The 72,089-nt window shown below is 38.9% G+C and overlaps 1 protein-coding gene, 1 long non-coding RNA gene and 1 other non-coding gene across 3 annotated transcripts; all 3 read left to right on the forward strand.

Annotated features, from left to right (window-relative positions):
* Positions 1–9,949: 9,949 nt before the first annotated feature.
* LOC131941024 (uncharacterized) lies at positions 9,950–22,057 on the forward strand. The gene is made up of 8 exons (XM_059300006.1): positions 9,950–10,206; positions 14,891–15,028; positions 17,178–17,297; positions 19,833–19,958; positions 20,589–20,705; positions 21,199–21,219; positions 21,843–21,899; positions 22,038–22,057. The coding sequence occupies exons 1-8, from the start codon at positions 10,167–10,169 to the stop codon at positions 22,055–22,057; spliced, it is 639 nt and encodes a 212-aa protein (XP_059155989.1). The 5' UTR covers positions 9,950–10,166.
* A 2,257-nt stretch (positions 22,058–24,314) lies between these two features.
* Positions 24,315–26,961, forward strand: LOC131941023 (uncharacterized). The gene is made up of 6 exons (XR_009386606.1): positions 24,315–24,443; positions 24,775–24,930; positions 25,206–25,229; positions 26,282–26,407; positions 26,613–26,636; positions 26,854–26,961. It is a non-coding gene; the product is annotated as an uncharacterized LOC131941023 (long non-coding RNA).
* Positions 26,962–31,735: 4,774 nt separating this feature from the next.
* On the forward strand, positions 31,736–31,823 carry Trnay-gua (transfer RNA tyrosine (anticodon GUA)). The gene is given in 2 exon segments: positions 31,736–31,773; positions 31,787–31,823. It is a non-coding gene; the product is annotated as a tRNA-Tyr (tRNA).
* The last annotated feature ends 40,266 nt before the right edge of the window (positions 31,824–72,089 follow it).

Consider the following 72,089-nt stretch of genomic DNA (forward strand, 5'->3'; position numbering starts at 1 on the left):
CTCGATTTTTTTTTTTTTTTGCACGATTACAATACTTTCTCTATACTACGTATATACGAGAAAGTAAAAAGTATTGCACACCAAGCGAACGCCGAATAAAGATGTTCATAATGGTGCGCAATATTATTAGTGCTTTATAAATTTAGATGCGTTTTTGAGAAATCGGAAATAGCGTAAATTAGTACTTCCCGTCAACGGAAATTACTCAAAATTTGACAGAACGAAGAGAATAAGATTTTTTTACTTACATGTGAAATTTGATTTATCTATCTGAAATAGTACTCAAGTTATAGGCTTTTGAAAAATTCAAAGTAGAAAAAGTACCACTTCCGGTTATCGGAAATCGCTCAAAAGTTGATACGGATCTACGATTTTGATAAAATACTTATATATGAAATTTCATCAACCTAGCTGTAACGGTACTCAAGTTATCGTGTTTACACACACACACACACACAGACACACACACACACACACACACACACACACAGACACACAGACATACGGACAAGATTGCAAAATTATGTTTTTCCGTATCAGTGAGATGTAAAACGTCGAGATTTGTAAAAATCTCGTTTTTTTTTTTTGCACGATTACAAGACTTTCTCTATACTTCGTATATACGAGAAAGTAAAAATTAATTTGAAAGAATAGGCATATTCGCGTAAATTAAGATTTTAAAATACGTCTTTCATTCTCCGTGTTTTATAAGGTGCCTATATAGCGGAGATGATAGTGTACTTGAACCCACGCAGGTGGTGCGGGTTCGAGACGCACCAAGTCAATTAGGTTAATTTTTTTTTTTTATTTTGCTCGGGCTAAACTTAAAAAAAAAAATCTATTAGGATTCTAGATCTAGATCTAGATGATCTAGATCTACGGAAAAACTAGACTTACACAGATGTAGACCCTACCTAGATCTAGAATCTATTCAAACAATACATTTCTATACTAAAGTATTTCAGGCCTTAATTACTTTATTGAAATCTTTATCTTTGCAATTTGCTAATTTCTATAATATATAAAGCAAAGTTGTCGGGTGTCCGATAGGGCACTTCCCGGCGCCGAAGGCGCTTCAAATTTGGCAGGATCTTGCCTTGGGGCGACAGAACACGAGGGCCGGTTGGCCGAAAAGTCTACTATGAGGGGGTCAAAACTGACCTCGACTGACCGGCGCCTTATATGAGCTATAAATCGAAAAAAAAATGTCCACGGAGGAACCTCTTCATAACTCTTGAGGTCGTAGACCGACCCTCGGGCGAATTAATTAAGCATTCAAATTCTCAATGTTTTCGAAAGCCTAAGAGAAGCTGGGCAGCATGCCTAGTATAAAATATTCGAGAAAGTTTAAGGGAGATCACTCCCGGTTTACTCTACTTCTTTTTGCTGGTCTGTAAGCTTGCAAGGTGGTGACGGTGTGGTCGAATAGTAGAACTTCGAATGCTTGCCCGAAGGCTTGAGTTCGGTTCGGACTCGTGACTGTAGTACGTCATTGAGTCCACCCAGCTCTGATATGTAGCCTAGCTGACTCAGGTTAGGGAAACAAATTCGGCTAGGGTAGTGTTGACCACGCTATACTTTCATATGCCGAGGTCATTAAAACAGTTGAACTCTACTTCATCTGCCCCATGTGTCTTGACTAGGACACGAACTGGAAAAATGACGGAGCTAGCAAAGTAAGGTAAGTCAACATTCAACCTCTGCGTTAAAAAAACATAATTGACCTCATCAGGTTAAAAACTGTAACAATAAACCAGAGATAGCAATAATGTTCGATGACTAGACAATTCTCTAATCCCCCACCCCTCCCCCATCCCTTCCATTTATTCCCTCACTCAATTAACTTTTTCTCCCTTTTCTGCAACTCTCAAGTTGCATGACTGAGTTCAACATAGGCAAATGTTGTTTCATTGTTATTGCTGTTATGGATTACTTTTAGCATTGACATGTCGTGCTTCTTATCATTTCCAAATTTCAAAGTTCATAACCTAAATCGAATCCGAAACATTATAATATATATTTTTTTAATTTGGTGTGGGGGCTGGTCTAAGCACCTATATGCAATTGCAAGCCCCCCCCCCCCTCCCCTTATTTATTTGTGTGTTTCACCACACAGATATTATGTTCCCACGCTATCTCCACTTTACAAACGGCTGGCGTGACTCGGCTAAAGAAAACTGTAACAATCTGACCTAGAAATCAGCATGCCCGATATTTGGAGCAATCGGGTTCAAAATCTGGGCTGCTGGGGGTAAAAAAAAAAAGACACGGAAAATAATGCTTTCCTTCGCATTTTTACTTTGTATGTAGAAGAATAACGATGCGTTTTGTTATGGGTTTGTTATCTACAAGTTATGACAAAGCAAGCTTTGCGCAGACAGTTTAAAAATGAGGGGGGGGGGGGGAGGGCTGAAGAGATACCAAAAAAAACGAACTCTGGACATAATATGTCAGAGTAGATAAGTGAGTCAGTGGTTCTTTGAGATATTTTTCTCCGGAAGGGGTACTTGAATTTTCGAGGGGGGGGGGGGGGGGCACTGGTTGAAGGATATTTTCTGTATATATATTATTTTTTTCGATTTTGTGGGTACGGTAGACTTGCTTCGGGGGGTGCACGTAACAAATATATATGCAAAAGCAAAAGACACAACACAAATTAGACCCGGCCAGTCTTTCAATTTCAAGAACATCACTTGAATTCTTAATACAAATAAATAATGGCAAAAAATCCTTAAACTTTCTCCATACAGAATTATTTACCTTGGTTACATAACATTAAAAAACTGACATTTACATAACTCAAATTTACACAGGTAAACGTCATTTCCTCAGGTCCTACACTACCGCTCTGTTTAGGTAATCTCAGAATTACACTCGTAAATGTTACTTCTTTTAATTCTAATTTCATTTCTCGCACTGTTACGTAGTCTCAGAATTACACTTGTCAAAGTTATTATTACTAGTCTTAATTTTGTTTCTTGCACTGCTACGTAATCCCAGAATCACACCTGAAAATGCTAATATCCCTAGTTCTGATTCCACTAATCCTTGGTTTAAATCCTTCTAAAAATGAGTACTCAGCGGTACTCAAAACAATATAGTTCGACACTAGAACAGCAGGAATATTTCCTACCAAGGAACAAGACATCCAACATCTGGTACAAACATCGTACTCAAGTGGCAGGAGGGTTTCCAACCACTGGAGAAAAAGACATCGGCCTCTGGTACAATATCTGGCCACACGTACCACACCCATTTAGGCCACAGCAAATAACAATAATATCCACAAGAACGAGGCGCATATTTACAAGAACAAGACGTTCGGCCGCTGGTGTAAACACCAGGCCATATCATCCATACATCAGCTGGGCCCCTGCAGTCAGCCCTAAGGCTGCTACCAAGACCTCGACTAGCCTCTAGCCTTAGCTATGTGTGTGTAAGAGGGAGAGAGCTTTACACTGTCCCCTTAAATAGCCTACATCCAACCAAACCTTTTCCCATACTTTGAAACCATCTTCTGACCCCAACTGGCCGTCGTGACCTTACGCTCGTAAATTTAAGGAGACGGGCACTGGGTAGACAGGACATAAAATCGAAACACAATGCATGCTCGCACCTAGGGTCTGGTCAAGTCGGTCTCCGGCCAGTCCACGACTACGAACGCTCGTAAATTATCCGTTACACCGTCACGCCCTGCCAGACCCCCGCGCCGTGAGAACCGGGTGCCGTCTTGTGAGAAGGAGAGGGGGGAACATTACCCCGATCCAGCTATGACCAACCCAGAATACAACTACAAAAACACAAGCCCAAATGTGACATAGAATTAAAATAACAAGCCAACCATTGAGTACCAGCCAACATATAGTATATAGTCACTGTATAGTTTATAGTCACTATATAGTATATAGTCACTGTTTAGTTTATAGTCACTGTATAGTTTATAGTCACTGTATAGTTTATAGTCACTATATAGTATATAGTCACTGTATAGTTTATAGTCACTATATAGTATATAGTCACTGTATAGTTTATAGTCACTGTATAGTTTATAGTCACTGTATAGTTTATAGTCACTATATAGTATATAGTCACTGTATAGTTTATAGTCACTATATAGTATATAGTCACTGTATAGTTTATAGTCACTATATAGTATATAGTCACTGTATAGTTTATAGTCACTATATAGTATATAGTCACTGTATAGTTTATAGTCACTATATAGTATATAGTCACTGTATAGTTTATAGTCACTATATAGTATATAGTCACTGTATAGTTTATAGTCACTATATAGTATATAGTCACTGTATAGTTTATAGTCACTGTATAGTATATAGTCACTGTATAGTTTATAGTCACTGTATAGTTTATAGTCACTATATAGTATATAGTCACTGTATAGTTTATAGTCACTATATAGTATATAGTCACTGTATAGTTTATAGTCACTGTATAGTTTATAGTCACTGTATAGTTTATAGTCACTGTATAGTTTATAGTCACTGTATAGTTTATAGTCACTGTATAGTTTATAGTCACTATATAGTATATAGTCACTGTATAGTTTATAGTCACTATATAGTATATAGTCACTGTTTAGTTTATAGTCACTGTATAGTTTATAGTCACTGTATAGTTTATAGTCACTGTATAGTTTATAGTCACTGTATAGTTTATATCGATGTTTAAAAAAAAATTCAACTGCAATTTTGAGGGGGGTTGTAGGTTGAGGTCTGACGTCATTTTAGGGGGGGGTCTGGCTTTTTGTGACGACGTGTGACGGAGGGAAGGGGGGGGGGAGGTAAAAATCGTCAAAAAAGCGTGACTTCATTTATGGATGACCCCTTATAGTCACTGTATAGTTTATTGTCACTGTATAGTTTATAGTCACTGTATTAATTAATAATTACAGTCAAAAAGTCTTTTCGAACGAATAAACGCCATTAGGCAAAATCAGAGGTGGGGGGTGGTACAACCAATTGTAACTATATATATATATATATATATATATATATATATATATATATATATATATATATATATATATATAACATACATTTTTTTTTCTTTGGGGGGGGGGGGTTGGTGACACCATGAAATGCCAATATTAACAGAAAGTGATATTTCAACGCAAAGGTACAGAAAATAGTCCAAGTAAAGACAAGCAGTCAGAAACCAACGGGATCCGAACCTACCATTCCACACGGCACCTATTCGCCTTCGCCTTCCATGCATCAAGTGAGACGTGTAACCGCTTCTGCCACTCAACCCTACAAAAATAAGGCTTTCGTGGTAGACCACTGTCCTAGCTTTTTGCAGGTAGACGCACCGCTTGACGGTCGATTTAGCGACGCCACTGAAAAAGACCACTTGCTACCGAGCTATCATGACTGACCTCTCATGCCAAATCTCCGAAAACAAACTATTTGTGTTTGGTGCTTTAAGGGTTTGTTTATTAACAGAAATATCGATGTGTAAAATGTTTACAAAATTAAAATTACAAGACCATTTTTTATTTGGTAAGGGGAAATCATCCACTTTTAATTAGCCATAACTATTACGCGCTCTTACTTCCCTTTATTAAACGAATTCAATTGATTTTTTCAAAATACGTATTTGTAAGTAACATAAAAAATGAATAAATAAAAAGGTGTAAGAATTGCAGAGATTTGAAAATAATTTTATATTTTTTTATTGAAGATTTCGTGTCAGTCTGAAAACATTAAATTTAGCAGTTACGCAAAAAGAATTAAATCAATCTCCTCAATACCTAAAACAGTAAGTATTGAATACCGTAACATGTGCCCATTGTTTTGAGACTAAATCGAAACCAACAGTTGATAAAAACATCAGGGTGCCCCCTCCCCCACATTTCGCCAAATTTAGAGACTTTCGGCACATAAACAGTAATACAATTTTTGTTACGCATCCATATTAGATTTAGACACGTAAACTTTCAGTGTAACACAATATGTCAATTTTGTTTACAACTAAATATTCGTATATCGTTTGCGTTTACACTAGATAACTAGATAAGTCATTCTGTTAAGAGGTTATTACAAAAAAAAATTAGTTAAAAAAAAGTTAACTTTCAATAATATGAAGTATGCAAGTCTGTTTCAACATAAATTGTGTTACATTTTCTCAACATAATTCATTTACACTTTAAAAAAAACACTACACATATAGATAAAATGTTTAGTTTAGTTTTAAAATCTGTTTTTGAACAATATCTTCATGTTACGAGAAATGTATTTATTTCTAATGAGCGGTGTTTACGTTGTGTTGTGGCTAATCTACTATTACTTAGGGAGAGGTGGACAGGTAAATAAGGAAGCTGCTGACTTCCGGGTAGACAGGTAAACAGGCTGAAGCGTGGCGTGTACTTCCCTTTTATACAGTGATTGATGTTGTTGTTGATGACGGTAATGATGTTGTTGTTGATGACGGTAATGATGATGATGTTGTTGTCTTGACGTATTTTGACTACTGCCTCGGGTGTAAGACAGTCAGGTATAGATAACCTTGAAAAGTCGACAAGTCATATGCCGGTTTATCCTGATAAATCATCTATAGGTCATCTGCAGGTCCATGGTGATAAGTCACCTTTAGATCACTTGTATGTCCATGGTGATAAGTCATCTTTAGGTCACATGAAGGTCCATGGTGATAAGTCACCTATAGGTCATCTGCAAACCCATCCTGTTACATCAACTAGATTAACTACAGATCCACCTTCGTCCAAATTCTACTTTGGTCCATCTGGATTTATGTCCCCTGATGTCACAGTTATAAACGTGTTCCTTTTCCCCATCGTTTTGTTAGGCATTCGTTAATAATCGTAGTTCGGTATGTTAGGCATTTTGTAATTGCACTAATTATTGTGTTGTTGTATCATATTAGGTATTTCGCTGTAGCTTAATGTACAGTATTATATGGTTCCATTATTAGGCAATTTTTCCTTGCTTAACTTCAGACATTGTGTATCTTGCAAATGTTATTTGTTTTTTTATTTTTATTTTCCAAATGTTAATTTTTTTGAAATTGTCAAATGCTAGATATTTTGTATTTGTCAAATGTTAATAATTGTGTAGGTGTTAAATGTTAGTTATTTTGTATTTGTCAAATGTTAGTTATTTTGTTTTTTCAAATGCTAGACATTTTTTATTCGCCAAATGTTCGGTACTTTCTGTATAGCAATGGCAACATACTGACCTAGCAAACATATGTCATTATATGACGACATCAACATACTAAACGTGTGTTATTTGTAAATACTAAACTTATTTCACCGCATATGGCTACACAAACCCAATCTTTGATCCGCAAATCAAAGCCTATAAATCTTAGTCTTGCCTTAACAAGTGATCTCTAATAAATAAACCAAACTTTAACTTAACATGTCCACCAATCTAGACTTCCTATCTAACCAAAACCCTTACCTAACACAAGTTAAACTTGAACACAAAGCTAAACCTAAGTTTAAACTAAACGCGAAACTAAACTGAATGTGATTTAAGCCCACGTCTGAACTTTAACTGAAATAAAACTTGACCTAAACGTTAAAATGATCCCATATCTGAATGCGTACATGAAGCTTAATTCGGCATTAATTATAACTTTAACCCATACACACATGTACTTTCTACACACACACACACACACACACACACACCCACACACACACATATACACACACACACACGCGTACTTTCCATACAAGAACGTACTTTCCACCCACACCCACACACACACATACGTACTTTCTATACGTTCTATACACTATACGCACACGTACTTTCAATACACATACGTACTTTCTATCCCACTCTAATCACTTTTGGTTAATCAACACACCTGAGCTGTGCCCGCATATTGTCAAGTTGTCAGCGGCAACATATTGACATGTTGTCACAGACGACATAGAACAGACGCAGTGACAATAATGACTGACATGACCGACAAGGAAGCAATTAGGGCCAATCTTGTCTGGCGTACCAAGGTAGGTAATTCTGTCTGTGTCTAGACTCTAGAGTTACCGTTCCTGATGACTAGAGTTACCGTTCCTGATGACTACCGATGCTCTAGCGCAGGGGTCTCCAAACTACGGCCCGCGGGCCGGATGCGGCCCGCGAAGTCCTCTCATCCGGCCCGCAGATCTTTTTGTCTAAAGAAAAATCGTTTGTTGGTGATGGGTGAGGAACTTTGCCCAGAGAAATCAAAGACATGCCTGGAAGAAACTGGCCCCCAAACTGAAATTCGATAGTTAATGTGGCCCTCGGTCTGAAAAGTTTGGAGACCCCTGCTCTAGCGAACCGTAAATTAGGTGCGGAGAGACAAAAAAGGGAACGAACTCTTGATTTGTTTCTAAGGTTATTGTTCCTTATGATATATTGCTAAAGTAGCAGGTGAACACCGGGAAATGAGAATACAAATATCGGGCAGAAAACTAATTGTGTATATACAATATTTAGTCTTACTACTCTTATGAACTTAGAGAATAGGAAAAAAACGGCTAGATTTAGAATGAACAGATCTGTGATAATGAAGATAGGCCAAAGGCCAAGTTAGAATGATGAGAATTGTGACATTGAGGACAATTAGAAAATCGCCTAGTTTATAATGAGCAGAATTTTGACATTGAGGATAGGCCAAAGACGGCCAAGGTAGAATGAAGAGAATTGTGAAAATGAGGATAATTCAAAGATGGCCAACGGCCAAGTTTATAATGAATAGAGTTGTGACATTGGGGATAATTCAAAGATTGCCAAATTTAGGATCAACCGAATTGTGACATTAAGGATAATTCAAAGATAGCCAAATTTAGGATCAACCTAATTGTGACATTGGGGATAATTCAAAGATAGCCAAGTTTAGGATCAACCAAATTGTGACATTGAGGATAATTCAAAGATAGCCACATTTAGGATCAACCGAATTGTGACATTGGGGATAATTCAAAGATAGCCAAGTTTAGGATCAACCGAATTGTGACATTGGGGATAATTCAAAGATAGCAAAGTTTAGGATCAACCGAATTGTGACATTGGGGATAATTCAAAGATAGCCAAATTTAAGATCAACCGAATTGTTACATTGGGGATAATTCAAAGATAGCAAAGTTTAGGATCAACCGAATTGTGACATTGGGGATAATTCAAAGATAGCCACATTTAGGATCGACCGAATTGTGACATTGAGTTACAGCTGAACACGACAGAAAGGGGCCATAACTCATCTAGCAGCTGCGGGGAGATGACCCCCCCCCCTTTTTTTCCTCGTTTGTTCAACCCTCCTACACACGACTTAAAAACTACTTTAGAAGTAAATTTAGACGTGGCTTAATTTTTTTCTAAGAGATCTCTACTTTGCTGAATTATTAAGGAAGTAATAAACCAATGTCTAGCATTTTTGAGAACGCATTACATGTGAAACGAAATCAATCAAATACTGACTAATTAATGATGTCAAATTTAAAATAACTTTCGTCTCAATAAATTAAATATTCTACAATAAGTTTTTCTTCTAAGAAAATAATGCTGATGTTTTTAAATTTAAATATATTGTTACGGCAAAGAGCGGAATACGATAGGCTCGTCTTGCTTAAAAAATCTGGCAATAGTTCGTGTCCTATTAATAAAGAAAGTGGGTGAGAGAGATGACAAATAGGGTCACCTGACCTCTCGAGGCAGACTGATCTAGTGTTGCTATACTCTGTTGGGAATTTAGCTCAGTCTACCTGTTAGGGAAAACCCGCAAAGGCAGCTATTTGGCTTAAACGTGACAGGTTAGAAAAATGCGATTTTTTTTAGATGAAGATTTTAAGTTGGGGGGAGGGGTAGGATTGGGGGGGGGGGGGGTCGAAACGGGGGTTGGTGTATTACACGGAGGGGGTGGGGGGTTCTACTAGTGGGCGAGAAATGAGCTGCAATTGATCCCGAGTGTTCACCAAGTCACGTGACGACCGTGCGCTGTCCCCAAACTGAGCCGAGGCGCGACCGTCGTTGTGATACTCCGCACACGTGACCGGACACTCCACGGGCACTCCCGACACCCCCAAAAGAAGCGCAAGAAACCTCCCGTGGATTTTATATTTATAAGGAACTTACCATCGTAAACACATTTTTTTTTATTTTAAAGGACCCCTTTACCTACTAAGAACTATGGAGACCACAACTGTGCTAATTTCAGTATTTCTTTTCGGTGAGTTGGATCATTGCTGAATTATTGTGCTGTGTACGAATTATTTTGGTAGAGTTAATAAAAGGTGTATAGCGATATAAATAATTATCTCATTAAAAAAATAAGGGAAAAGGCTTTTATCATATAAAAAAACAACAGCCTACACAAATGAAAAGATTTACTAGAAAGTAAAATATAAATTTAGTTTGCCTACACATTTTTTAAAAATTTGCTTACAGAATACTTATTTTAATAAATTTTGTCCAGATTCACTAAAAATTTTCTTTCTCTTTCTGCATGATCCATCTCTTGTAACTTACTAAAGCTTGTATATGCTTGTATTACTAAAAAAAAAAACCCATAGAGGTGAACATTTCTTAGAATTTTCTGCTTTAAGGAAAGTATGATGTAAAAAAATATTATTAAATTCTAAATAGAGTGAAGTACCATTTCCAGATTTGGAGGTCACTCAAAAAATTAAAATAAATCTAAGTATAGGCTCTCATATTTATGTTTGAAATTTCGTTTACCTAATTAAAATAGTACTCAAGTACGGAAAGAGTAAAGTATCACTTCCGAATATCAAACATCTTTTTAAAAATTGTAGAAATCTGCGCATACAATTTAATACTTCTATGTGAAATTTCGTCCACCTAGCGTAAACGATCCTCAAGTTATCGGCTTTTCAAAAGCCGAACATAGAGTAAGTACCACTTCCGGTTACCGGAAATAGCACAGAAGTTGATTAAAAAATACAACGAGGATATGTTTATGTAAGGAATTTCAACATAATTGAAACGGCACTCAAGTTATCGTGTTCACAGACAGACATAAAGACAGACACAGACATTTTTCCGACTCATAAAAACGCAGAATGTCGGGATTTGTTAAAACCTCGATTTCAATTTTTGGCACGAATACACTACAACACTTCCAGTCTATACTCCACATACAAGATAGTAAAAACAATTCACGTGGATTAATTAAGTGGGATAGGAGGGTGGTTTCTGATTTTATGAATGTGCGACATTCGTGAAGGGGTTGTAAGAAATGCGATGTTGCAATATTTAATGTAGGCTATTTCTTACAAATAAAGGTGTTGCTTTTCCACTTTGGTGATCGGTAATTAAGAAAGAAAATTGTTGAAGGTAGTTTGTGAGTATGTGAGGGCTAGTAGCGGAACTAGAAAAAACAGTCTCCCCCGCAAAAAAATAAATAAATTAGGGATTTTAATAAAACTAGGCATGCTGCCCAGCTTCGCTTAGGCTTTCGAAAACATTGAGAATTTGAATGCTTAATTAATTCGCCCGAAGGTCGGTCTACGACCTCAAGAGTTATGAAGAGGTTCCTCCGTGGACATTTTTTTTTCGATTTATAGCTCATATAAGGTACCGGTCAGTCGAGGTCAGTTTTGACCCCCACATCGTAGACTTTTCGGCCAACCGGCCCCCGTGTTCTGTCGCACCAAGGCAAGTGCCCTATCGGACACCCGACAATCTAGATCTAGATCTAGATTCCTAAAAGAATTTTTTTTTTAAGTTTAGCCCGAGCATAATAAAAAAGAAAACATTAACCAAGTTGACTTGCTGTGTCTCGAACCCGCACCACCTGCGTGGTTTAATGTACACTAACATCTCCGCTATTTCGGCACCTTATAAAATACGGAGAATGAAACACGTATTTTAAAATCTTAACTTACGCGAATATGCCTATTCTTTCAAATTAACTTTTTATCCCAAATTAGCCAGTTCCAAACAAAGATTTTGTATAAAATAAATAAGTCTTGAAATAGTTTAGTCCTAATATAGAAATTTATTTTTGGAATTGATTTAAGAGAAGTTAGAGTCTAAATCAGACTAAATCTAGATCTTAGCGTCTACGTCTAGATCTAGTTATTGCGTAGATTTAGATTTAGATTTAGTCTAGCTAGATCTAGAATCTCTAGATCTAGAATCCAAATACATAAAATAAATTTTATGAGTTTAGGCCGGAAAAATTGTATTGTATACATTTCATAGTGTACGTAGATCTAAATCAAATTTGAATGAAATAGTTCATTTCTTTTCATTCTAAACACGGCAGATGACGTCATTAGTTAATGTATAAGCAATAGTGACGTCACAGTTTTATGCGTTCTTTTTCACATATATTAATGCTTTTCCGGTTGCATAAATAATACGGTTTCTCTACATTCGAATACGCCTTTAATTTTAATTTTTCTTCTTTAACTAAAATTGTGGTTATACATTTAAAACATCTAACATATTATTTTCAACAAAAGTCCGTAAAAAGTTCTTCATATATCGCTGCCGATTCTGACGTGATGTCCGGCGAAAATATTTTGCGGACAGACAGAGAGAGAGAGAGAGAGAGAGAGATGTGCGAACGTGGGGATTTATATATTAGGATTATGTTTAGACCCAGTAAATTTCTTTGGCTGGTCAAAACTATATAAAGACGTAAGCTTAATTTATTAATGGTTTCCCGCGTTATGTTTATTTTTATAATTTTTGGTTTTTATAATATTAATTTTTAAAACATTGATTTTTATATCTATACCATTGTTTAGTTCTTCTTATTTTAATAATAATTCAGAGAATCAATTGCTTTTTAATATACATAGTACAAAACTATTTTAATTGAGGTTCATAGGAACCCTTATTTTAAAGAAGGGCAGTAAGTCGTGGAAGTAGTGTGAACGTTTGCCTACCTTTCAAACTACAGCTCTTGTAGATTTTCAAAAATATTTTTCTACGCTACAGTGTGCGATAGTAACTGTAGAACAATCTCTACTATAGTAGACCTGTTTTTATTGTTTTTACTAAACCACTTTCAAGATGCATGAAAAACATAATTTATGAAAAACAATTCAGAGGTTTCTTTTTTTGGTCGGAACTGGGCCCCTAAACGTCCTGCCCCCCCTCCCCTTCCGCATTGCGGGGTCTGGTGGCATGGTAGTTCCGCCCCTGGTGAGGGCTATGACATTTTGTGACATAAGTTAAGGTCAAAGGAGTGAAGGTCGATGTTTTGTGACATAATGATCAGTGGCGTTGCTAGGTCGGGTGTCACCCGGTGTGGCACTTCGTGGTGTCACCCCTCCCCCCCCCCCCCCAAGAAACTAAGTATATATATATATATATATATATATATATATATATATATATATATATATATATATATATATATATATATATATATGTGTGTGTGTGTGTGTATGTATGTATAACCCCACCCCCACCCTCTTGTAATAATTGTCGATTTGTACTTAAAAGACTATTTAACTTTAATTAATCACTAATGGATCTGGCAAAATGCCATTTTCTTCTGTACATTTTGCAATATTTTTGGCTTGGTGTCACCCCCCTAAATGGTGTCACCCGGTGCGGTCCGCACCCCCCTCCACTAATTTTTTTTAACCACTGTGTCTGCCCTAAATGTTCTGTAACCACTGTGTCTCTGATAATTGTTCTATGACCACTGTGTCTCCACTTATTGTTCTATGGCCACTGTGTCTCCACTAAATGTTCTATGACCACTGTGTCTCTGATAATTGTTCTATGACCACTGTTTCTCTACTAAATGTTCTATAACCACTGTTTCTCTACTAAATGTTCTATAACCACTGTGTCTCTGATAATTGTTCTATAACCACTGTGTCTCCACTAAATGTTCTATAACCCCTGTGTCTCCACTAAATGTTCTATGCCCACTGTGTCTCTGATAATTGTTCTATAACCACTGTGTCTCCACTAAATGTTCTATAACCACTGTGTCTCCACTAATTGTTCTATAACCACTGTGTCTCCACTAAATGTTCTATGACCACTGTGTCTATACTAAATATTCTATAAACACTGTGTCTGCCCTAAATGTTCTATAACCACTGTGTCTCCACTAAATGTTCTATAACCACTGTGTCTCCACTAATTGTTCTATAACCACTGTGTCTCCACTAAATGTTCTATGACCACTGTGTCTATACTAAATATTCTATAAACACTGTGTCTGCCCTAAATGTTCTATAACCACTGTGTCTCCACTAAATGTTCTATAACCACTGTGTCTCCACTAATTGTTCTATAACCACTGTGTCTCCACTAAATGTTCTATGACTACTGTGTCTATACTAAATATTCTATAAACACTGTGTCTGCCCTAAATGTTCTATAACCACTGTGTCTGCCCTAAATGTTCTATAACTACTGTGTCTACACTAAATGTTCTATAACCACTGTGTCTCCACTAAATGTTCTATAACCACTGTGTCTCCACTAAATGTTCTATAACCACTGTGTCTACACTAAATGTTCTATAACCACTGTGTCTCCACTAAATGTTCTATAACCACTGTGTCTCCACTAAATGTTCTATAACCACTGTGTCTCCACTAAATGTTCTATAACTACTGTGTCTCCACTAAATGTTCTATGGCCACTGTGTCTCTGATAATTGTTCTATGGCCACTGTGTCTCTGATAATTGTTCTATGGCCACTGTGTCTCTGATAATTGTTCTATGGCCACTGTGTCTCTGATAATTGTTCTATGACCTCCGTGTCTCTGATAATTGTTCTATAACCACTGTGTCTCCACTAAATGTTCTATAACTACTGTGTCTTCACTAAATGTTCTATGCCCACTGTGTCTCTGATAATTGTTCTATAAATACTCTGTCTTTGAATGCTCTGTGACCAATTCGCCTTTCAGCCCTAGTGTCCACTGGTCAAGCCACCAAATGTGAGGATGTAGATATGGACTGTGGCCGGCTTGACCTGGAGAGAAACATTTGTGCTGACCCTTATGATGCCATCACGTTGTGTATCCGATACTGTGGTCTTTGTACAGGTGAGGTGTTGGTGGTATATGTACAGGTGAGGTTTTGGTGGTTTTAGTTATAGGTGAGGTTTTGGTGGTCTATGTACAGGTGAGGTTTTGGTGGTATATGTACAGGTAAGGTTTTGGTGGTTTTAGTTATAGGTGAGGTTTTGGTGGTCTATGTACAGGTGAGGTTTTGGTGGTCTATGTACAGGTGAGGTTTTGGTAGTCTATGTACAGGTGAGGTTTTCGTGGTTTAGGTATGGGTGAGGTTTTTGGTAGTTTATGTAAAGATGAGATTTCGGTGGTTTAGGTATAGATGGTGTTTTTGTGGTTTATAGGTGAGGGTTTGGTGGTTTAGGCATAGGTGAGGGTTTGGTGGTTTAGGCATAGGTGAGGTTTTGGTGGTTTAGGCATAGGTGAGGGTTTGGTGGTTTAGGCATAGGTGAGGTTTTGGTGGTTTAGGTACAGGTGAGGTTTTGTTTGGTGGTTTAGGCATAGGTGAGGGTTTGGTGGTTTAGGCATAGGTGAGGTTTTGGTGGTTTAGGTACAGGTGAGGTTTTGTTTAGTGGTTTAGGTACAGGTGAGGTTTTGTTTGGTGGTTTAGGTATAGGTGAGGTTTTGTTTGGTGGTTTAGGTACAGGTGAGGTTTTGTTTGGTGGTTTAGGTACAGGTGAGGTTTTGTTTGGTGGGTTAGGTACAGGTGAGGTTTTGTTTGGTGGGTTAGGTACAGGTGAGGTTTTGTTTGGTGGTTTAGGTACAGGTGAGGTTTTGTTTGGTGGTTTAGGTACAGGTGAGGTTTTGTTTGGTGGTTTAGGTACAGGTGAGGTTTTGTTTGGTGGTTTAGGTACAGGTGAGGTTTTGTTTGGTGGTTTAGGTACAGGTGAGGTTTTGTTTGGTGGTTTAGGTACAGGTGAGGTTTTGTTTGGTGGTTTAGGTACAGGTGAGGTTTTGTTTAGTGGTTTAGGTACAGGTGAGGTGTTGGTGATTGTTGTACAAGTGATTTAAGTAGTTTGTGTACAGTTGAGGGCTTGGTTGTCTATTTACAGGCAAGGTTCAGGTGGTTTTTAAACACAGATATTTTAGTGGTTTATGTATAGATGACGTTTAGGTCGAGTCTCACCTGTGAAGATTGTGTGCTCCTCTATAAGTAACGATACGACTAAAGCCCCCGTTAGTACTCTGTCTTTAAAATCTTAGTGGGTACTCCTGTCTTTAAAGCTCTATTGGGTACTCCTGTCTATAAAGCCCTATTGGGTACTCCTGTCTTTAAAGCCCCCGTTGGTACTCTGTCTTTAAAGCCCTATTGGGTACTCCTGTCTTTACAGCCCCCGTTGGTACTCTGTCTTTAAAGCCCTATTGGGTACTCCTGTCTTTAAAGCCCCCGTTGGTACTCTGTCTTTAAAGCCCTATTGGGTACTCCTGTCTTTAAACAAGAGCATTTGTTAGTTTTTCCGTTACCAGGTAAGAATAGGTCAGGTACTAGAGATTAAAACGTGTATGTCTCCTCCTCCCCACCCCCCCACCTAAAAAAAACAGCCAGGGAGACAAGGTGGGGTTGGGGGGGGGGGCGAGCTTGAAAGGACGCATGTTCACAAGCTGTAAATGTCAAAGTGCGACAAGTTTGCGTATGTGTACGTGCTTGTTTTTGTTTGTAAATTCGGTGTATGCACGTTTGTGTGTGTGTGTGTGTGTGGGTACGTGGTCATTGTATGTTTTTTTGTATCTGTGTGTTGTGTATCTGTGGTAAGAATATGTGGCTATGAGGTGTGTTTGTGTGCGGTTTAGTGGATTTTTAGTTGGATGATTAATGAGTGAGGATTAAGAAGAAAGTAAAAGAGAGGGGCGCGGAGGGGGAGGGGGGGTGAGGCGGAGACGACGTGACCATCTGCACGCATTGTGTTAATGTATTGACGAAATCTTCTGGTGCCAATAACACATTCACATAATGTGTTTTGTATATGTTTTAAAAACTGTACATGTAAATATATATGTATTATATATATATATATATACACACACACACGCACACGCACACACACACACACACATATATATATATAATATATAGGGCGTATAGATGTTTAAAAAAATAAGTATCATGTATGATATGATGTATATCTAACAATACACCCAACAATATATCCAACAATACATCCAACAATTTATCCAACAACAGATCCAGCACATCCCACTGTGTGTGAGGACCACGATGTTGAATGTCCAACATTCGCCAACCAACAATTCTGTGCACAGGAACAGGCCAAGAAACTCTGCCGGAAAACCTGCAACTTCTGCCGTGAGTAGTGGTGACATTGAATTTTTTGGAGACATTATATCTTTTGGTGATATTATATCTTTTGGTGATATATCTTTTGGTGATATTATATCTTTTGGTGACATTATATCTTTTGGTGATATTATATCTTTTGATGACATTATATCTTTTGGTGGCATTATATCTTTGGTGGCATTATATCTTTGTTGGCATTATATCTTTGGTGACATTATATCTTTGGTGACATTATATCTTTTGGTGATATTATATCTTTGGTGAGATTAAATTTTGGCGACATTATATTTTGGTTACATTATATCTTTGGTGGCATTATATCTTTGGTGGCATTATATCTTTTGGTGGCATTATATCTTTGGTGAGATTATATCTTTTGGTGGCATTATATCTTTTGGTGATATTATATCTTTGGGTGATATTATATCTTTTGGTGACATTATATCTTTGGTGGCATTATATCTTTTGGTGATATTATATCTTTGGGTGATATTATATCTTTGGTTACATTTTCTTTTGGTGACACCATATCTTTAATGTCATTATCTTTTTGGTGACACCAACTTTTTGGTGACTTCAGCATTTGAAGAAATAGTGTAATCAGCACTGTGCCCAGCCGCCTTAAATTTTCCCATCATGAGTTCGGTACCCATAAGAGTTGAGTGGACTCAGTAATGTTTCATAGATACCAACCCGGGATTCGAACTCGAAGTTAGCAATCTATGCTCCACCATTGGACTCCGCCACACCGTTAGAGCACATCCCTTCATATGCCGAGGTGACAAACAGGTGAACTCTACCTCACCTGCATAATAGACCGTGACGGTACTTTTTTTAAAGTAAAGGAACCACTTCAAATGGGTAAATGTGTATGTAAAGGACCCACGTTAATTTTTTCTCCTATTGCAGATAAACTCTACAAAAAAAAATGTAAAAATTAATTTGTTAAAAAGTACCTATAGCTGTGAATTTTTAAAAAATAATTCACTATTGAAGTATATAAATCGTATACACTTGTTATTAAGTGTATTAGTAGTCAATATCCTTGTACAAAGCGTTTACGTTTTCTTTCTAGTCATCGCTTCCTTATTATTCACGGCACACATTTCTCGAGACAGCCAAGTTTTATCCTATTTATAAATCTTTGCGGGTGACAGTTTTGACGGAGAGTCACTGGCTGATTCATCACATGGTCTCCATGTTTGAGAGTTTTAAAAAATGGGTTGGGGTAGGGATAGGTGGTGTACACATGGCTTGTATAGGGGGTCAGGTGTACATATTTCTGTACACATTGCTTCTACAAGGGTGAGGTGTACATATTTTTGTACACATGGCTTGTATAGGGGTAGAGGTGTACAAATTGCTTCTATAGGGGGTGAGGTGTACATATTTCTGCACACATGGCTTGTATAGATGTAGAGGTGAACACATTACTAGTAATGCGTGCAGATGCGATTGTTAAATATACAGCACAGGTTATGAATTAAAAGTATGATGCTGATTTTATAAAATCCATACACTGCACCTAGTATTCAGTTTCATAACGCGAGATCGTTCTATTATTTTTACAATTTGCAGCAAATATTAAAATAATATTTCTCTTTCAATAATTTTTATTATTCCGTATGGGTTTAACTTTTCATTTCATGTGTATGTTCAACTATAAATAATATTCTTTACGACATAGAGTCAACCCCACTACGTTTATCCTAAATATTCTTTGCATCGTGTAATAAAGTAAGTAAGTAACGTCCCCTTTCGAACCTGATGGTCCATGGGGCAAGTGAAGTAGAAATCACCTGTTTCTGTAACCTGGACATATGAAGCATCATGTGCTAGTATATTATTACAACTTTCAAAATTTGGTGTCTTGTCTAACAACACCCTAGCGTCGTCTGATTTTGTAATCTTCAACATGATATTACGGTATGGAGCAGTGGCGTCGCTAGGTCGGGTGTCACCGGGTGCGGCACCTCATGGTGTCACCCCCTTTGTTTTTCTCTTTAAATTTTGCAGTTGGTGTCCCCCCCACCCCCCGGTAAAAGTCTTTAAAGTGTTCACATCTAATATTAATGATGTTTATCTACTGTCGGTTTGTTAATACAGCTTGGTGTTACATTGTTTTCTCTATAGTTTGCATGTTTACGTCATGGTGTCACCCCTCTCCCCCTTCCTTGTCGGGATCGTAAATATGTACTTAAAATATTTTTTTTAACTCTAATTAACCATTCCTTGAACTGGCAAAAAATATATTTATTTAAAAAAAAATTGTATTTTTTTGGTCTTGTTGTCACTCCCCCCCCCCAAATGGTGTCACCCGGTACGGTCCGCACCCCCACTCCCGCCTCGCGACGCCTCTGGTATGGAGTAATTTTGGTAGATCTATTTAATTAATTAACAGGAGAAAAAAAAGTTCCGAGAGTGATTTCCCCTTATATCACGATCTCAAGCGGTCGTTAAACCCAGACTACTAGATCCTTGTTTATCGAATTACACTACAATTTTACTCACGAATAACCCCGTTTGTCTCCCCTTCACCAGATAACTCGACGGTCCCGGGTTCGAATCCAGGTCTGACAGTGCAAGGTCCCTCTGCATCTGTGCCGCCACCTAAGGCAACACATCCACCACCCGCTTCCAATGGCGCTGCTATGATGGAGATTCCAGGTGAGAGTGACGTCATCAAATAAAAGACGAGCTCGGGAACTGGAAATATAATGGGGAGGGTGGAATTAAGAGAAGGGGAGGAATGAATCGTGAGGGGGGGGGGGTGGGGTGGGTGGGGGGAGGGATAGAATAAGGGGGTAAATATGGATAAGTGGTTGTTCATACATGACGTCATGCTTTTTTGGGTACATTGTCATTTTTCATTACAAAATGGAGCTTTAAGTAAAAAGGCTATTGCTAAGATTCAGATTAAAAAAAAATTGCGAGATTGTGACGTCACATGTAACCTTCGTCACACAATTAAAATATTCCAACGCCCGTCCCAACCACCTTACACACAACCATTAGTGTGACGTATGTTATGGGTGGCCCATAAAGCCGTATAGAAGAGAATGGTATAGGATAAGATGAAAACAGGATAAGGAAAGGTGCTGGACTAGAATGACAGATAAATATAGAAAGATAGGTGGAGGGAATAGAGAACGAGATAAATATCTTCAGAATAGAAAGTAAAGGACTGTCAGATTTTAAAAAATAGATTTGTTTCGTAAAAAACTAGTCTAGTAGGTAGAATTTTAAAAATTTTGTTGCTGGAACAACAGAAATTATAGCACGTGCTTCTATTTTTAGACCCCAAGTGCCATGACGTTGACGAGAGGTGCAGCGCACTCATTCACGTACACAACTGTATGACTGACCACTTGACCCAGATGTTGTGTCAGAGGTCATGTGACTTATGTCCTTACGGTAATACTTCATTTATTATATGTGTATATACATACATACATATATATATCTATATATCTATATATCTATATATCTATATATCTATATATCTATATATCTATATATCTATATATCTATATATCTATATATCTATATATCTATATATCTATATATCTATATATCTATATCTATATATCTATATATCTATATATCTATATATCTATATATATATATATCTATATATCTATATATATATATATATATATATATATATATATATATATATATATATATATATATATATATATATATATATATATATATATATATATATATATATATATATATATATATATATAAAGTTTCTGCATATGGTCTTAGTTAAATTTAAATCTCAATATGCATGCATGTAGGCCAACATAAATTTACATCTTATCTCATGTCAGGGTCTTTACTTTCCGCGGTCTAAGTTATATAGCTCATGTATTATTAGACATTTTGTTTTTTATTTCAGTGCTTGTCTCCCCTGATTCAGGTAAGTTTTTTTCCCTGCTCTTGTGAAATTATGTTGTAGTTTTTAAACTTACATTTTTATCCTAAAAAGTAATCATTAGTTATGACTATGAAATGTGAACATACACACCTTTATTTGAAAATAAATAAAAATAAAACTTAGGTTAAGGTTTTGACTTACCATTGTAACTAATAGTCAGTCGGAGTTTGTTCAAACGTAAATAATTAAATCAAAATGCGTTTCTTACCCGCTACACGTTGAACGTTAACGGTTTACATACACTTTGTTCGAACATAAATAACACTTGTTTCGAATTTCGAACAGTACTAAGTATTATTTCGACTTTCGAACATAAATATGTATTGCCCCCGATTTTCGAACATCAATATGTATTGCTTCGATTTTCGAACATAAATATATATTGCTTCGATTTTCGAACATCAACATGTATTGCTTCGATTTTCGAACATAAATATTTATCACTTTCATTTATATATTGTTTTTGGCTTTCGAGCATAAATAAACTAGCACGCGATATTACAGTTTCTCAATAAGGTACACAACTTGTAAACATTAGATCAAAGTAGTACTGCTCTCCGCTAGAAGAAAGGTTGTAATCTCTAAGAGTGTTCTGTTTATTACAGCTCTAGATGCTGGCGCTAAACCTAACATTACTAGTCAAGTATTGAATACACAATCAGGTATGCCTAAAAACATTATCATTTGCGGGGGGGGGGGGGGGCGAGGGATGACACGCATAAAAGCGGTCATTAATTATTTAGTGTTAGTAGCCCGTTTTTACTTTAAAAAATAATTACGTAACGTTCTGAACTGACGAGATTCAGGGCAGATGAAGTAAAGGAAAATCAAAAGGAAAACTAGGAATTTATAGTAAAGTAAACTCACTGTTATGACGAGGTCAAAGGACATATGAAGTAGAGCTAAGTTATTTCTGATTTCTCGATATACAAATAAATTGTGTGGTCAGCAGCATCTTGTTTTTAAAACTCGAGACTGGTACGCTTTAGATCTGTGTGGACTCAGCCACTCCACGCAAACTTTGTCATACAAAACACAACGAAATACCTACCCAAGTCCCCAGGGTTTATAATCGTGCGCTCTATAGCCCGAACACTGCTTAAAATATCCATCTATTAACGAGTCTATTTTCCAGAGCATTTAAATATCGGCGCCCCCGTTGTGTCTGTGAACAGTGGCGCCCCCGTCGCCCCAGTCAACAGCGGCGCCCCGTGACGGCGGAGTGCAAGGACTACGACCCCATGTGTCCGGACCTGGTGAATGAGTGCTACTTCGACATGCTCATCACCAGCACCTGCAGGCTCACGTGCAACTACGAGCCGTGTGGTGAGTGGTCAGATTTCTATAAATAGAAAGCCAAACTTGATCGAACTCACGAGAAAGCCTAACACTGGGGTTTCAGGGATCACGAAGGATTGACGTTTTTCCATTGTGGTGTGTGCATGATAGTGTTTTTAATTTAGAATCGGATACAGGAAATGGTCTAGTAGTGGAGCTCGTGCAAGCTAGCCTAAATGTCTGGGTTCTGTGTGTGTATGTGCCTTTGTGTGTGTGTGTGTGTGTGTGTGTGTGCGCGGGAGTGGTTTTTTTTTGGGGGGGGGGGGGGGGGGGCTATGGTGTTATTTTAAGTACAACAAAATAATTGTATCAGCCTTAATGCCTTTTTTCAAGTAACCTTAATGCCCTTTTTTCAAGTAATCAAAACCTTCTATTCATAGGATGAATTGAATCTTTTGCCAGTTGATAATTATTGATTGACTTAAATGTTCACTGATCTTAATTTCATTGAATGTCTATATTTATGACTTTATTTCACAAATTCTAAATTATTGTCGACTCACTGGTAATTTGTTGATTAACTCACACCCATCTACCTGTCAGGTGGTCAAGTGGACACACAGAACATTGCGTTTACCCGTCCCTTCCAGTTTTAAAACGTAGGTTGTTTTCATCTTTTCTACATTTAGAGCTACCAGTTAAGTCGGCCCAATCCTATCACCCACCATAGATCATAATTACCACGTACACATTATGTTACGCATCTACATATGATGGCTACGTTGAGATTAAAGATACAATTAGGATGTGAATAGATATGCAGTGGCGTCGTAGGTCGGGTGTCAGCCGGTGCAGTCCGCACCACCCGCCTCTTCCAGACTTTTTTCTCCGGGGGCACTTGAAATTTTCGGGGGGGGGGGGGGGCGGTAGACTTTCTTCGGGGGGGGGGGGGGCGGACACTGTTAAAAGTATAGATTTTCTATATAAATTATATAAATTTCATTTCGTTCGGGGGGGGGGGGGGGGGAGGGCGGTAGAATTTTTTCGGGGGGGGGGCCTTCCCCCCCGAAGAGATGCCTGGAAGAAACTCTGCCCGCGCCACCCTCGCTATGCCTCTGTTGATATGAACGTACTTGTTCTATCACATACCCCTTACCGCATTTGTACTGTTTTCGCCAGAATATTTAACTTAATCTTAACGTTATAAAAACGACGAAAGATTCATGTAAATAAAGATACTTTCATTAATTCATTTCATGTATGGAAATCAGTTCTTGCCAGTGGTATAGTTGAATTGTTCAAATACCTTAATTTAAAGGGCGTTTTTACCTTGATGCAGACCGGACGTTACCATTCTTTACCACCCTCGATTATACCTAGCCTTTATAATGACAAAATTCATTAAAATTACTACATCCCCTTTAGTAAAGTTCGAACCTGACGGTCCATGGGACATGTGAATTCACATGTTTCTGTGACCTCGGTGTATAATGAGCACTATACCCAGCCACCTTAACTTTCCGTAACGTGAGTTAGGTACCCATCAGAGCTGCGTAGAGTCAGGGACTTTCTACTGACATGAACCCGGGATTCGAACTCGAGACTTTCGGCTTAGCAGGCTAGTACTCTATCGCCAATACAAAATCAAGTTCATTCGTAACATACTAGGGAGATATCCGGTACCTAGCGATTCTGTCTCTGTTTGGGGTACATTTCCCGTGGTTTATGTATCCAATGGTAAGACAACTTACAGTAGAAATGTATCAAAATAATCAAATTCTACTTTATCTTTCTGTCAGCCTTCACCCCACCAGCTGCGGACAGCTGTACTGACCACGACGACGATTGTCCCGTCCTGGTTAGATCCTACTACTGCAGTAAGGACTTACTGCTGCCTCGCCTTTGTCCACTGTCCTGTGGTTACTGCAGTAAGTAAACAGCTACTTAAGCCAATGAGTAACGCTTATAAATAAAGTTTACTTGAATTTATATTGTTAAATTTATAATTTTACCTTTTTTTCGGGTTACGATTTTTCCCCAAGATTTTGACCATGCTTTTGTTTCTATGGATGTTTTAAATTAAAAAAATTTTTCACGTTAATTGATTTGTATATCTTCGAGATTATTTTTTATTTAAAGCAAAATGCATACAGAAGTAAATCCGGGCTGCCCCCCCCCCCCCTCCACCAGCATGACCCCCATTCCGCCACTCCATACAAATACTTAGCACCATTCCCTCTAAACCAACTTCTGCTTCAGACGCCAGCTCCAACCACACCAAGACACCAGCGAGCACTGAATGTGTTGACCACGACCCTGAGTGTCCAGCTCTGGCGTTCTACTGCTCACCAACAGAACAGCTGGTCAACCGGCTGTGTAAGAAAACATGCCACACGTGCACGGCTGGCTCTACGAGTGAGTACCTACAAACGTTTAGTAGAGCAGAGTTGGTGAGGTGTATAGAGGGCATTACATTGATCAAATCAAACAGAGAAAATTATATAACAGAATATTAGAAGCCTAACTATATATATATATATATATATATATATATATATATATATATATATATATATATATATATATATATATATATATATATATATATATATATGTGTGTGTGTGTGTAAGCATATAGTTATGTCCTAAGGATATGCATTTACTTCAAATCTATTTTTCGATTTTTCTAGCCATTCTTCAAAAGAAAATATCAAGTGAGTATATAAGACTTGTAAATTAAATTTTCCTTTTCAAACCTGGCGGTAAAATTCTCCTGATTCTGAAACCCCGGCATAGGAAGGGATAATGTGGTCAACACTTTGTCCAACCGCCTTTACTTTTCCAAAGGAGAGTTAGGTACGCATTAGAGCTGGGTGGACTCATGTTGAGACGCGAGGTAAAAAAAATCTTAACAAGGGGTTTAGGGTCAGGAGTCGTCCATATACGTGACGTGATTTCATACGATTTTACTCACCCCCACCCCCTCTTTAATCTCACACGTCGTCAAACCAATCCATAACGCCGCACCTCCCCCACCCCCAAATTATTGTTATACAGTTCTCCCCCCCCCCTTTTTTTTTAAATGGGTAAAGTTCTAAATTTTAACGTAGCTCGGCTTTGCATCTTATTTTTCAAGATTTCAACATGCTTCTATAGATTTCTACATATTTCTCATATTTCTACATTTTACGATTTTTACATATTTCTCATAATTTCGACATGCTTCATACACCTATTCTAATTATTTTTTAAACATTTCCACATGATTTTAACCAGAGTTTCTTCCAGGCATCTCTTCGGGGGGGGGGCGGAGCCCCCCCCGAAAAATTTTTACCGCCCCCCCCCGAACGAAATGAAATTTATATAATTTATATATAAAATATATACTTTTATCAGTGTCCGCCCCCCCGAAGAAAGTCTACCGCCCCCCCCCGAAAATTTCAAGTGCCCCCCCGGAGAAAAAAGTCTGGAAGAAACACTGATTTTAACTTGCTTCTAATGATTTACAACATTTATGCTACGTCACATCTCTTATCCACCCCTCCCATACGTAGCACATTGTCACTTAATAAAACATCTCCCCTCCATCACTTGGTGTGTGACGTTATGTTCAGACGAGACCTCACACACAAGTACGACCCCTCACACACAAGTACGACCCCTCACACACAAGTACAATCCCACACACAAGTACGACCCCACACACAAGTACGACCCCTCAAACACGTCATATTTATAAACCAAACCATAACCCGCACTGTTACAGCCGACGCCCTACCAAACGATTGTTTCGACCTTGACCCCAAATGTAACATTACCACACAAGGCAATGCGTGTGAGCACAATGACCTAGTTGCACGTGTGTGTCCTGTCTCCTGCAACATTTGCAACGGTAAGAAGTTCTCACTTTCACAGTTTTAAAAATTTTATTACTCGAAACTAATGTCAAGCTTCATCCTAACTATGTTGTTCTGGTTTTTAATAAATTTTGTTGGGATTAGATTATCAGAAGATATTGATTCGTGTTTCACGCCCTATTTTTTTCTTTTGTCTTACTCACAATGCCTTAATAATTGTTTTGATTTTTTTGTTGACAGAAACAAGATCAAACACCACATCAGGTAAGCGGGTACACCTTCGTACTTGGAGTTTGGTGTTTTATTTATTTTTTTTGTTTTGTTACACATCCTCGTTTGGGTGATTTATTTTATTTTGTAATGGAAGATAGGAATTCGTTTGTCTCCCTCCACCCTACACGTATATCTTCCCCACCACAAATACCCCCCCCCCCACACACGTATGTAATGTACATGTTTTTGTTGTCATGGCACCACACAGCAGGTCAGTGTGTGGACTACGACCCCGAGTGCTCATCCCTGCATTACGCCTGCGGTGCCCTAGACTTGGTGGATACCCTTTGCCCTTTGACCTGTGGGATCTGTAACAGTGAGTATAAAATAGATCTGCTATGATACGACGCTTTAGTTATTTTAACTGCTCACCTTAAAATTGTAATCATGTTAAGGACGGGACGGAGTCAGTCCGAGATATGTTTGATGGCATCACAAGCAGGAAATGCTGTGGGTTCAGGTTCGAATCTGACTTAGCCGGTGATAAAAACACCAAAAGGGACGGCTCTGTGTAAAATGAACCTGAGTATTTCTCTGATTCCGACCGGCTCGTGTCCAACTTAATGTTTCTAGTCTCGGTAACCTAACCCAAACCTTGGATCCAACATTAACCGTAACCGGTTCTCTAGCCATGGCACTAGACCTAACCCAAGACATTACACAAACCCTCGATTAAGCCCTACCACCAACCCTGGCCATAACCCTGACTCAACCCTACCCAAAACCTTACCTAACCTGAATAGCAGATACGATACTGCTTACGATTATAATAGAAGCGACCACGAAGATCAAAGCCACGTTAATATCAAACTGCTAAAGATAACATCATTTATCAGTACCCTATGTATTTTAATGTCTTACTTTGAAGTAGAAATAAAATAAAAGGAGATGATGTGAAATTAAGACACTTTTAACTGTCGTACTGATTGATCTAGATAGCAACATTAAGTTGGATGTTAGATTCTTAGTTTGGCTTAACTTAATTTAGTTATAATTTTGCTGTATTTAAAAACGGACCCAATAAAAAGGTTGAGTGTAGCTTCAACACCACATCAAAGTTGTACATCTTGTAAGAAAATGGTTTACTTTTATTTTATTTCAGATATACGTAAGTAGAGGGAGAGCACGAAAAGCAGAGTTGTTGGGTAACACGTAAAAGTAGCCAAAATACTATATATATATATATATATATATATATATATATATATATATATATATACAAGTATTTGAAATGAATTAGATATATATATATAAATCTTATAATAATATATATCATATATATACATATATATGTTATATATATATATATATATATATATATATATATATATATATATATATATATATATATATATATATATATATATATATATATATATATGTAATTCATTACAAATTCTTGGACGAAATCTGGCGTGTTGTTCCAGAAACGTGCCATATCTGCACGGATCCATTCTGCGGTGGATTAGAACCCGTGCACCGTTGCTCAGTGGACGAGCCTTACTGTATGAATGCTGTTATCAATGAGATGAATGGCAACAGACACGTCACAAAAATGTAATTATTTTTTTTAAAACTGCTACGTTCTGTTTTAACACATCAAAACAAAATTTATCAAAGAGCCCTAAATAAAAAAAATAATACGTTTAACAGTCTTAAATTATGATATAATACATTTAATAATCTAAAATCACGTAAAATTAAATGAGTTCGACACATTTAAATAGAGCCTTAACTATGATACTTTTATTTTTTTAATTATTAGTCAGTGACCGTCTATTTATAGTTTAGGGGGGTGTTCGCCCCGGAAACACCCCCCCCCCATAGATCCGCCACTTGTGTAATGGGTCTCATGTTCCCCTGCTCACAACAAACCTTCGACATTCCAGGTGCGCCACACAGCATGACTGTGTTCAGCTGTGGGTCAACCAGTCGGCCACAGACGCCAGGTGTCGCTCCTATGACGTGGACACCGTCTACAATCAGGCCTTTGCCTGCTACTTCTGCTGCATGGGAGACAACTGCAACAGTGACGTCATACCGCTCCAACAGACACTTCTAAGTTTACCCTAAAGTTAATTTCATATTTCTGTTTTTAAATTTGCTTTTTTTTTCTAACGATAATGTGAAACAATTCGTATCTTATAAATAATAATTATGACCTGTATTTATGTATTTTATAAAAGTCAGATGTTCAATATTATTTAGATTAAAATAAACATATTTTCTTTTGTACGCTTAGTACAACAATACATCTAACGCTTAAATATATGAAAAACAAGGAATTTTTCTAAAACCAACGAAAAAAAAAAAGAACTTAAAGACAACAAAAAGTCTTTGTAGGAATTTAAAAATATTTTAAAATTATTAATAGAGCGAATTCAAATCAATTACACGATAACCTTGTATTTAAGTTGATATTCTATAAATAACTTGTTGTGTGCGTGTTTGTTGCCGTTGTGTTTATTTTGTTTATTGTTTCGTTAAGAAGTTTTTAAAAAGATTTTGTATTCAATAATTGTGTAATTATTGACGCCATAGTCCTAAGGCCTAAGGAGATGGGGGCTTTGAAATTTTGTGGCGGTTTTTCTTCACGGAGGATGAAGTTGGAGTGATAGTTATGCGCTGGTAAACATTTGGTTTTTCTTTTTAAAAAATTAACGGTTTTTGTTTATTAATGTTTGTTCGAAACTTGTTGAGTTTAAATTAAGGTGGTAGAAGTGAGGGTAGAGGGGGAATATCAGTGGTGAGTAGTGACATTTTATGGACTTATTTTATCTAGGTCTCTATAAGAGAGAGAGAAGGGGGGGGGATAAGATTTTTATAAAGGCTTCGAGACTAGAGACAACATAAACGTAAATGAACGTAAATATAAATGCATTGTTTTCTAAAGAAGATGGCAACTACAGTCTTATATCCTGTAAGTTGTGAAACCATCAAAATTCTTAGCAACGAGCTGAAATGAGAAAAAGGGCATCGACCTAAAATAATGTGATGCCTACAGTTTCGTGTTCAATTGTTGTGGTGACTTATCAACATTTTTAGCCCACCTGTGAACAGTGTCATTTCTATTTTTATCTTTTGAAATGTGTTAAATTTTTAAAAATAATAATTTAAAATTAAATGAATTGTTTTTTTTTAAAGCATCACATAAACCACTACTATTAACAGTAAAATAATATAGATCTATATTTACGAATTTTGTAATTTTGGAAATTTTAATTAAAACAGTTTAGTTTAAAAAGATGTGTTGCGGTGTTTTGATATTTCTTATATACCTTGAAAAATGTATTTAGGCCTAATACAGGGGTCTCCAAACTACGGCCCGCGGGCCAGATGCGGCCCGCGAGGTCCTCTCATCCGGCCCGCGGCGATCTTTTTGTCCACGGAAAATTCAAAACAATTTGAAAATGTAGCTTTGGGTGCAAATATTATTATCCGCCGTGTTGCAGACATTGGTGACTCAAATAGCGAAAAATGCAAGCAAGTTTCGCAATTTTTTATTTGTAATGGATCAGTTGCTTGACAGCTGTTCCACATCTCAACTTCTTGTGTTCATTAGAGGTGTGGATGAAGACATGAGCATAACACAAGAGCTGGCTGCCCTACCTATTATGTATGGCACTGTTACCGGAGAGAATATAGATAATTCAGAGACATGTTAAAAGATAGAAACACAGAATCGCAAGATTTACCATATTTCACAGCAGTAAGATGGCTAATTTGCGAGAAATTTTTCTGAGCAGAGTATTTAAGTTAAGAAAGGAAATAGGTGACTTCCTTGAAAGTAAAGGCAAGCCACAAGGGTATAGACATTGGCCTCTGAACCTAAAACTACAAGAGATGGAAATTTAGTTTCTGATCCATACACCCACTTAAAGGCCTTCAGATCCAAACTTGTCATGTTTTGGAACAAGCACAAGCCAACAACTTGACGCACTCTCAGCAGTGCAAGTCTTTACGGCTGAAGCAACCACTGAGTTGCCCACGTCATTTGCATCATCAAAGAATTCAAGCTGCAGTTTCAGTAGCGGTTTTCTGACTTGGATTCAAATGCAGAAAAGTGAAACTGTTTCAAAACCCATTTGAAGCAAATGTGGCCAGTTGCAAAGGTGAACTGTAGCTGGAGGTCATTAGAGAAACGTTCAAAGAAGGGCGGGTGGGTTTTTATAAGTTTTTCCAAAAGGAAGATTTTCCTAATATTAAAAAAATTGCATCAAAGTACCTTTTAAATTTTGGAACAAGATACCTGTGTGAACAAATATTTTCAAGGTTGAAATACGTGAAGAATAATTTGAGAGCAAACTTGGACCTCGAGTATGTTGTAGGCCACCCACAGTGTTTCTTTCACACTTTTTTCTCCGTGGGGGGGGGGGGACACTTGAAATTTGTACATATTTCTATATAAATTATATTTCGTTGTCTTTCCCCAATCAAACATATCATCTAAAGCAGGGGTCTCCAAACTACGGTCCCGCGGGCCGGATGCGGCCCGCGAAGTCCTCTCATACGGCCCGCGGAGATCTTTTTGTCCAAGGAAAAATCGTTTGTTGGTGATGGCAGAGGAACTTTGTCCAGAAAAATGCCTGGAAGAAACTGGCCCCCGAACTGAAATTTGATAGTTAAAGCGGCCCTCGGACTGAAAAGTTTGGAGACCCCTGGCCTAATATATTGATTGATTCTCACGTAGGCTTAAAGTAGGTTATCTGAGGGGTAAGCTAAATACTTTGCTGGATGCGGGGTAGGTTAAAATATCGACAGAAAGGAGGAGGCTGTAACTTACCGACTCAAAGTTTCTTCCAGGCATCTCTTGGGGTGGGGGGGGGGGGGGGGGGCACCCCACGAAAATTGTTGTTCTCCCCCCCCCCCCCCCCCCCGAAAATTTCAAGTGCACCCCCGAAGAAAAAGGTCTGAAAGAAACACTGCTTACCGTCCAACACGTGAGGCAATAAGGTCAATGAACCGTAGCAAATCTCCACCAACCTCTCTTTTCTCCGCTGATAGCCTCTACTACCAACGCAGCGTGCAATGAAAATAGGACAATAGAAGGATTTTCCTCTATGACCTGGTTTAAAGTGGGCCACCGATCATCCTGCGTTAGCTCAGTTGGTAGAGCGGAGGACTGTAGATGATAAAAAGCTATCCTTAGGTCACTGGTTCGAATCCGGTTCGAGGGAACTTTTTTTTTCTTGTTTACAAAGCGTTTGCTTCACAATTTAATTATAAATGTATCACTCGCGTATTTTATGTTTAAAATATTTTTTTTTCTAAGAGAATTAGTTTAATGGAGAGCAACTTATAAATGACAATAGTGTAGTATCGAGGTGTTTAAAGTTTGTTACACACTAACCATCGTTTAGATTTCTATACCTAGTCCTTTTTTCTCTTACACACCGGCTACTTACCAACACGTCCAATTTTAAGAAATGGCAAATTAAATGGGAATTAAAAAGATAAGGTAGTTCACATACTACACTGATTATGCCTGTATTGGGGAGGGGGAGGGGGCTGGGACATCGGGACAGGAAAGTAAGTAGATTAACTGCCCCCCCCCCCCCCCCCTCATTCCTTTATAATTAACATTAAAAAGTGTCAATAAAATTAAATGTTGATATTTAGAGGTCACGACTTGGATGTATTTAAAAAAAAATTATTTGTCTCAGACATGTAGTTTACAGCGTCAGTTTTCCTTGCCATGTTTGCTGTAGTATTATATTTTCATCATCGGTTTGTGAGGACTGATAAAGATTTACAAAAGTAATACTTCTTTCTGGCGTACTTTTTCATTCATTGAAGATCGTTTACCTATTCAAAATACAAAACGGTGCCTTGATGTAGACACTTGTTAACTACTGTCATATCCAAATTGGTATTTGGCTGTCACTAATTAAAACTTTGTATATTTTCAATATTTGCACATTCCATACACATATTTGTACATTTTCCAATATAAATAAGCCTACAAAGTTTACGTCACTTAGCACTAAATCATCGGTTCTTGACCTACGTGTCAAGCTATAAATCAACCGGTTTTGTAGAAGTGATTGAAATTTTGCTCTTAAGTTTTCACCCGTGACTGACACACCACACTGACAAGCTTTAGAAATCGAGTTAAAAAAATTAAATCTTGTAAAGACACAATCACTAAAACCTGTCAGTTTCACCACACAAGGGAGAAAACAAAGTAAAATATATGCGCGAAAAGTATTTACAGAGTTATCCCTCTGCTTACAAAATTGTATGAGTCCATTTGAAGAGATGTGTTGGTTCTAGTGGAGGTTAGAGGAGTTTGTAAAATTGGCGTTGGTCATAACCCCTTAAATGTATGTCAATATATGTCAATATATGTACATGCGAGGATGTTAAGGGGAGGGGGTCATTGTATAAAGATTAACTGGTCCCATCTGACTATTACGCACCATTTATTGATTTCCTATGAACATTTTGGCGCTCCTAAAACTGACATGCACTACATGTCTGATAAAACGCTACTGTAACGGATCGTCTATAAATAGCATGTTAGGCTATTTTTTAAAAATCCCCCCCCCCCCCCCGAATCTAACCCCACTACATTTCGTGATAAAAGCTAGATCCTCCAACATCCCGTGGCAGCCCAGCTTCCTGTTGTAAGTTAACTTGTTTTTTTCATCTCTAAAAAACAACAACTAAAAACTGAGATCCTGAGCCCCCACCCCTCCCTCCCACACCCACATACAACTTATTATTTGTAATTTTATGTCCTAGTAATAGTTTGGAGATCAACTGTGCATTATCTTTGTGTTTAAATTCTCAATCTTAAAAAAATAATAATTTACCTTGAGTCCGTCTTAAATATAATACAACAAACGTCTTCGATAAATCAGCCCTTGTGAAGTGGCTAACACGACATACTGATCTAACCTCTAATGACAATCATTAATACGATAGCTCTGTTGCGTTTAACTTTCATGTTCGGTGATTTAAATTTCATGTTTAACTCCCTTTGATTTCGTTTTTTTTTATTGTTTTAATTATTTTCCTCCGTTTTTTTTTTATTTTTCTTGGGTTAATTTTTTATTGTACACCACACAAACAGGAAGTTGTGTGAGGTGGGGTGGGTGTGTGTGTGGTAGGATGTAGGCCGACATTTTGGTTTGTGTACAAAATATACAGTTAAGTTACGCTAATTTAAACATAGAAATTTGATTCTTTTTTGTGTTTCTTCCTTTTACGCAATATTTTCTCAACTTTAATGTTTTTTACGTTGATTTTATAAAAAAAAAAAAAAAAAAAAAAACCCCGTGATTTCTATGCAAAAATTATGGTGCTAAATTAATATCTATATATATAATTCTCTTCTTGGAGATGTTAAAAAACACTAAGCTGTAAGCGCGCCTTGCAGTCCCCTCTCTTCCTCTCTAGGCCTATCGCAACCACCCACACCCCCACATGGTCTGGTGAGCTGTGCTTCATGCTAAATGTTTGCAATCGTAGAGACGGGTTTAGTGACGGCTATTAGGGGCAGATAATTTAGTTTGAAACTATTTTAAACTTAGGGGAGGTAACTAAGAGGAGGCTGCTTTCGAATTACTGAAAAGTAGAAAATAATACAACTAAATAGCGGCGTATGATACGCCGAGAGTCGGCTCGTTTATAATATTTATCTATGTCGTTTTTTCTTTATAAAAGGACAACGACAGGGTAAAAATAGTTATCAACAAAGTTCATTGTTAAATTTAACCTTATAACGAATTGTCAGATTGGTTTCTATTAAAAAAAAACCCACTCAACTTTAATTTTTAGATTTGGTAGACATGAGATATAAGCAGTATCATGTGATATATAAGCATGGTCGTATGATATATAAGCAAAGTCACTCGATTTATAAACAATATCACGTGATATATCAGCAAGATCACGTGATATATTTTACTAATTTTAGCCCAAGACTGTTGTAGAAGTCATACCTGGAGCCTAAATGCAGGCGTGTAGGGGATGGTTTCTAGAAATGTTATACCATATGGGGGGGGGGGTCGAATAAAATGGCGTGTAACATTGTATGAAGTTAAACGGCGGGTCAAAAGTGTCGCAGGTTGTGCTGTGTAATATGTAATTTTAGCTACAATTAACAAAAAACAATCTTAAAAGTTTATATCAAAGGAAAAATACTGTAATTTTTTTTTTCACTTTAAAAAAAAAAGCAAAAAAAAAAAAAAAAAAAGAAATCTTTTGCCACGGAGATGGAGGTTGCTGTACTGCCATTGCTGATGGTAACAACATTTTTTTCAGTGTTCAAGTTCATTGACGAGGTGTCGTCTAGGTCTCATGACCCTCGCGTATTTAAATTAAATAAAAAGAACGAGGAAAGTCAATCTATGAACGCCTTCACAAGTCTCAGTAAAAAAAATCTGTTTCAACACCAGTTCAAATCCATGATACACCTTTGATTCATAACTTTAATTTTAATTAAACATAAGCAAACACCCTAAGGCGTATATATATATATATATATATATATATATATATATATATATATATATATATATATATATATATATATATAACAATCCTTATTTGGGTCGAAATTTACGTCATTAAACCAGCCTTGTGACGCCATAACTTTACTATGACGTCTTAGCTAATCCGTTAAGCAAACACACACAAAAAATATTCCTGTGATCTCGCATATTTTAAATCTGCTGATTCTTCTGGTACACGTTTAGAGAAACATTAAAAAAAATATACCTGCCTATCCCCGGGGGCAATATTTCAGGTGCATCGATTTTAAATGTCAATGCTGCTGTAGATATACGTTCAGGTATGAACAAAATAAAGACGAACAATCCATCCCCCCTTCCCTCCCCAACAAACCAGGCATAGCGTTGCATAAAGAGATAGCGAGAATTAAAACATTTTATTTTTTTTGTCATGTCGTTGAAAATTATCGACGGCAACACTGCACAGAATCAATACGCCGGTGAATTATTACACCGGTAGTCTAAGGGTTAAGATTTTTTTTTTTTACCCCCGCCTTGTGTAACCTTTTTAGCGAGAGCACGAACTCGCAACGTAAAACCGGCGATAATAAACATTCAAAGGTTAAAGGTCATTGATGAGGGTTTTGTTTATTTTATCTTGTTTATTTTTTTTTGTGTTTTGGATTTTAAAGTGTTTTTGTGGTAATAGCATTGTCGTGTAGGAAAAACGTCGACAACTCTTCATTCTGTATTGTGTAGTGCAGTGTTAGTAAGATTCAAATCTGTTTTCATGCCCACAGTATTTACATTACATTTCTCTCCGTTGTAGTTTTAATGGGGACGGCGTGGACTAGCGGTAGAGAGCAAGATTCAGAAACCAGAAAGTATCGAGTTCGTATCCGTGTTCAAGTGAGCAGAACGTCCATGAGTCCAACCAACCTTGATGGGTACCTGACTCATTATCACCACAATATACCTTCATATGCCGAGGTCCCTGAAACAGATGAACTCTACTTCATCTGCCTCCCGTATCTTGGTCACGAACGGGAAAAGATGATGTTGATGTTGTTGTTGATGATGATGTAGATGATAGTTATATAGTACTTTCTGACTTGTCGCGCTCTGCTGCGATCTAACAAAAAACCATTTTCAGGCGTGTTCAACTACAAAATAGCACATCAGCCAAACGTCGTTGTGTAATTTATTACAAAAACTGGCACCGAACCCCACTTAGATGTGAAGCGTTCTTACAATATCGGCAACGGGTATCAACTCTGGATCCACCCCATGGATCGCCAACCTTTATACCACCACTAACAGGGGCCAGTGTTTCTTCCAGAGGGGCACTTGAAATTTTCGGGGGGGGGGGGGGGTAAACTTTCTTCGGGGGGGGGGGGGGCGGACACTGTTAAAAGTATATATTTTCTATATAAATAATATAAATTTCATTTCGTTCGGGGGAAGAAACTCTGACAGGGGCGCCCCCTTCCGTTAACTAAACAAATGCCAGACACATATACTTACATATACTTAACTGAGCTCTACATTAAACTTTTTTTTTCTGAACAATATATAATTTCTTTAAGTATTCATTTTGGAGCCCCCCCCCCTCTCCCACACACATATACACACAACCATCTAGTAGTTCAAACAATTTGTTTTTTAAAGTAAAGATTTCTCTTTAGACCTAGCGATCAGTTGGGCAGATGAAGTTCATAAGTATCTTGACCTCGGCATATGAAGGGATAAAGAGGTCACCAATATGCCCAGCCGCCTTAACTTTCACTAATGTGAGTTAGGTACCCATCAGAGCTGGGTAGACTCAGGGACTTTATGCTGACTTAAACCCGGATTCGAACTCGAGACGGCACCGCCGTTCCAAACTTTGTCATACAATTTATACAGAAATATTAACCTGTCCTGAAGCCTAACATGTATAAGAACACACACACGCATGCACGCACACACACATATGCATACATAAAAACACGCACATGAACGTGCACACATACACACACACAGAAAGTGAGTGAGCGAGAGAGAGAGAGAGACAAAACCACTCTCCAATCAAGAATAGTTCATTAAAAATGTATCACCTTTCGGCTACCTGGTAATATTTTCACGCCAATCAATCGTTTCGCTTAATTAAGTGTTCCACGCCAAAGACCTTCTTTACCAAGATAATCGAAAATTTAAAAAATAAAAAAAGTACCGAATACAATCGACTTTCAACAGAAGAGCAATTACGCAATAACTGTATCGATTCCACATAACATGTGCTCATTATTTACACATACCCCTATCTCTACCCCGGTATATAATTAACCCTAACCTTTACGACTATACAATAATCGGCGAAACGATACTCCATCTTTAATATCAGTCTTAGGAATATCATTTTAAAGAAAGGTTATTTTGCGCTTTTAAAAAAATGCTAGAGCATGCACTTATGCAAGCGGGTAATTTGCTATTTATAGTAACATGACGAAGAGCATGTTTCTTTACACATAAATCATGTGACATAGGCTGTAATTATTTTAAACTAAAGAAATTACTTATTCAGTTACTTATTTTTTCAATGCTTAGACCAAAAAGCAATAACATTTTAAAAAATAGTATTTTTTGTTTTAGTTTTTTGTGATAAGAGATAGTTCATAATTGACGTCGGTTTGCCCAGAAGAAAAAAAATGCATTAGAAGTAGTTGTTAACACCATTTTCAAGTAGTTTAAAATGGAGTTAACAAGATTTGCCACTTACTCACAAACAAACAAACAAACAGACAGACCGACATTGTGAGTTAAATAAAAGCTTAAAATAAGAATCACAGTATATCAACTTCCAGTAGCTTCAGGAACACTTCACTATTTTATCTGACATATATTAATACATCACCAGATATCTACCTACCACTACATCTACCTGATATCTACCTACCACTACACCCACCTTATATCTACCTATCACTACACCCACCTGATATCTAACTATCACTACACCTACCTGATATCTACCTATCACTACACCCACCTGATATCTACCTATCACTACACCCACCTGATATCTAACTATCACTACACCCACCTGATATCTAACTATCACTACACCCACCTTATATCTACCTATCACTACACCCACCTGATATCTAACTATCACTACACCCACCTGATATCTACCTATCACTACACCCACCTTATATCTACCTACCACTACACCCACCTTATATCTACCTATCACTACATCACCTGATATCTACCTATCACTACACCCACCTGATATCTACCTATCACTACACCCACCTAATATCTAACTATCACTACACCCACCTGATATCTACCTATCACTACATCCACCTGATATCTACCTATCACTACACCCACCTGATATCTAACTATCACTACACCCACCTGATATCTAACTATCACTACACCCACCTGATATCTACCTATCACTACACCCACCTGATATCTAACTATCACTACACCCACCTGATATCTAACTATCACTACACCCACCTGATATCTACCTATCACTACACCCACCTGATATCTAACTATCACTACACCCACCTGATATCTACCTACCACTACACCCACCTTATATCTACCTATCACTACATCACCTGATATCTACCTATCACTACACCCACCTGATATCTACCTATCACTACACCCACCTGATATCTATCACTACACCCACCTAATATCTAACTATCACTACACCCACCTGATATCTACCTATCACTACATCACCTGATATCTAACTATCACTACACCCACCTGATATCTACCTATCACTACACCCACCTGATATCTACCTATCACTACATCACCTGATATCTAACTATCACTACACCCACCTTATATCTACCTATCACTACACCCACCTTATATCTACCTATCACTACACCCACCTGATATCTACCTATCACTACATCACCTGATATCTACCTATCACTACATCACCTGATATCTAACTATCACTACACCCACCTGATATCTACCTATCACTACACCCACCTGATATCTACCTATCACTACACCCACCTGATATCTACCTATCACTACATCACCTGATATCTAACTATCACTACACACACCTGATATCTACCTATCACTACACCCACCTGATATCTACCTATCACTACATCACCTGATATCTACCTATCACTACATCACCTGATATCTACCTATCACTACTTCACCTGATATCTACCTATCACTACACCCACCTTATATCTACCTATCACTACATCACCTGATATCTACCTATCACTACATCACCTGATATCTACCTATCACTACACCCACCTGATATCTACCTACCACTACACCCACCTGATATCTAACTATCACTACACCCACCTGATATCTACCTATCACTACATCACCTGATATCTACCTATCACTACATCACCTGATATCTACCTATCACTACTTCACCTGATATCTACCTATCACTACACCCACCTGATATCTACCTATCACTACATCACCTGATATCTACCTATCACTACACCCACCTAATATCTACCTATCACTACACCCACCTGATATCTACCTATCACTACACCCACCTGATATCTACCTATCACTACATCACCTGATATCTACCTATCACTACATCACCTGATATCTACCTATCACTACACCCACCTAATATCTACCTATCACTACTTCACCTGATATCTACCTATCACTACATCACCTGATATCTACCTATCACTACACCACCTGATATCTACCTATCACTACACCCACCTGATATCTACCTATCACTACACCCACCTGATATCTACCTATCACTACACCCACCTGATATCTAACTATCACTACACCCACCTGATATCTACCTATCACTACACCCACCTGATATCTACCTATCACTACACCCACCTGATATCTACCTATCACTACACCCACCTGATATCTAACTATCACTACATCACATGATATCTACCTATCACTACACCCACCTGATATCTACCTATCACTACACCCACCTGATATCTAACTATCACTACATCACCTGATATCTACCTATCACTACACCCACCTGATATCTAACTATCACTACACCCACCTGATATCTACCTATCACTACACCCACCTGATATCTAACTATCACTACATCACCTGATATCTACCTATCACTACACCCACCTGATATCTACCTATCACTACATCACCTGATATCTACCTATCACTACACCCACCTAATATCTACCTATCACTACACCCACCTGATATCTACCTATCACTACACCCACCTGATATCTACCTATCACTACATCACCTGATATCTACCTATCACTACATCACCTGATATCTACCTATCACTACACCCACCTAATATCTACCTATCACTACTTCACCTGATATCTACCTATCACTACATCACCTGATATCTACCTATCACTACACCACCTGATATCTACCTATCACTACACCCACCTAATATCTACCTATCACTACACCCACCTGATATCTACCTATCACTACATCACCTGATATCTACCTATCACTACACCCACCTGATATCTACCTATCACTACACCCACCTGATATCTAACTATCACTACACCCACCTGATATCTAACTATCACTACACCCACCTGATATCTACTGTTACGTTCTGGGTTCGTTTCAAATCATCAACAACACTTCGTGTATAACTTCACTCCTTTTATTTGTCTCAATGCCTTCAAGCGTACCATAACAGCCCTCGTCCTAACCGCTACTAACCCGCTGACTCCCCCCACAATCGTTCACTCCCCCTTTTATACCCGCATTCGACCTTGGGATTACAAGACATAAACACACAAGGGTAACTACACAGTAAGGTGAACTCCACTCACACAGGCACTCTCCCCTAGTTCTAGACTATTCTAACCTATTCTAAACTAACCTACAACTGGCCCGTAACACTACCCCCCACCTAAGTATTTGTAGTAATAACTACAAATACTGACTAACAAATCCTAGCTAAATAAAAAACACAAAGTCTTTTATACACATACACTAGTTAAAAAATATACATACACAAAAAACATACATAAAAAACATACACAAGTTAAAAATATACATTCCGAAGAATGTATATGACAGATTGTATATACAATGAAATACATAATGACAATATACAGAACTGCTACAATTTCGAGCTAGCACAAATCATTCGTGTAACTAACAAACAAACAAAAAATCATACACACCCAGTTGCATCGCACCGAATCTAAGAACTTTCCAGACCAAAAAATTTTTTGAGTCTACCCTGTGTGCTCGCTGGCTACACTGGTTTATGACTCCTACCCATATCTCAACCACTCTACATCACAAAAATTTGAGTCAACCTGCGCTCTATGGCTACACTGGTTTACGACTCCTACCTATATCTCAACCATTCTACATCACTAAAATTTGAGTCAACCTGCGCTCTATGGCTACACTGGTTTACGACTCCTACTCATATCTCAACCATTCTACATCACTAAAATTTTGAGTCAACCTGCGCTCTATGGCTACACTGGTTTACGACTCCTACTCATATCTCAACCATTCTACATCACTAAAATTTTGAGTCTACCCTATGCGCTCTATGGCTACACTGGTTTACGACTCCTACCTATATCTCAACCATTCTACATCTCAAAAAATTTGAGTCAACCTGCGCTCTATGGCTACACTGGTTTACGACTCCTACCTATATCTCAACCACTCTACATCACAAAAAATTTGAGTCAACCTGCGCTCTATGGCTACACTGGTTTATGACTCCTATTCATATCTCAACCATTCTACATCACACAAAATTTGAGTCAACCTGCGCTCTATGGCTACACTGGTTTACGACTCCTACTCATATCTCAACCATTCTACATCAAAATTTTGCAACTCACAGTCGATGTTGTTACATACTCTGTCAAACAGCTATAGCGTCGGGCTAACGGCATCCACACAGCATCCAACAAACGTCAGGACAGCAACCGGCAAACATCAGGACAGCAACCGGCAAACATCAGGACAGCAACCGGCAAACATCAGGACAGCAACCGTCAAACATCAGGACAGCAACCGGCAAACATCAGGACAGCAACCAGCAAACATCAGGACAGCAACCGGCAAACATCAGGACAGCAACCAGCAAACATCAGGACAGCAACCGGCAAACATCAGGACAGCAACCGGCAAACATCAGGACAGCAACCGGCAAACATCAAGACAGCAACCGGCAAACATCAGGACAGCAACCGGCAAACATCAGGACAGCAACCGGCAAACATCAGGACAGCATCAGGCAAACGACAGGACAGCATCAGGCAAACGACAGGACAGCATCAGGCAACGGCAGGACAGCATCAGGCAAACATCAGGACAGCATCAGGCAAACGACAGGACAGCATCAAGTTTATGCTTGTACTTGATTCATACTGGCCACCAGTTGTTACGTTCTGGGTTCGTTTCAAATCATCAACAACACTTCGTGTATAACTTCACTCCTTTTATTTGTCTCAATGCCTTCAAGCGTACCATAACAGCCCTCGTCCTAACCGCTACTAACCCGCTGACTCCCCCCACAATCGTTCACTCCCCCTTTTATACCCGCATTCGACCTTGGGATTACAAGACATAAACACACAAGGGTAACTACACAGTAAGGTGAACTCCACTCACACAGGCACTCTCCCCTAGTTCTAGACTATTCTAACCTATTCTAAACTAACCTACAACTGGCCCGTAACATCTACCTATCACTACACCCACCTGATATCTACCTATCACTACACCACCTGATATCTACCTATCACTACACCCACCTAATATCTACCTATCACTACACCCACCTGATATCTACCTACCTCTACACCCACCTGATATCTAACTATCACTACACCCACCTTATATCTACCTATCACTACATCACCTGATATCTACCTATCACTACATCACCTGATATCTAACTATCACTACATCACCTGATATCTACCTATCACTACACCCACCTGATATCTACCTATCACTACACCCACCTGATATCTAACTATCACTACACCCACCTGATATCTACCTATCACTACACCCACCTGATATCTACCTATCACTACACCCACCTGATATCTAACTATCACTACATCACCTGATATCTACCTATCACTACACCCACCTGATATCTACCTATCACTACACCCACCTGATATCTAACTATCACTACATCACCTGATATCTACCTATCACTACACCCACCTGATATCTAACTATCACTACACCCACCTGATATCTACCTATCACTACACCCACCTGATATCTAACTTTCACTACATCACCTGATATCTACCTATCACTACACCCACCTGATATCTACCTACCACTACATCACCTGAAATCTAACTATCACTACACCCACCTTATATCTACCTATCACTACACCCACCTGATATCTATCACTACACCCACCTTATATCTACCTATCACTACACCCACCTTATATCTACCTATCACTACACCCACCTGATATCTATCACTACACCCACCTGATATCTACCTATCACTACACCTACCTGATATCTACCTATCACTACACCCACCTTATATCTACCTATCACTACACCCACCTGATATCTAACTATCACTACACCCACCTTATATCTACCTACCACTACACCCACCTGATATCTACCTATCTCTACATCACCTGATATCTACCTATCACTACACCCACCTGATATCTACCTATCACTACACCCACCTGATATCTAACTATCACTACACCCACCTGATATCTACCTATCACTACACCCACCTGATATCTATCACTACGCCCACCTGATATCTACCTATCACTACATCACCTGATATCTAACTATCACTACATCACCTGATATCTACCTATCACTACATCACCTGATATCTACCTATCACTACACCCACCTGATATCTATCACTACGCCCACCTGATATCTACCTATCACTACATCACCTGATATCTAACTATCACTACATCACCTGATATCTACCTATCACTACACCCACCTTATATCTACCTATCACTACACCCACCTGATATCTACCTATCACTACACCCACCTAATATCTACCTATCACTACACCCACCTGATATCTACCAATCACTACACCCACCTGATATTTAACTATCACTACACCCACCTGATATCTACCTATCACTACACCCACCTGATATCTAACTATCACTACACCCACCTGATATCTAACTATCACTACACCCACCTGATATCTACCTATCACTACATCACCTGATATCTACCTATCACTACACCCACCTGATATCTAACTATCACTACACCCACCTGATATCTACCTATCACTACATCACCTGATATCTAACTATCACTACACCCACCTTATATCTACCTATCACTACACCCACCTTATATCTACCTATCACTACACCCACCTGATATCTACCTATCACTACACCCACCTGATATCTACCTACCACTACACCCACCTGATATCTAACTATCACTACACCCACCTGATATCTACCTATCACTACACCCACCTGATATCTACCTATCCTTACACCCACCTGACCTGATATCTACCTATCACTACACCCACCTGATATCTACCTACCACTACACCCACCTGATATCTACCTATCACTACATCACTTGACTCTTATTTAAGATATACCTCATATGTAAGATAAGAATTTAAAAATTTAATTTAATTTATGCTTAGAGTTAAAAAAAAAGAACAACATTGACAGCTGCTCAACCAAATGACACTTTAATTGACAGAACGCATTGATCGAACTAAACCCAAAACTCAACTCGCACAGTCCAGATTGGTTTTGACTCATTCTTTTGTTTTGGTGTAGGGCTTAGTTCGTTAAGCTTACATTGATTGATTTTTTAAATAATTGGACTCATGTCTAGGTTGAATTTTTTTTAAATGACACCCTCCAAATCTTTCACAATCGAGTATAAGCTGTATGTCTATCCCAATTATTTAATGTGTTTTCCTTAAGTATGTTGATGTGCACGTAAGTGTATGTGCCTATTCGTGTATGTTTATATGTCTGTGTGTTTGTGTATGCATGCGCATGCAGACAGTAAAAGAGATGAAAAAAAATTGTTTTTAAAATTTAAAAATACGATATAGAATACGATACGGGTTTTTTTCTGTTTTTTTTTTTTGAATAAAAAAACAAACAACTGAAATTACAAACGAACTGAAGCCATGACAACAATTAAGCGGGAAAAAAACCTCACAAAAATCAACAGAGCGAAAGAAAAAAACCGCATGAAACTCTAACCTTGAGGTCTCAGCAGTGGCGTAGCCAGGAATTGGTCATGGGAGGGGTTTAAACATTTTTCCATATGTTTACAAACCTATATATATATATATACTAGGCATACTGCCTAGCTTCGCTTAGGTTTTTAAATAACATTTGAGAATTTGAATACTTAATTATTTAGCGATGGATTTGGTGTTGAGTGCTTTAATTTAAACAGTAATGCTAACTTTAGAAAAAAAATGTTTTAGTTTGTCATTTAAATACCGTTCTCAGAGAAATATCGGAAAGTACGTAATGTATAAGTAAAATGGAATTAGAACTACACAGCTTCCATGAACAGTACATCTCATAGTTTTTATTACATTGCCTTTTGAAATTTATTTATTTATTTAATTGGGATACGTAACTAAATTAACAACTTAATTTTGTACTAAAACAAATGCTATACTTCCTCATTTTCTGTTTCTGTTTAAAATAGTATACAATTATTTGAAAAATAATAATTTAAAAAACGTTACCTCCCTTGAAAACTGAACGTATGACGTATGTCTTTGTTTTTTTTTTTTTAAAAACAGTTGCTATGCTTATATAAGAAATTACGGTATATGAACATATTTAACAACTATAATGGCTGTTTCCGACGGGATTAAAGTTTTTTTGTTAGCCTCCAGGGTTGGTCTACGACGTCACATAATATTAAGGGGATCGTTCGTCAATTTATTTATATATATATATCTCATATAAGGAGAATTTCACTCAAGATCATCTTTTAGCCCTCGTCGAGGGCTTTGAGTCTGACCAACAGTTTTTCCATACGGCCTAGTCATCTATAGTAGTGTATGCAAAAAATTAGCCAGATATACTGAGCTTAAGTACCCTAAAGTCTGCGTTGAAATGACCCTCTGTTTTTCCCATAAAATACAAAGATTATATAGGGAAATACAACTGGTCAGTTTTGACCGCTTTACAAAGTTTTCCCAGATATGCCGAGTTTTTTGTGACACCCCTAGGTGTTCTTCTACCACCTCACAAAATATCAAGGGGGGTCGTCGGAGGAATTTTTTTTTCGTAATAGAGCTCATATAAAGAGAATTTCACTCGCGATCTCTTTTTAGCCCTCGTCGACGGCTTTGAGTGTAACCGACAGTTTTCCCTAAAGGTCAAGCCATTGACCTAGCAGCATGCAAAAAATTAGCCAGATATACTGAGTTTAAGTACCCTAAAGTCTGCGTTGAAATGACCCTCTGTTTTTCCCATAAAATACAAAGATTATATAGGGAAATACAACTGGTCAGTTTTGACCGCTTTACGAAGTTTTCCCAGATATGCCGAGTTTTTTGTGACACCCCAATGTGTTCTCCTACCACCTCACAAAATATCAAGGGGGGTCGTCGGAGGAATTTTTTTTTCGTAATAGAGCTCATATAAAGAGAATTTCACTCGCGGTCACGTTTTAGCCCTCGTCGAGGGCTTTGAGTGTAACCGACAGTTTTCCCTAAAGGTCAAGCCATTGACCTAGGAGCGTGCAAAAAATTAGCCAGATATAAAGAGCTTAAGTACCCTAAAGTCTGCGTTGAAATGACCCTCTGTTTTTCCCATAAAATACAAAGATTATATAGGGAAATACAACTGGTCAGTTTTTACCCCTTTACGAAGTTTTCCCAGATATGCCGAGTTTTTTGTGACACCCCAAGGTGTTCTCCTACCACCTCACAAAATTTCAAGGGGGGTCGTCGGAGGAATTTTTTTTTCGTAATAGAGCTCATATAAAGAGAATTTCACTCGCGGTCACTTTTTAGCCCTCGTCGAGGGCTTTGAGTGTAACCGACAGTTTTCCCTAAAGGTCAAGCCATTTACCTATAAGCATGCCAAAACTGAGCCAGATGTAAAGAGGGTAAGTGCCATAAAATCCGTTTTGAAATGACCCTCTGTTTTCCCCATAAAATACAAAGATTATATAGGGAAATACGACTGGTAAGTTTTGACCCCTTTACGAAGTTTTCCCAGATATGCCGAGTTTTTTGTGACACCCCAAGGTGTTCTCCTACCACCTCACAAAATTTCAAGGGGGGTCGTCGGAGGAATTTTTTTCTCGTAATAGAGCTCATATAAAGAGAATTTCACTCGCGGTCACTTTTTAGCCCTCGTCGAGGGCTTTGAGTGTAACCGACAGTTTTCCCTAAAGGTCAAGCCATTTACCTATAAGCATGCCAAAACTGAGCCAGATGTAAAGAGGGTAAGTGCCATAAAATCCGTTTTGAAATGACCCTCTGTTTTCCCCATAAAATACAAAGATTATATAGGGAAATACGACTGGTCAGTTTTGACCCCTTTACGAAGTTTTCCCAGATATGCCGAGTTTTTTGTGACACCCCAAGGTGTTCTCCTACCACCTCACAAAATATCAAGGGGGGTCGTCGGAGGAATTTTTTTTTCGTAATAGAGCTCATATAAAGAGAATTTCACTCGCGATCTCTTTTTAGCCCTCGTCGACGGCTTTGAGTGTAACCGACAGTTTTCCCTAAAGGTCAAGCCATTGACCTAGCAGCATGCAAAAAATTAGCCAGATATACTGAGTTTAAGTACCCTAAAGTCTGCGTTGAAATGACCCTCTGTTTTTCCCATAAAATACAAAGATTATATAGGGAAATACAACTGGTCAGTTTTGACCGCTTTACGAAGTTTTCCCAGATATGCCGAGTTTTTTGTGACACCCCAATGTGTTCTCCTACCACCTCACAAAATATCAAGGGGGGTCGTCGGAGGAATTTTTTTTTCGTAATAGAGCTCATATAAAGAGAATTTCACTCGCGGTCACGTTTTAGCCCTCGTCGAGGGCTTTGAGTGTAACCGACAGTTTTCCCTAAAGGTCAAGCCATTGACCTAGGAGCGTGCAAAAAATTAGCCAGATATAAAGAGCTTAAGTACCCTAAAGTCTGCGTTGAAATGACCCTCTGTTTTTCCCATAAAATACAAAGATTATATAGGGAAATACAACTGGTCAGTTTTTACCCCTTTACGAAGTTTTCCCAGATATGCCGAGTTTTTTGTGACACCCCAAGGTGTTCTCCTACCACCTCACAAAATTTCAAGGGGGGTCGTCGGAGGAATTTTTTTTTCGTAATAGAGCTCATATAAAGAGAATTTCACTCGCGGTCACTTTTTAGCCCTCGTCGAGGGCTTTGAGTGTAACCGACAGTTTTCCCTAAAGGTCAAGCCATTTACCTATAAGCATGCCAAAACTGAGCCAGATGTAAAGAGGGTAAGTGCCATAAAATCCGTTTTGAAATGACCCTCTGTTTTCCCCATAAAATACAAAGATTATATAGGGAAATACGACTGGTCAGTTTTGACCCCTTTACGAAGTTTTCCCAGATATGCCGAGTTTTTTGTGACACCCCAAGGTGTTCTCCTACCACCTCACAAAATTTCAAGGGGGGTCGTCGGAGGAATTTTTTTTTCGTAATAGAGCTCATATAAAGAGAATTTCACTCGCGGTCACTTTTTAGCCCTCGTCGAGGGCTTTGAGTGTAACCGACAGTTTTCCCTAAAGGTCAAGCCATTTACCTATAAGCATGCCAAAACTGAGCCAGATGTAAAGAGGGTAAGTGCCATAAAATCCGTTTTGAAATGACCCTCTGTTTTCCCCATAAAATACAAAGATTATATAGGGAAATACGACTGGTCAGTTTTGACCCATTTCCCGATTTTTCCCGGACATGGCGAGTTTTTTGTGACACCCCAAGGCGTTCTCCTACCACCTCACAAAATATCAAGGGGGGTCGTCGGAGGAAATTTTTTTCCGTAATAGAGCTCATATAAAGAGAATTTCACTCGCGGTCACTTTTCAGCCCTCGTCGAGGGCTTTGAGTGTAACCGACAGTTTTCCCTAAAGGTCAATCCATTGACCTAAGAGCATGCAAAAAATTAGCCAGATACACTGAGCTTAAGTACCATAAAGTCTGCGTTGAAATGACCCTCTGTTTTTCCCATAAAATACAAAGATTATATAGGGAAATACAACTGGTCAGTTTTGACCCCTTTACGAAGTTTTCCCAGATATGCCGAGTTTTTTGTGACACCCCAAGGTGTTCTCCTACTACCTCACAAAATTTCAAGGGGGGTCGTCGGAGGATTTTTTTTTTGGTAATATAGCCCATATAAGGCGCCGGTCAGTCGAGGTCAGTTTTGACCCCCTCTCCGTAGACTTTTTGCCGAACCGTCACCGGCCCTCGTGTTCTATCGCCATAAGGCACCTTCGTGCCAAATTTGACGCGCCTGCGGCGCCGGGAAGTGCCCTATCGGGCACCCGACCACTTTGCTTTATATATATAGATATATATATATATATATATATATATATATATATATATATATATATATATATATATATATATATATATATATATATATATATATGGGTCCATGGGAGGGGGTTATAACCCCCCTACCCCCCCCCCTTGCCAACGCCAATGGGTTTCAGTGTCACGTGACCTGGCCAACCCGACGATACCGACTGAAATTCTGCGCCCGTCAGTGTCACGAAATTAATTTCGTTTCATATCTTCCAAATCCAGCACTGAAATCAATACGAAGAAAGGCTTAACGCCAAACAAAAACAAAAAATTGTGACAATAGACAGGAGCCGGACAAAAGGTGTGCCAATAGAACATTCTCTGACAAAAAAAAAGGTGTGGCAATAGATCTCTACCGGACAAAAGGAGGAATTATCCGGGTTATTAAAGACACAAAATGAAGCACTGAGTCAGGGTTTTGATGCTAGTACAATATCTCGCTCATCAGGAGGAAAATTATTTTTTAAAACTCTGAGGAAAAAAAAAGTAGCCTGTATCAGATGGCATAGGCATTAGCGTTGACATCAATAGCGTCGCGCGGTGCTATTTTTAGACAGCCTTCGTCGCCATCTTCAAATCGAGCCTAACGCCGGTGAATTGGGAACTCCGTCCTTTGTACCGTCCCCTTGATTTTCTTTGGCGAAAGTTTGAAAAAAAAGTTATAATATAAGTGTACAATTCGGTTAGCCGTACCCGAATGTAAAAATAAGAGAATTACTTACAAGTGTGTATCTAATTAAAAGCTGCATTGTGAAACATTTTCAACATTATTTGATGAGAGTACGACTAATCAACAAGAGCACATAGAAAAGTTTTTTTTTTAAAAATTGATGTTAATATTCTACTGGCCAATGGAGATGTTGTACAGTTATGTTAGCCTGAAATATGTCAAAGTGGTTAGTATATTGTCAAAAAACGGTTTTGTTTTTAATTATGTTTAACCTCTTGAGATTAAAGCATGTTGCCGTCTATGCTGTCCATTATGTTGTAAAGTATGATGTCCAGTATGCTGTCCATTATGTTGTAAAGTATGATGTTCAGTTTGCTGTTCATTATGTTGTAAAACATGACGTGCCATATGCCGTCAATTATGTTGTAAAGTATGACGTCTAATTTTCCGTCAATTTTGTTGTAAAATTTCATGTGCAGTATCGTATCCATAGTGTTCTTCATTACGTAGCCTATCGCGAGACGCAACAGTTTTCACTAAATAATTGTGTAATGAGTTTCTATATTTTTAACAAATATACGCCACATAAACACCTCTCTTCCTCATATTACAGCTACCAACACCTACCACCACCTCGTCTACCTTTTCCCACCTCTTTCACCTGTCCCTATACCTACCACCTTCTCCCCTCCCCTTCCACCACCTTACCCACCTCCCGCACATTACCCACCCCCACATTACGAACCTCTCCTACATTTCTTCTTGAAAATGTCGATAGTCACCACTGTCCCCACAAACACCCGCCCACCTTGACACCATGACACCATGGTGAGATCACCATTTCAATAACCTCAAACCGTGTAGCCGTTGTCAGACATTAGCTGATGAAGTTACAGCATAGGCGGATGCAGAGGAGGAAATAGAAAGAGTTTGTTTCTCCCAGGTAGGGAGAGGAATTGGGGTGGTGTGGGGGGGGGGGTGTAAATCAGAACAGGAGAGAGAAGTGAGTGTGTTGAAATGTAGGATGGATACAGAAATGTGGGGTGGATATAGAAATGTGGGGTGGAGAGAGAAATGTGGATACAGAGATGTGGATACAGAAATGTGAATACAGAAATGTGGATACAGAAATGTGGATACAGAAATGTGGGGTGGAGAGAGAAATGTGGCTACAGAGATGTGGGGTGGAGAGACAAATGTGGATACAGAAATGTGGGGTGGAGAGAGAAATGTGAATACAGAAATGTGGATACACAAATGTGGATACAGAAATGTGGGGTGGAGAGAGAAATGTGGCTACAGAGAGAAATGTGGATACAGAAATGTGGATACAGAAATGTGGGGTGGAAAGAGAAATGTGGCTACAGAAATGTGGATACAGAATTTTGATACAGAAATGTGGATACAGAAATGTGGATACAGAAATGTGGATACAGAAATGTGGATACAGAAATGTGGATACAGAAATGTGGATACAGAAATGTGGATACAGAAATGTGGATACAGAGATGTGGGATGTAGATAGAAATGTGGATACAGAGATGTGGGATGTAGATAGAAATGTGGATACAGAAATGTGGATACAGAGATGTGGGGTAAACAGAGAAAGCTGGGGGTGGGGTAGGGGGAGAAATGTGGGGGGGGGGGGGGGGAGAACGCGTTGTGTGTGTGTGTAGGGGAGGGGGGAGAAACGTCGTGGAGGGGTAGCAGGGTATGGACAGAGAAAGATGGTAGTGGGGGGGGGGGGTTGTGGAGAAATATCCTGGAGGGGGGGGGGTGTAAGCAGGGTGTGGACAGAGAAAGCGGTGGGACGGGCAGAGAAAGAAAACGATGACCACGAAAAAAAAATCGCTAGTCGCCGAGGGTCGCCAAGGGTACGGGTATGTGCAGTCACGCCCAGCATGTGCACCAGTATAGAGGTCATCTTGGCCGGTTCGTATCGATTGGCCATAACCACCTTGACACACATGGCCATATTGATGAAAAGGGCCACGGTTAATAATTAGGGCCGCGTGTTGATTATAAGAGCCCCATATCACCCCCCCCCCCCCCCCCATAACCGCAGAATTCCTACATCAGCGAGAAAGTTTTATGCAACAAGTCAATACCCAGTGATAAAGTCTCACTGACCAAAAAATCGTACACTTGCTGTTTAACACACATGAAGTGTAGCTGTGGATTATGTATAGCTCGTATTTTATATAAATGTAGGGTTATTGTTTATGTCAATCTTATATTACGCTGTATTTAATACATTTTGTGCTTCATTTTTGCTGGATGAATACGTTGATTTATAAAAAAAATACCTTTTAGAGATAACATTGTTTCTGTTGAAAGAGTAGGCCTAGCCGCCTACCTGAGGATTTCAAAGGTGAAATCCATAGGTGATTCCATATAGTACATTTTTTTACAGTTTATATTAAAAGCATTGTTAAAAATTCTAAATATGGTTTGTGAGAGGGGGAGGGGGGGGGGGGGGAACTGTTTCCTTCAGGCATCACCCCGGGGTGGGGGACGGCCATGCACGTCTGAAAGAAATAAAAGGATGAGGGTGAAATATTACATTATTATGTGTAGGTGTGTGTGAAATGTTGATCCTTGTGTCATTTAGTGTGTGAATAAACTCTAATAAATTAACAGGTATCGATTAGGTTCACAGTTAAGAAGGAGATTCATATGTCGTAATAGCTGAACAACTAAATGAAAATCAAATCAGGTTTAGTAGTAGAGTAGCTATAAACAGTAGGCGGGGGGGGGGGGGGCGACGACGACGGGGACGGAGAGCACAGGGTAACCCCAAAGCGAAAAGTAGCAAATTTTAACGATAAAATATGCTTTTTCAAAGTTAGTTAAATAACTTCTTAAAGTTATATACACCATGATATCAAGAGGGGGGGAGGCGTGACTCCAAATGGCCTATAGTTTTATTCGATCGTTATCGTTGGCGAAAAGGGGCAGTTTGTCACCCAACCAGAGTTTCTTGCAGGTTTCCAAAGAATGTCTACCGCCCCGTCCCCGTCCCCGTTCCCCGAGCGACAAGGAATTTATATAATACCAGTATCCGCCCCCCCCCCCCCGAAAAATGTTGACCCCCCCCCCCCCCGAAAATATCAAGTGCCCCCCACTCCGGCGAAAAAAAGTCTGGAAGAAACACTGCACCCAAACTAGTGACGCACTGCCATAACACTCAAATCGCCATCCATTCCAATGACAAATGCCAGTGCTAACCCACGTAGTCGCCGACGCTGCTGACAATCTGGTAATCGCCTTGTCCGGTTTGTGCCTCCCCCCACCCCCCACCTCCTCATCTCTCCATCCGACTGAAATCTGTTCAGCTCTTCATTCCTGCCCGCGTTGAAGTTTCCCGCCTCCTGCCACCACGCTCGTACGCGGGAAAAAGGGAGAAGCGAAAAAAAAAATCAATTTGCCGAGAAATTCGGCATTTCAACTGCTTTACGCAAACCATTCTTGTAGTTTTATAGACGGACTGTATTTTTAATCTGAAATGACGGACACGACCTAGACACGCCGCCTGGCTGGATTAGTGAGTAGACGGTGAGTTAGCGTCTGTTTGGGTTTGTTGATTTCCGGTGTGTTCATCGACGTAAACACAGTCACGAGCGCGACGTCACTTTCTCGCTCGTGTGATAACGCCATATAAAAATAATAACAGGAAAATATAAACGACTACATGCGTTGTAGAGAGAGTTTTTATTTTTTATTTTGTCTCGTAACAATTCAATTCAAAGCTGGCATAAATAATTCAATCGTGTCGGCCGGCGGTGGTGTAAGGTTAGCAGGGGGGATGCACCGTTCACGGAAGGGTTAGAACGCCGGTGCGCGCGAGGCGCTTGCGTCAGAGAATCATCGCACAAAAGGACACGGCGTGGATAGCCGTGTGCGACGGAGTTGAATGAAAACACAATGGGAACATATTATTCACGTAAGTGCACACTTTTTTTCCCTATGTGTTTTGAGTTTTACTTTAAAAAAAAAAGTTTATGATTTTCCCTTCCCAACTCATCGTTATTTAAACACTATTAGATCTACCTGGGATAAACATAACATTTTCTAGATCTCGATCTAGATCTATGTGATATAAAAAAAAATTGTTATACCGGTTAAAAGTTAAAACAAAAAAAAAAAAGAACAGTGTGGGTAAGGCTAATCGAAAATTTTTGTTTTTGACAATGCTCTTGTGTTGAGGTTTTCAGTTTGGTTGTTATGATGCAAATGCTAACTGTTTAACAAACGAATTCAACCTATTGTTTGTTGTTTGTTTACCATATTATTAATTAAACTTGATTAAGTAATTAGACGCAAATATCTTAAAACATCCAGCTAAAACTTCAAGTTACAGCGTCGTAGTATTTTGAATCAGTTTCATTGAACCCACACGGGATAGTGTCCGGACATAGTGCTGACCACATTATCCCTTCATATGCCAAGGTCCCTGTAACAGATGAACTCTACTTCATCTGCCCCATGTACTTGGGCACGAACGGGAAATTATAATGATGTAATAGTGTGGTCATGTGGTAGTGCACAAAAGCTAATCTGAAAAGTTACGAGTTTGATTTCTATACACGCTTCCATAAGACGTCCCCGAGTGCACCCAGCACTAATGAGTACCTGAATCGAGTTGGGTAAAAAGCATTCTGAGGGCATAATGCAGGCAGTCATGTGACCAAAAACATTCGATAAACTCTACTTCATCTGTCCCAGTTAATAATATATTTCCAGCGTTAACAAAACATTCTATAAACTCTACTTCACCTGTCCCAGCTAATGATACCCCCACCACCAAATTAATAAAACATTCAATAAAACTCTACTTCATCTATCCCAGGTAATAACACATTACCCGCAAATTAAAAGTTCTACCGGCATAAGTGTACCACAGCATACGGTGTTATCTGTAGTTATCGATTCGCCTGACCTACATATTCGTATAGCTCGTATCAATAACGACTCGTCGACTCCCAAACCCTCGCCTTAAGCCAAACCTCGAGGGTTAACGCCTTTTTATTGGCGATTTCCGCAACACCGAGACTAATTGAACTGCGAATTCGCATTTCAAACCTTATTTTAGTCCCTGTTCTTCGTTCTTCATTGTAATATTGCATTGGAGATTCACTCCAACACGCAATTAATTATTGCGTGTCAACATATTAAACACCGTGTGGCTAGTTTTTTTCTTCTGACTTCTGCTAGCTTCAATTTCTGGATTTCATTAGCCTTTGTTCATCCGAGAACAACCTTCAAGAAATCAGTTGTTTGATTTTTTTTTTCTCTTCTAGATGGGTTGCTATTCCTAGTTAACGAGTCTTATTTGCCTGAGGATCCGAACTCGGGATTTTTTGAGTTAGCAGCTATGAATTCTACCTCCCGACCACCCCTTCCCTTTTAATCCAGATGCGTCTGTTGTTGAAAAAACATCAAACGTGTTGTGTATCCCATCCATACTTACACCTTTCCCCAGTGACACTTTATTTTACTTGAGCCAAATGATAAGAGCTCAGTTTTTTTTCCATTCAAAGATAGCCATGTCGCCAATCGATACGCTGAGTCTTTAATTATTTATATGTATATGTATGTATAGGGGCGGCGTGGTCGAGTGTAGAACACATGATTGCACAAATGAAAGTTATAAGTTCGATTCTAAGGAGTCCGCATGACGTCAATTAGTACACTCAGCTCTAATGCGTACCAGACTCGGAGAAGTTAAAAGGCGGCAACCAACAGAATCACCTCATATATCGAGGTTATAGAAACAGATAAACTCTACTTTATCTGCCCTTTTATATTAAATCTAACTATTACCTGTTGGTGTGTGAAAGCACTTGATGTGTTTAGATGTGTATACAGTGAAATTGCATTTAAAAAAAATCATTTCAGCACATCGGGTTTAGAATAAATCAATAGATCTTTGTATTGAATATAAGGCTAAATTGAAAACACGTATGTCCATAGAAAGCACATAGTCTGGTAACATTGTAAGGGGAAATAACCCCCACGACTACTGCAACTTTTAAAACGTTAGCGAATTTTTTTTTAAGTTAAATTTTGGAAACGGTCAGTCTTTCCATTGTGACAAAAAAATAAAAATTAAACTAAATTCCTTACTTTTTAATATTTTTTTCAATCCTTAGAATGTGGAAACTTGCATAGTCTCTCTCTCTCTCTCTCTCTCTCGCTCTTATATATATATATATATAGTTATATATATATATATATATATATATATACGTCTATGTGATTATATACATTGATATATGTGTGTATTTTATAACTTCTGTACGTGAAAATCCAATGACTTCAACTTTTATTGATCGTCGCCTAGCGTCTGTTATTGTTGAACATAACGCATATTACGAATAATTAATTTGTGTTGTTTTTCTAATATTTAAGTTACTAAAACTTGCTTTGATAGGATGCATGATTTACAGACAATCAAAAACATAATTACACGTACATCTATTCATACATTTTCTTCAAAACTCTTCACATGAGGTCGTTACATGCTGCTATAAAGTGTTGAAAAAAGCTTATATAGGCAGTTATGTGAAGCTTTATAGACTCTTTGGCTCTAGTTTTTCGATTGAATAAAATAGTATTGGAATTAGAGGCTATATGCACGTTCGTCAATAAACTAACATCGTATAGTCTTCAAAGGGACGTAATTTCGTATGTGGAGTGGCGTCCCTTTTAAAACCATTTTTACCTCACAGGCAATTTTAAAATTACTTAATCAAGGACTGTCGCTATAAATAGATTATCTCTCTCACAAGACTTACATTGACAAAGAACCAGCCTCATTCAGTTTCCGGACGACATTCGTTAGCTTTTAGACTGAGATAAATACGTTTGAGTTTGGTGGTGACGATTTCTTCGTTTGCTATGGTAACAAAATAAACACAGCAGAAAAAAGTTAGTTAGTATAGGATTGAAGCCAATGAAGTACTACATTGTTACCCTGATGTACTTACGTGAAAAGATATGTAGACTGAAAAAAAGGTATTCAATATAATTATATAGTCTAAATGATCGATTTCTCGCGACCGTTTTAGAGTCGTCTGTAAATGACGTCACGCTATTGGGTTGAGACTTGTGACGACGCGGATGAGTGGGGGGGGGGGGGGGGGGGGGGGAAGAAGAAGAGGTGATGGGAGGGGGAGTGGTGAGGGGGGGTGTCTCGGGAGTTGGGTGTGGATAGAAGTCACAAAACGCTAGAGTTGTGCTAATGATATTGCCTAAATAATTTCCTCACCCCTTTCCACTATAATTTACCGCTTTGATACCATGAATATAGCAGATGAAGCAGAGTTTACCAGTTTCAATAACCGCGGCGTGTGTGGGATTGTGAAATAGTTTGTACACAATTTTGTACGACTAGGATCAGCCAGCGATCCAAGTTGGGAGGATTTAAAGACTTCACACTTAGAGAAGCTACGGGCTCGTACTGGAGACGTGTAGCAAACGTGCGACATATCTACCACTCGACCACACGGTAGCCGCATCAGCAGTTGGACGATCACCAAATTATTTAAATTTACATGTGGTGACACGGAATCCTCATCTTACTTAAGGAGACACTGGACTATTAAAAGTTGCGACGACAACGTTATACACTTACGAATGGTGATACAAACCTTGTAAACATATGCGATGACACATACGTATATACTTACATGTGGTGATACAGCCCTCTACAAATTACAAATGGTGACATGGACCACTCAAACGTAGATTTGGTGATACAGATTTCTCAAAATTACATATGGTGACACAGTCCTGTACAAATTACATGTGGTGACACGGGCCACTCAAACTTAAATATGGTGACACCCACCTCTCAGCTAACAACTGGTGACACAGTCCTCTTCAACTTACATGTATAAACACCAAACTATTTAAACTTACATGTGGTAATCCCCGGCTACCAAAATCCAACTCGGCAACTAGACTTAACTCCGTTGTTCAGTAAAATTGTACCTCTTCTCTTCTAAATTTAGAAACGGTGCAAACTTGAATCGATTCTCAGTTTATTTTAAGCATTTTCTGCAAATAACCTACATTTCAACTTACGCGGGATATTAACGTTTTGTCTAAATTTGGAAAACAAATTTTAATCGTGACAATAGGAGTGTAATGGAATTTTTTTTAAAAATTGTATGTTAGATGAAAGCATCGAGTAAAGTGCAGAGATAAATATGTTAGGTCTTGTCGCTGTGTTGTGTTGGTATATTGCTAATGTTGTGATGTTGAAAAAAAAGTATACACTGATAAATGTAGATATGTTCATAAAATGGCATAAACAGATAAAAGACGATATAGGGTTAAAATGGGATGGACATCAAAATATGGAAATCTTGAAAAATTAAAAGATTGTGTTATGGAATGTTTCATCAGCTCATTTAATTGAAATATATATATATATATATATATATATATATATATATATATATATATATATATATATATATATATATATATATATATATATATATATATATATATATATATATATATATATATATATATATATATATATATATATATATATATATATATATATATATATATATATATATATATATATATATATATATATATAAGGTATTACCGAAACAGAAAGAAACCTCCAACCAGCATGACTAAACAACTCAATTGAAATAAACGTGGCTGTATTCGAGTTGTTTCCCTTAGAGATGACTTTCCTCCCATGTCATCTCATCCCATGGTTTCTACTGACGAGGACTTAAAGCCGATGTCTTTTAAAATGGACAGGTGATTTTAAGAAAACTTGCTGGCCTACAATCAACCCCCCCCTCCCTTTCTCTAACACTATATTTGCTAGATCTCAAAATCACATCCCCCCTCCCCCCGTTTAATTGCGTTGTCGTGATGTAGGAAGTATACCCGTACCAAAATAAATAGCTACGAGCGACTCATGTCGCTAAAAGTAAGTTTATAAATGCTTCGCTGTCCGAACGCTCCACTTTACGAACACTTCAATTTACGAACATCATCCGGAAAATTTGTCGATCTAGCCCCTGCTGTCTTATCATTTTGTTCTTGTTTAAAACCTACTCGAGTGTTCAATTTTCTTTTTTAAGCTTGCTGATGATTAAAACATAATTGTGTTAATTATTATAGAAAAGCATATTTTATATTATTGTCTTATTATAAATTATGATAAGTAGCATAACGATGAAAGAAAAGTTAGCTGTACATTTTACACACTGAAGAAGAAGGGACATAAGAATGACCTTAATTGACAATAATTGATCGAAATTTGGATAAGCCATTGATAAATTTAAGCTTAGAAAGGTTAACTGTTAATATCTGCACATGGAAAGAAAATGGACATATGCATGGATTCTTTTGACAATAATTAATATAGATTCGGACAAGCAATTGATAGTTAGATATACGTTAAAAACAGAAAGTGATACAGAATCATAGAGAAGAGGATAAAGATAGTATTGACGGAACGAAGACGAAAGAAATAAATGGATGTAGGCTGAACGTCTTTGTTCTTAGTTACATTATAGGAGGGAATTTCCTTCAACATAGTTCAGTCGACATGTTATGTGCCATATGACATGACATGTTATGTGCCATATTGACTCCGCCTTCTTTGCTTTCTGAGTGTGCTGGGTTCATCCCAGAATATCTGAGGCACTTGAAATTTAAATGTTCCGGGGGGGGGGGGGGGAGGGGGGGCACTGTTAAAAGTATATATTTACTATATAAATTCAATTTCGTTCGGGGGGGGGGGGGGCGGTAGACTTTCATCGAAGCCCCCCTCCTCCCCCCCCCCCCCCAAGAGATGCCTGGGAGAAACTCTGGGGGGAAAGGGGGAGGGTGGACGTACTCTGAGTAGTGAAGCGCTGCTCATCCTTCCTCGAAAAAAAAACCTGAAAGAAACTCTACCCCCTCTCCTACCCCCTTCCCTCCACGATTTGATGAAAGATTGAGCGAAGATTGTGGAGAAAGTGAAATAAAAAGACATTTAACGGAGCAATCAAACGTCTGTCACACAGGACAGACATAATGTCTTGTAATGACAGACGATTGCAGACAGCCCTCGACAGACGTAATCTCACGATCAAACTGGGGGCAATTAACATAAATTATCTTACCGCGGCAATTAACATAAATTATCTAACCGCGGCTATTGATATAAATTATCTAACCACCTCTGACAATTTTAAAGAAGTTTTATAGAAGGAAGTTTTGTATGTGGTCTTAGCGCATAGAAGAATGTCACGAAGACTGAAAACCCGAAAGTCTTGAGTTCGATTCCTTTGGGGTTTAACCCGATTCCTTTGCGGTTGAGTCCGTAAAAGGGGAATAATCAAACGGCTGACCACTCGTCGAGGTAACGAATCACATAAACTCTACTTCATCTATATAATTGCAACTAGGTTCGAATTGATATTTAGATGTTTTATTTACTTCATATAATTTTGACGTTTTTCCTTAGTATTGGGTAAAAATAAGTGATTTATCGCGCGTAGTTGATAGCAAAAATATTCGACCGTTGAGTTATTTCCCTTACTTAACAAAGGGATATAATTATAGATGATTTCCTCCCCTCTCCTCCCTTTTATAGACTCTCTTTGACAATACGTCTGCTAAGGCAATGATTGTCGTTTTTATCTTGCACGATGTCCTTATAACACGGCCATTGCATGCCAAGTTTTTGACCTTTAAATTGCCTCCCTTTCCAACAAGGGGAAAAAAAATGCCTTCGTCTAGTAATGATTCGAGCGATGTAAGGGAAGTAACCGCGTTATAGATTTGACGCTTTTCTGGAGAGGGGGGAGGGGGATGACCACCAGGGGAAGTAAGCTCTAAGGGAAGTAACTAGGCGTAGATTTGGCAATTAGAGGTGAATAGATTTTCGGGGAACTGAGAATGGAATAAGGAAAAGCGGATACAGCTTTGGAAAAGATACGGCACCCGGTATGGGTGGGTATGAGTGGTGCTTCTATGTTGGGTGTACGAAGGGTGCTTTTATAATTGGGTGTATAACGGGTGCTTTTATAATTGGGTATGTAAAGGTTGTTTCTATCTTGGGTGTAAACGGGTGCTTTTATAATTGGGTGTATAATTGTTTCTTTTATAATTGGGCGTATAACGATTGCTTTATAAGCGGGGTGGGGGTAAAGTGTTGTTTCTATGTTGGATGTATAAATGGGTGCTTCCATTTTGGGTTTATGAAGGGTGCTTTTATAATGGGGTGTGTGTGTGTGTGGTACTTCTGTGAATAGTGCATAAATGGTGCTTTTATAAATTGGGGGGGGGGGGGTGAAAGTGATGTTTCTTTGTTGGGTGTATAAACGGTGCTTTTATATTGAATGTACTGTTATAATTAGTAGCAAAAGTGGTTCTTAAGTTTAGGGGTAGAAGATATACATTTATGATATTCAATTTACTTTTTAGGGTAAGTAGAACATAGCATGCGACGAATGTGTAGAGAGGTTTGGGATACAAATGAAACTAGTGTTTCCAACTTACACAGGAACACAACAATCAACACTTTTTCCCGTTTGTCCCCAAGACACAAATGGGGCAGATGGAGTAGAGCACATCTATTTCAACGACCTCGCCTTGACTTCCGTCAGGTACCCATTACATTAGGACTCAGGGATGTCTTTCAAAGTCAGGATCCGAACTCGAGAATTTCGGGTAAGCAGTCGTAAGCTCTACCATTCGACCACGCCGTCCCTACAGTAGTTGTATTCTATTAGCGATATCCTTGCCAACATGTATTCGCGTATTATGTCGGTGAGTGTCCCGTATTAATCTCGTCAAAACACTGCTGTTTATGCATAGACCATACCTTAGTAAAACATCAATCGCTTAGCTGTAGTTATATGTCAAAACTACATGAAAAGAATCGATAAATATTATTAGCCTAGCGTCAACCGAATTTTGAAAAGGCAATAGTCAAATAAAAAGCGAATCAATCATTCGCTACTGCCATTGTCAGCCATTGTTTTGTTCGCTAGTGAAATACTGCGGTGTACGGTCAATTTGTTGCCGGCTGTAGTGTAGGCCCGCAAGATGAGCTTGTCGTTTGGGCAGTGTTCAATTCGTCGTCCTTTTTTTTCAAAGCTAAGTGGACACATTGGTCGTGTATATCATATTCACTGTAAAAAAAACTAACTGGTCTGTGAGGGTTTTTTTTTCGAACAATTAACAATAAAAAAAAAAGATTTGTAAACTATAGAAAAGATTTGGAAATAAATGGAAAAAAATACCATAGTGTAGAAAAGCATGGAAGGAATGCAGCCCCCCCCCCCCCTCCGCGCAAATTCCTTTTTTTTATATATGTCATTATTTAGTATGCTTTATTTTAATAATAATCAAGAGAAGAAATTGCTTTTTCATTTGAGTAGTACACAACTATTTAATGAGCTTTTTGCCCCCCCCCCCCCCCCCCACCCATTGGACTATTTAAAGAGTAGCGATAAGACATTGAAGTTGTTTGAAGGTTTGCCTATATTTCATGCTCATATAGTTTTTGTTTGTTTATGCAATAGTGTGTGTTAATTACTTTAGGAAAATCACTGCTAGAGTAAATCGCCTTTTTTTAAATTTACAAAACCGCTAGACTATCAACGTGCAAAGAAAATGTTTTTTGGCGGATTTTGGGTTCCTTAATTAAACGGCCTGGGCGCGACTCTCTCACCCTCGCATTGCGGGGTCTGGCGGTATACTAGTTCCGCCCTGTATGGGACGTGAAATCAGCCATCTTGTACATGATCCTTTTGATTGCCTGAACCGAAGTCACGTGATTTTTTGTACCTAATTCACGTGATCTTTTGAACCAACGTCACGTGGATATTTTGAACCTACGTCACGTGATATTTTGAACCAACGTCACGTGGATATTTTGAACCTACGGTCCATGATCCCCTGTCACGTGACTTTATGCCTGTTATTTCTTGGCTGCGACATGAACACTCATCTACTCCCCCCCCTCCGTCTCCCGCCCACCCCCACCCCCCTCTCATCAATATACATCTTTTTTTTCTACCCCAACCCATATTTTTAGCTGCACTCTAGTTACCGATTTCTAAAAATAAAACACGGTTCATTAAAAAAAGGGCAAAAAAAAATATAAAAGAAACAAAATATAGAGAAAAAACTCAACCCTTCATGATTTTTTTGAAGGGTCTAGCTAGATAGCCCGTATGAGCTAATTTAGGCAGCTATGAAAATCAAATTAACCGTCCTCTCCCCTCCCTCCCTCCTTCACTCTCTCTGTCTGTCCGCGGATGTGTGCGTCAGTCTGTCCGTCCTCAAGGTGCGACATAATTGGCGGGAAACACGCAGTAGCTTCCAGCCATGAGCTCCCCCCCCCCCCCCCGCCTATCCCTCAACCTAACCCCCATCTTCAGCCCTCGACAATACGACGCTCATTAGCCAGGGAAGACAGTTGTTCGAATTCGATGACGTAATCGCGCGATCAATTACCCGTCGTGTGGATTATCGCCCCTGTCATCGTTTTTATATCAACAGTTGTCATTAATTATTTTATAAACGTCAGTTTCGTTTCTCTTATTTTTTATTTAAATATACTTATTTAATATTTATTTCATACTTTATTTATAAATCGAACTATATGTTTTTACTTAGATTCGGGTAACTAAAAATAAAGTTGGCTTTTCGAACCCTGACGGTCCGTGAAGCAAGTGAAGTAGAGTTCACCTGTTCTTGTGACCTCGACAAATGAGGAAGGGATAGTGTGGTCAGCTCTATGACCAGCCGTATTTACTTTCCTTAACGTGAGTCAGGTGCCCATCAGAGCTGGGTGGACTCTACTGACTTGAACCCGGATTCGAACTCGAGACTTTCAGGTTAGCAGTCTAGGCCACGCCTTCCATATTCGGGTAATTACTGATTCTAAAAGTAGACTCAAACTGTAGAAGTATTTGTCCAAAAACTTTATATTTATATTTTTCAATATTGCACCTGTTTGATTTGGAACTCAGGTGTTTTGCCTTAACTAACGTCACTCTAACTAGAAATATTTTAAATAGAAGTCAAGAAAGGTAACAATAAAAGGTCAATTTTGTCTAGAGTTTAGTTGTGTAGAGAAAGATTTCAATAAGGAGTAAAGATCGCAATCATGGGTCAAGAAATGTCACACTAAGGGAGTCAAACGCTATCAAAATAAGCTTTGAACAACTGTCACACTCGTGGACATAAAAGTAAAGCTTATCACATATCAATGGAACGTCCATGAGTCCAACCAGCTCTGATGGGTAGTTAACTCACGTTAGGAATACAAAGACGGCCGGACACAGTACTGACCACACTATCCCTTCATATGCCGAGGTCTCTGAAGCAGATGAAATCTACTACATCTGCGCCACGTTATGGGTCGAACTGGAAAAGATGATAATAGCCATGGATAAAAAATCATAACTAGAAGTCTCTGGGTCAAGAAATGTCCCATGCTCTAGGTCAAGAAATGTCACATGCTCTAGGTCAAGAAATGTCACATTCTCTGGGTCAAGAAATGTCCCATGCTCTAGGTCAAGAAATGTCCCATGCTCTAGGTCAAGAAATGTCCCATGCTCTTGGTCAAGAAATGTCACATTCTCTGGGTCAAGAAATGTCACATGCTCTGGGTCAAGAAATGTCACATTCTCTGGGTCAAGAAATGTCACATGCTCTGGGTCAAGAAATGTCACATTCTCTAGGTCAAGAAATGTCACATGCTCTGGGTCAAGAAATGTCACATTCTCTGGGTCAAGAAATGTCCCATGCTCTAGGTCAAGAAATATCCCATTCTCTGGGTTAAAAAAAGGTCGTATTCTCTGGATCAAGAAAGGTCATATTCTCTGGATCAAGAAAGGTCATATTCTCTGGATCAAGAAAGGTCATATTCTCTGGATCAAGAAAGGTCATATTCTCTGGATCAAGAAAGGTCATATTCTCTGGATCAAGAAAGGTCATATTCTCTGGATCAAGAAAGGTCATATTCTCTGGATCAAGAAAGGTCATATTCTCTGGATCAAGAAAGGTCATATTCTCTGGATTAAGAAAGGTCATATTCTCTGGATCAAGAAAGGTCATATTCTCTGGATCAAGAAAGGTCATATTCTCTGGATCAAGAAAGGTCATATTTGGATCAAGAAAGGTCATATTCTCTGGATCAAGAAAGGTCATATTCTCTGGGTCAAGTGAGGCCAAATACAAATAAGAGGTCAACAACCATCAAAATTATAGAAATATATGACATTTAGGGGTCAGTACATATAACAAGCCATTGTCTTCATCTTCTTCTTGGTTTTTATTGTAATATGGGGTAATAATGGGGTTTTCTTGTCAAAATGTTGTGCGTCATTTTAGCCGTTGACTCCAAACTTAGCTTGCTTTTCTTTTTGGATTTGCTTCCATAACCTTTGTCCATCCAAGAACAATCTACAAGGCAGCAGTTTTTTTTTTTTTTTTGAGTTTTCTCTCTCCAAGACGGGTTGCTGTTCCCAGTTAATTAACTAGCCTCATCTGATCGTGTATACGACTTCGGAACTTTCAGAATCAGCAGTCATACACTTTTTCACCCGACATCAGGGTTAAAAGCTATCACAATTAGTGGTCAAGGAACATTACAATCAAGGGTCAAGAAATGTCACATTCCCTCCATTTCTTCCTCCGCTAATACCGTAGCATCGATCGGTATTTTTTTATGTTTCGCCACAGATTCTTGTTTGTTTTTCTACGGCATCAGCTCCTGCTAAGCTCACACAAAGGACAGGGTCTTAAGCTCACCGGCCATCTAGGAGCTTAAGGGAGATGTGTACACATTCATTGGGGTATGGGGATGCTAATTAGCACTTTTGTGCACGACGATGAAAAATTAGCTCATTGCTGCGGAGGTGAGAGGATGTCACCATAAGACACATCAATCTGTTTAGGTATATATATATATATATATATATATATATATATATATATATATATATATATATATATATATATATATATATATATATATATATATATATATATATATATATATATATATATATTTAAAACCATCCTTAAAGGGCCATACTATTACTGTAAACATGGTATAATTTGTGTACTGACATCGTGTACACAATGTGGCTCACCTGTTATCATTCCTACACATGCCTGGGGGCGATCACCTAGCTGATCGTGAGCAGGTTATTGATCTCAGGTGAGAGAGATTAGTGAGAGAGACAGGTACGAGGCAGGTGAGAGAGACGAAGGAGAGAAATGGGAGATAGAGATGGAACATGGAGATGGGAGAGAGAGATATGGGAGAGGGAGATGGGAGAGAGGGATGGGACAGGGAGATGGGAGAGAGGGATGGGAGAGAGAGATGAGAGAGGGACTAGTATAAGAGACATGCTAGATAATGTGTAAATAGGCGAGAGAGACACGTGGGAGATAAATAAAACAGGTGATAGAGGTGAATGGGAGACAGATGTGAGAGGCTAGAGTTATGTATGAGACATGTAAGAGACAGAAGTTTTGTTTAAAGGCGTTGCGTGCTTGTTCATACTAAAGTAGATTCCGTTACTTGCTTCAAATATCGGTGGAAAACACAACGTCCAAGCTATGTTTATATAAGTAAGGTTATCGTAACCCAGTACCGGACTCTAGCCTTGACCCTAACACTGACCCTATCTCTGACCCTATCACTGACCCTATCACTGACCCTATCACTGACCTTATCACTGACCCTATCACTGACCCTATCACTGACCCCATCACTGACCCTATCACTCATCCTATCACTGACCGTACCACTGACCGTATCACTGACCCTACCACTGACCCTACCACTGACACTATCACTGACCCTATCACTGACCCCATCACTGACCCCATCACTGACCCTAACACTGACCCCATCACTGACCCTATCACTGACCCTATCACTGACCCCATCACTGACCCTATCACTCATCCTATCACTCATCCTATCACTGACCCCATCACTGACCCTAACACTGACACCATCACTGACCCTATCACTGACCCTACCACTGACCCTACCACTGACACTATCACTGACCCTATCACTGACCCCATCACTGACCCCATCACTGACCCCATCACTGACCCTAACACTGACCCCATCACTGACCCTATCACTGACCCTATCACTGACCCCATCACTGACCCTATCACTCATCCTATCACTCATCCTATCACTGACCCCATCACTGACCATAACACTGACACCATCACTGACCCCATCACTGACCCCATCACTGACCCCATCACTGACCCCATCACTGACCCTAACACTGACCCCATCACTGACCCTACCACTGACCCTATCACTGACCTCATCACTGACCCTATCACTCATCCTATCACTCATCCTATCACTGACCCCATCACTGACCCTAACACTGACACCACCACTGACCGTACCACTGACCCTACCACTGACCGTACCACTGACCCTATCACTGACCCCATCACTGACCCTATCACTCATCCTATCACTCATCCTATCACTGACCCTATCACTGACCCTATCACTGACCCTATCACTGACCCTACCACTGACCCTATCACTCATCCTATCATCCTATCACTCATCCTATCACTGACCGTACCACTGACCGTATCACTGACCCTATCACTGACCCTATCACTGACCCTATCACTGACCCTATCACTCACTCTATCACTGACCCTATCACTGACCCTATCACTCATCCTATCATTGACCCTATCACTCACCCTATCACTGACCCTATCATTGACCCTATCCCTGACCCTATCACTGACCCTATCACTGACCCTATCATTGACCCTATCACTGACCCTATCATTGACCCTATCCCTGACCCTATCACTGACCCTATCACTGACCCTATCCCTGACCCTATCATTGACCCTATCACTCATCCTATCATTGACCCTATCACTGACCCTATCCCTGACCCTATCACTGACCCTATCACTGACCCTATCACTGACCCAATCCCTGACTATTTTTCTGAGAACAACCTTGACCCTAGCTCATCCTAATCTGACCTATTCCCACAGAAAAACGGAATCCGGACTAAAGACCGACACCGACATGAGCGAATAACTTAAGCTGACATAAGGCCGACATTGACAAAAGGCCGACACTGACAAAAGGCCGACATGGACAAAAGGCCGACACTGACAAAAGGCCGACACTGACAAAAGGCCGACACTGACAAAAGGCCAACACTGACAAAAGGCCGACACGGATAAAAACGGACACTGACATTGGCCGATGCTGACAAAAAGCCAACAGACGTAAAGGCCAAGCGACCATAAGACAACCTAAGGCCAATAGTGCATTGTTCAGCCTGCGTTTAAATCAGAAAACAGCTGTAGATCAATACGACTTACGAATTTATTGTATATCGGAGTTTAAATATAGGCTGTAATTGCGCGGCATCATTTAAGAACCCCCCCCCCTCCTCTTCATCCCTCTACGTACAAAAACAGCGCTCTACTTCCCATCTTCCGTTTATAGATAAACTCATAAGGTCGCGGTGAAAAGCATACAGCTTTAGTTGTAAACAAGGTCACGTGGTATAAATCGACAGCTGTGTTTGTTTACTCACAATAAAAGACGAAGGAGAGAAAAAAAATGCTCAGAAACCGCAATCGTAAAATTTTTCATTGCGCTCTGTTCGATTGTGGGTATTCCCGTTAATTAGATCCGGCGGAAAAAAACTAAAAATAGACGTTTTATAATATTGCGCGTGGGTCTTATAGACTACGGGCTGTTAGATACTACAAAAGGAAAAGGACACTGACGCTAAATAACGAAACGGTGAGCGATGTCGATTTGCTTTTCTTGTGAGTAAAATTGACTAAAGATTTAGATGCAAGCTGTGTTAGTTGTATGATATTACTTCTAGGTGATAAAAACATTTATTCATGGACCTCAAAAATAGTAAATACAACTAATTCAACATTATCTTTTCCCGTTTTTTGCCCAAGACGCATGGTGCAGATGAAGTAGAGTTTAGCGGTTTCAATGACCTCGGCATATACAGGGATAGTGTGGTCAGTACTATGACCAGCCGACTTTTGTTTGCCTAACGTGAGTCAGGTATCCATCAGAGTTAGGTGTTCTCATGGACGTCCTACAGACTTGAACCGGTGATACGAGACTTTCGTGTTAGCAGTCGTAAGCTCTACCATCCGAGCAAAGTAAATTACGATGTACCTATTTAATAACGTCATACTTTCAAAACTGACGGTCCATGGGACAAGTGAAGTAGAGTTCATCTGTTCCTGTGATCTCGGCATATGAGGTCCTGCCGCCTTTGATTTCTCTAACGTTGTTTGTTACCCATTAGAGCTGGGTGGACTCAGGGACGTTCTTCTGCCTTGAACCCGGATTCAAACTCGAGATTTCCGGGTTATCAGTCAAACGCTCTACCGCTAGGCCACGCGCCCCTATTATAATCTTACGAAGTTATATTTTACATCGCTTTTAAACTACCATTAACAAAACATTCGCTACACAAATGATTGTTCGGCAGTCATTAGTTCTATCCTGCTTTAATAAAAATGTAGTTTGAAATTGCAGTATATCAGCAAAAAATATGTTCGAGTTGATTGAGTGTCGAACTATTTGTATACTGGTGCCGCACTCCACAACATCTAATACATTCTTACCATAAATACTCCCATCCCCCACCCCCGACATCACAATACTCTCTATCCCCCACCCCCGACATCACAATACTCCCATCCCCCACCTTAAATCATAATCTCCCATTACCCCCCCCCCCCCTGCAACTTCACAATACTCCCTTACCCCCCCCCCCCCCCCCGGATACAACAACTACACCCACATTACACCATTTCCAACGCCTCTATACATTCCGATCGATTTATCGTACAGTAATATGTTATACACGTCAACCCCACATCTTCATAAAAAACCTCACTAATAACGAGTACATCTATATCGGTATCGGTTGCTAGTTGAAACAATCCATCTTTCTGCTACCAAATAAGTGTTTTCGCAACTAATGCACATCGCTCTAAATAGCACTTCTCCGAAAATAAAACGACTTAAGCGCGGCATAGCTAAATCCGGAAAGTAAGGCTATTATTAGCAATTAGTTCAAATTTTGTCTTAATTAAGATCTACTTACACGTGCGTAATGCGTTTACGTTGTTGGGTTAATTGTGGGTTGCTGGGGTAGGTTAACTGGATGCATTGTTGGATTAGGTTACCTGACGTGTTGTTGTATCTTTACCTGGCGTGTTGTTGTATGTTTACCTGGACGTGGTGTTGTATGTTTACCTGACGTGTTGTTGTATGTTTACCTGACGTGTTGTTGTATGTTACCTGGGCGTGTTGTTGGTGGTAAGTTACCTAGTCGCATTGCATGTTGCTAATAATAATTTTTACAATACTTCATGTATATACATCTGTCACTTTCCAATGCAACTTATTGCTGTAATATAAAACCTATCTACCCCACATCCTACGTCATACCACGCCAATTTGGCCTCTCGAAGCTAATTTCCCGTCGACAGGAAAAAAATCTGGACTTTCCCCGCTCTCGAGTCGAACAAATCCTATGATGACGAGCTTTCACACAATAGGGAAACCCCACTAGGCTCATATACACAAACAAAAGGGAACGAATGAATATCCAACACGTTACTGTGAGGACGTTATGTGATTGTGGTTGGTGCATGCTTCTGTGGAAAGTAGAAGGGGTTGTTTCTTACCAGATTTGATGATTGATATTAAAATTTTTGAATCTATGACTGGAATATCCACATAAAAACTCCATTCAATTACTTTGGCTGTATACGCTTAGAGAAACAATAATCAAATGCTTGTAGCGTTGGTAAACATACAAGCACACATGTACATACACACCCACAATAGCACATACACACACGAACATACATACATACACACTTATGTACATGCATGTACACATGCATGCACACAAACACACACAGAGGACGACATGCCAACTCGAACACGTATACACACCCAAACGTACAAACATATAATCAGACGCACGCATACACACACGTACCACAACACTTACTTATACTTCACACATGTCCACACGTTTGAAGTATGCGTGTGTGAGTGTTATCAACTTTACACACCAACATACTATTAACGCACACAAACACACGTACCTACATATTCAAAAAAAATACGTACATACACAAGCAAACATGTACATGCACGCATAAGTGTATGTTTGTGTTTATGTTCATAAACTCGACAAATGTGCGTATATCTATCATTCATAGCTATTAGGGAAACATGGGGAGCATTTTTGCAATATGTTTTACTTTTTGTTACTAATTATTTTGTTAAATGGAATGGGGGGGGGGGGCGATTACGTATTTTTTTCATTGATCTCGTTGATCCATCTGTGTTGATGGATAAGGGCATGCCCAGAATGGAGTGAAAATTGTGTGCCTTTGTATTCATTCCTCCCTGCCCAGAAATCCTAGCTACGCCCCTGAATAAATATATTAAGCCACCCATTTCTACTAACTGTACTAAAAAAGTACTATGAAGAAAAGAAACATGAAATCACGCATACAAAAGTTCCCTCCCAGCCGACGAGATTGATATTTGATTGTTCCCGATCGGGGCATGTTGACAAATGACATTCTCCGCCGACCGGG

The sequence above is a fragment of the Physella acuta genome, unplaced genomic scaffold, assembly GCF_028476545.2.
Source record: "Physella acuta isolate Inbredline_101_S28 unplaced genomic scaffold, ASM2847654v3 ptg000341l, whole genome shotgun sequence".
Classification (NCBI taxonomy): Eukaryota; Metazoa; Mollusca; class Gastropoda; family Physidae; genus Physella; species Physella acuta.

Bases quoted from the DNA above. Each gene is read 5' to 3' on its own strand.
- LOC131941024 (XM_059300006.1), top strand. From the start codon at position 10,167: ATGGAGACCACAACTGTGCTAATTTCAGTATTTCTTTTCG. The intron at 17,298-19,832 runs GTGAGTAGTGGT...CCCCTTCACCAG, and splicing joins GAAAACCTGCAACTTCTGCC to ATAACTCGACGGTCCCGGGT. The intron at 19,959-20,588 runs GTGAGAGTGACG...TTCTATTTTTAG, and splicing joins TGCTATGATGGAGATTCCAG to ACCCCAAGTGCCATGACGTT.